The sequence below is a fragment of the Gavia stellata genome, chromosome 1 (genome assembly GCF_030936135.1).
Source record: "Gavia stellata isolate bGavSte3 chromosome 1, bGavSte3.hap2, whole genome shotgun sequence".
Taxonomy (NCBI): Eukaryota; Metazoa; Chordata; class Aves; order Gaviiformes; family Gaviidae; genus Gavia; species Gavia stellata.
This window is the reverse complement of record NC_082594.1, coordinates 17,941,590-18,013,678: the sequence shown is the minus strand read 5'-3', so window position 1 is coordinate 18,013,678 and position 72,089 is coordinate 17,941,590. Positions and strand designations below refer to the sequence as shown.

The window sequence follows — 72,089 nt, the reverse complement described above, 5'->3', positions numbered from 1 at the left end:
AAGAGTTCTTTAGAATAAAGTCTTGGAACAAAATGTCACACTTGATTGATGAAGCTAATAAGCAAGACGTGACTTCAGTTACAGTGTCACAGGTAATAAGATTTTTTTCCTCTCAATCTCCATCACACATTCACATTTTAATGTTTCTGTATTTCACTAGGAGAGTGAGGGAAAGGCTAGACACGAAGTCAAAATTCACTGAATTTTAGCCCTGCCTAAAAAAAGCCTGTGAGCATGAGCACATACAACACAATTAAGCAATACAAAGAGCCCTGAGTTGGGTGGTGGGAGAGCACAAAAAACCCTTCCCCCAAGCCAAAGAACAGTGCTTTGAAAGTCTCTAATTCTGTAGTTCTAACTTAGCGCTTCACTTCAGTCCATTACGGCCTCTTTAAAGCGGTAAAGAGCATCACAGATATAACACAGAAACAGGGAAGCATCAAGAGGGTCTTACAATACCTGTAAGAGACAGTCACGTAGGACTGCATTTGGATTCAAGAAAACTTACTCACCAAATCTCATATGGCAAGTTACCTCTAACATCATCCAGTTCAGCCTATACACTGCAATTTCTCAGTAGATTTTCACCCAGTGATAACCCACATTTTGCTGCACATAACATCAAACCAATACTCAGCATTGTAGAAGCATCTCCACAGTTCATTGTAGATTTCTGCCCTTTAAAAGAAAAAGGCTATGGTTCTGTATTGACTTTTTAAAGCAAACTAAATCTCAAAAATTCAACAAAGGAGATATACATGCATACATACGTATTTTGCATGCAGAACTGTGGCATTAATCTACTTTTACCAATTTCTATTAGCTCTGCTCTATTACAATGTTGAAAGATTTTGAGGACAAAATTATATGAAGTCACTTCAGGTCACTGGTGAAGACTTCACTGGGTACGTTCTATTTCTAATACTAAATACAAAGGTAAAAAGCAGAGGAAGCTCTCTACACCCCAAAGTAGAATCACAGAATCATTTAGGTTGGAAAATACCTTTAAGATCATCAAGTCCAACCATTAACCTAACCCTGCTAAGTCCACCACTAAACCATGTCCCCACGTGCCTCATCCACACGTCTTTAAAATACCTCCAGGGATGGTGACTCAACCACCTCCCTGGGCAGCCTGTTCCAATGCCTGACAGCCCTTTCAGGGAAGAAGTTTTTCCTAATATCCAATCTAAACCTCCCCTGGGAGGTTTCTCCTCTTGGGAGAAGAGACCAACACCCACGCCTCTGCAACCTCCTTTCAAGTAGTTGTAGAGAGTGATGAGGTCTCCCCTCAGCCTCCTCTTCTCCAGACTGAACAACCCAAGTTCTCTCAGCTGCTCCTCATAAGACTTGTGCTCCAGACCCCTCACCAGCTTCGTCGCCCTTCTCTGGACACGCTCCAGCACCTCAAGGTCCTTCTTGTAGTGAGGGGCCCAAAACTGAACACAGTATTCGAGGTGCAGCCTCACCAGCGTTGAGTACAGGGGGACAATCACTTCCCTAGTCCTGCTGGCCACGCTATTGCTAATACAAGCGAGGATGCCATTGGCCTAGTACTGTAAACTTCTAGAAATGTAATGAGATGCTTAACTTCAACAGGAGTTAAAGTATCCAAGTGTTGCCTCTGTCTATGTTTCCATCCTTAACAAGCTTATTTTACTTTTTGAAGAAAGTGTATTTTATCCAGAAAAGGCCCAAGTAGATGATGTATCAGCTGAAAATGAAGTGTCATGCTTGAAAACCACCTTCAACTCACAGCAACTCTTCCCCCCACCCCTTCATGCATTATAGAAAGGCATCATTTTTAGCCACTTCTCATGAACTTTCACTTGACCCCTGATGAGTACACCCAGAAGAACAGCAGTATCACCTGGATGGCTCATGTGTACCTACATGTTTTGCAGTGCAATGTTTCTGGCCTACTTGCTCTGTTTCCAGACACACCATACAACAGCTTGTACTGCAAGGAAGTCTGTTCTAAATAATCACACTTTGTAGCAATATTCCTTCACGTTTAGAATAAATCCTATGAGACTGGATGCATAAAATCCAAAGAGGCTGCCTGGTTAGCTCCCAGACTAATTACTGCAGAAGCTCCATGGAAAAAACCCCAAATCACTATTTCCAAAAGTGAATGACTGATGCTCTTTTGCCTTCCCTTCTTGGTTTCCACCTCATTGCCTAGATGAGAGGAGGGTACAAGGTAAAAGGCAAAGATGAAGTATTCACTTGCTACCAAAATTAACTGAAGCCTAGATTTGCTTTAGAGCCTTACCACTTCCCAACACACAGTAGCTTACAGGGAAGAAACATCATACTATCAATGGGCCACATGCAGATCTGCAATATCAATAGAATTACACCAGAGATGCTTGCTCTATCCTTTCCCTTGCCTTTCTAAGATCTGTTATATTTGCTTGGACCGGGTAGAGCTAATTCAGCCATCAGATCAATACAACCTCACACCAAGCATCAGCCTGAAAAGTATGTAGAACTAAGGACTTTTGTATTTATTCTGTTAACTGACCAAAAAAAAAAAATATTAAGACACAGACACCAGATGTGTCAGGACAAAGGCCAGACAATACTTTCAGGCTAGATGAGCACAAAGCAATTGATTTACTCAGGAACCTGGTGAATATCAGACAATTCATACTGATCTAACAGAAAATTTTTCCACGTGGTGCCCAGTTTACCCATCACTGCATCCAGATTACTTTGGCATGCAAGCAACTTTTTCATGGAGCTCTCCAAGACAGACACACAAAAAGTAGAGTACATAAGAGTTTTCTGCCTGAGGTCCCGCAATCTGTAGAGGGACCACAATAAATGAGCAACACACTCTCCAGTCAAGAGTACTAAAAATCCCACTGCAGGTTTTTTGCAAACTTCATGGCCTACTATTTCGTCTCCTGTTTGCTGCTCAGTGAGATGTTCTGCATCCCAAGGGGCAGGAAACCAGGACAGCTCCAAGTACATGACCTTGCTGGAAGTTCTGGTTATGTGCTTGCTGCCCAGAAGAACATGTACAGGGTAGATTGCTCTGGTTTTAGCAATGTCTGGGGTGAGAAGTGGAAGAAAGAGTTTATTTGCCCATAGAAACCAAAAAGTTTTCTTAAGTTGCTGCAATAAATATTGCAAACTCCATGCTTTGGTTGAAACAGGTTTAAGGCCTTCTTTAGAGAAAAGTTTTGAATGGTAATATGGTTTAAAAAAAAAAATCACTTTAGGACCATCTTCCCAAGTCTGTTGTTCAGACAGGACTTTGTACCAGCAGCTACCAGTTGACTCAAACTTGAAGATTCACAAGTATTCTACCAAATTTTAGTTTCCATTAAAAAGGACTGCGAACAACTGTAAAAGTGACTGTATTTAGACTCACTTCACTCTTCTGTAGCTTAAGCCAACTCCAACCAGCACCTAATTCAAGCACTGCTTCTTCTATAAAACGTGGAGAAAGAAAGCTAGGATGGAGTTTGGTGTCACAGACATTCACAGCAAGGAAGGATACAGTAACACAAACACTCTTCTAACATGATGAAGCAAAAGCAAAAGCAAAAGACAATGAAGATGTGTCAAAAGGTGAAGATCGAAAGAATGGTTTGAAGGTCAATAAAGTTATATGAGCTGGTAAGCAAGACTGACGAAACACACTTCCAGGCATGGCCCAGGAACCATCCTTCTGTGGTAATTGCAAAAGGCGCCCTTTCTCAACCAAGTAGGAAAAAAAAAGTCAGTGGCAAGGGAAGTGTGAGCTGCCATGATGCTCTCCTTCCCTTGGCCACTTCCTGCTCGGTCCTACTGGGCGTTTGCTTTCTTTCAGGTGCTCACTCTCAGATAGAAAAAAATGATAGCAGAAGATTGGAAAGTGGGGAGAAGACAACGTGGGAAGAGAATAGAAAGCGGAGACATGAAGACCATTGGAAACCGTTCCTGCAACACCATTACCAAGAGGGAAGAGCAACAAAGCAGAGCCAGGTAGAATACAAACTAGGACAGGATTATGGACAGCATTGCCGTAACACACTTATTCTTAACACAATGCAACACTGGAATGTCCTCTTCCCTCAGCATCTCTTTCTACTTAGAATAGTGGGGTATACATTTTTTATAGTCCTACCATTAACGTCATAAGTGTAAAGTGCTAGTTGGAAAAACTTCTAAAAGAAAAATAACTAAAACAAGTTTCCAGAACACTTGCAGCAGTCACACCCATAATAATTCAGTAGTATGAACTGATCTCATCCTTGAGATGGTAAACTGTATGATATAGCACAATGTGCTATTTTCTCCAGATTCAGTGGGTTGGTTGTTTTCAGTGGGGTCTTTTTGTTGTTGTTGGTTGGTTTTTGGACTGAATGGTGACCATAATCTCATCTTTCATGCTTTAGATCTAGTCCCAAATTGCTTGATTTGCATATGGTGTTAACTGGATGTTCAAGATGCACAAAAGCAAGAGCACTCCCTTGCTCATGCTGCACTACTCAACTACCCCTCTGGAAGAAAAATATCTCTCAGTTTCAAATAATCCGTACAATACCATAAATAAGGGGCAGGGGGAGGGGGGGAAGCAACTCCAGCTAAAACAGACTGTAGTATAAAAAAACCCACACTGATATGTTTTTCCCCTTCCAAAGGGAAACCTCAGTCCAGCAGTTCTTGGGCATCTCATTTGCATATAGGTGCCTAAAGACTCCAAAGATGTCTAAAAACAACAAGCCCTAACCCAAAACATTTGTACTGTAGGTGGTCAGGACAAACAAGGTTCAAAGAAGAACATGACTATCTCAGATCCTTTGAGATATCATTGTGGTCCCCCACCAAATAGTTGGGGCAGATTATATGGCCTTTTCTTAATTTGGACCCAGGGTATGTCCTGTTTTCTGCATCTCTCCTCTCCCTTCCTCAAACGGTTCAGCAAGAACTCCTCTTTTCCTCCTTCAATCCATCTGTTCTCCTCAGGCTGCCTTAGCACTGACAGTGTAAATGCCTAGCAAGCCCAGATTTAACAAACCCCACATTGATCTTAGTGCTTCAGAGGCACAACCTGTTTGATGGCATGCATCCAAGCCAATATTGATATGGATGTGGCTTTGTGAAAGCAGAGTGGGAGAGGGAATAAAGACTTGCTCTTATAACTGCCTACCACAACTATGGAAGAGGACTACGGTTTCCATGACCACGGGACTGCTTTCTACTAAGGTGCCCAATTCTTACCACCTGCAGGCCCACTCGATTTTGCAAGTGTTATCAGTGCAGTAACAAATTGTTGCTACCATGGACAAGTCTCAATACATGAAGCATCCTGGAGGACAATGAAAGGTAGGAATTTATTTTTGTTTTTAAATGTATAAATAAGACTACTAAAAAAAAGAAAAAAATCAGTGGCAAAACTTCTGTTTGTTATCAATGCAATCTGGAACCAGCCACAGGAGCCCTTGCTCAATATGCTGATCCCAGTAGCATCACAGGATTTTGGGGTCCTATGAAACTTACCAGTTCACTTTTCGCAGACTCAGACACAGGCACACAACATGGGCTAGTGTGGCAGATGGTTTATCCGCTAAGGAATAATTCTTCTGTTTGTGAAATTGATAGCCAGTTGTACACAGTCCTAAATAAGCATTCTTTACGGAAACAGTCTTTCTTCCTCATGGACCTTCAGAAGACATCAGTTAACTGTGAGTGGATTAGCAGCATGATACAGGGAGCTGTGGAGACAGGACCCTGTATAACTAATTTTCTTGGGTTTGGTCCTGTCCCTTAATCTCTCTGCCTGAGCATCCTTCCCTGGAGAAGCAAAATACATACCTACCACAGGAGCTACAGCTACATCAGTGCATAGCACAGACCAACAGAAGTGGCTCTGCTGAAGATAAAAATGGTGTCAAGCATTTGAAATTGAAACTACGTATATGGGGAGAAGCGCTGTTCGTTTTTAAACAAACCATGCGACACAGACACTGGAGTAGCTCTGGCCTGGTCCGGGGACTGAATGCCAGGTTGCAGTTGGTGTGCTCCCAAAACAGTTCCTCCCGTTTATTCTCAGGTGCTCCAAGCCTAGTCCACAAAGTGAGCTGAAGAACAAAAATGCAGGGACAACTGGGACATTTGCTTCAAAAACACACTCTCTGCCTCAGCTAAAACATTAGTATAGACATGTATATTAAGACAAAAAATGCCTGTAAAGTAATTCTAGGTACAATACCACCAGAGAGGTGAGAGCTCACAGGTACATGCAGTTTCCTATAGACACAGTCATGAGGACCACAGTATCCTGTACCTCCTAAATCTGCTTTAACAAGTTGCAGTTTCACCTGATCCATCTGCCAATTGTTTTCAATTCCAGTCTTTGCACCTCCTGCATTTCTCCTATTCTCCAGGCTCCTCTGTACACCTGTGACTGTAGCTGGCTGAACCAGAATGGAGCGCTCAGCCTAAGGATCTGCAGACAGATTAGGACATGTTAAAAGCACTGTGCCCAACCACATAGTTCCACTCGTACTATACCTACTATAACTGCTGTAAACTATCTTCCTGAAGAGCCTTTCAGCTGTAACAGAAAGCTGAGAAGTGTTTGCTAACATTTTGCAGGGGAGTGGGTCATAGCACTCCAGAACAAACTGCCAGAAAGGCTTGAAGCTTAGTGGAGGGCTCTTCATTGTTTTTGTGCTAAAGTGGATGAGAACTGCTCACTCAATTACAGCTGAGAGGTACTTTTAAGAAACCAGTATCTTTCACACTAGACACGGTAATTGGGAATGCTCCCAGAGCAGGATTCTTGGTTTAGCTTCACTGGGAGAGTTCAGGTCTCTTGTAGGGAGACCGCTCTCAGACCTGAACCACCACAAGGCAACTGGAGGAGGTCTCCAAAGGATGTGTCAGATACTCAAGCTGGATGTGAGCCAAATTGCTAGCGTAAACATATCCACAATTTGTTTCAAGGCAAAGTCAGACAGGCCAGTTTACCACCAAAATACTTGCTTTGCCTTGAAAAGGAGTGCTCACACAGTCCCATGTACCACTGAGAAGTGACTCAGGAAGCTGCTCCTGCAGCCTCTGCTGTCAGAGTACTCTTTCCACCACTTGGCAAGAAAAAGCAGTGTTTCCACCATGGGCTCAGGCTTGGCAAATCCTGTGGTGCAGCACAGCTCAGCACTCGAGCTCAGTTATGTGGCTGAGCTCACATCTTGTTACGTGGCTGCTGAGGATACTAAGCTTGAACGATAGCCTCAGTCCTGCACTACCACAACCATTCTCCACATCTCTTTACATCAGCCTCATTTTTCATTTTATTTTTCTTTACTTTATCCTTCTTTCCTGACTGGAATCTCACCACCTGGCTTCCGTCCCAGTATTCCAGCAAACCCTACCCTGGAGTTTACTCTTCTTGCCTCCTTCCCAAAGCTTGCATTCAAGGAGGGTAACATATTTCATGCAGTCTTTCGGCCTACATCACTGAGCAAAAGATTTCAATGGAATGTCAAATAAAACAAGCTTTCCAATCAAGAAGGCTGAACAGATGTTCATAAAAAAACAAAAACAAAAAAACCCCAGAGTCTCATGAGCCAGAGGGCATTAAATTCAACAAGATTTGATCTCCATGCAGCCCAAGCTTGCTCTTCTTGCTATTTTCTGTTAACACTTCAAGTGACCCCTTGGGAGAAATAAAGCTTGCCTGGTTCTATATAGCACTTATGCCCTGTCTGTACAACTAAACAGAATTTTTGTTAACATTGGTTACAGCTGGTCACAGCTTAACTTTAAGTACAAGTTCTCTGGACAGCTTTAAAATACGAGATGCTTTAAATACTAGCAGCAGTCTGGAGCCCTACACACACTAGCATTTGTGCAACAGCATTTTCTCTTCTTCCATCACTGCAAGAAGCAGCAGCAAGACTCCATTTGCGCAAGGGAGATGACAGATAACAAAATAACCACCTAACACAACATAGCCCTGAAGTTTCCCAGCTTAAGTACAGCTTAGCTCAAGGGGCTGTAATTCCCCAACAAGACTGACAGAAAGATGTTTGATCAGAGGAAATTCTTGGGTTCACAAGTGTCAGCGCAGCTAATGTGATGCTGTCCCATGGCTAATAAAGCCCTGTCTCAAGAGCTGAGCAGGCAAAGGATTCCTAAACACTTTGGTTACATGCTTAACCCTAGCAGGTTTTTACACTAGCAGAACATGTTTTACCGTATAACAGTGAACCAGCAGGAAAGTTAACAAATATATTCTGTTACACGATTTTTCCATTGTTTAGTGCTTTCCTGGAAGTATTTTCTGCCAGTTTTCTGTCTAGAGTGATATATACAGCATCTGATGCTGTCACATGATTTCACTCCCGAAAATCATAGGCTTCCTGTCTCCGAGCATCTATTAGGCTTGGTGATAAGTCAATTGCTACAGCAATGTGGTTTTGCATTAGTTTTAGTTGAAATACTGCTTAAAATGATATGCAAATTATGAGAACTGAACAAGTCAAAAGACATTTCTAGATGTAACTCCACCTGTTCAGTTTGGAAATACAGTGGTCCACATTTTTAAGATAGAGAAAAACAGTCTCTCCTTAGAATTAGTACGTCTCCACTGTATTTGTGCTTTGCTAAATATGCCAGATAGACATAAGTATGCAACACCTACCAAATTACTGCACATAATGAGTCTTTTGCTGTTCTCATCTTAGGGAGACAAGATGTTCTTATCGCAAGCACACTCAACTGCTTCAAGGATCTACTGCTACAAAATAACATTCTTTAAAAATGCATAACAAAATGTTTGAAACAGAAGGCAAACAGTAAGCTTGCTGTAGTGCATAGGGATGATGCAGGATTTAAGAGATGCCATTTCTTCTATTCTACCTCATTTTAGGATAAATTAGGATAGCGGGGGGGTGGGAGCAGGAGAGAGAAGAATGAAAACCTGGATTTACTAAAGCACGCAAGCCACAAAATAAATTCCTTTCAGTTTCTAAAATGGCTCCTTTGTTTCAAACGCCTTTGTCATAAAAAACAGCTTGTTGTGACCTGACTGTTGAGTTGACTGAATTGGGACAAAGGTGTTGTCCTTCCCTCCCATCCCCATTCTGACATACACTTTAGCTACTCTCTTTTAGCCATTTTCATAGAAATGGTAAGAAAAGCAGAAACGGTGAGGACAGAGAGAAACATAAAAGACTGCAGACATCAATCCTAGAGTTAACTCGGGAGCAAGTGTAACTTCAATACACAATGACCATGCGGGGGGATGAAGGGGAGGCAGGGAAGAAGAAAGTGCCACGGAAAAAAAAAAAAAGAAAAAACCCCATCATTATCACGTCCACACGTCGGTGTAACCGAAGTCCACAGACCTCAGGACAGCTGCGCGCCGCGGCGGCGGGGCAAGACACGCCGGCGGCTCCCAGCGCAGGGCGGGCTGCCGGGGCAGGGCGCGGAGCCCACTGCGGAGCCGCAGAGCCGTGCGCCTGGCTGCCGCCCAGCGCCGGCCTCCTCCAGCCGTCCCTTCGCGCATTACAGAGGATGGGGGCGTTAAAAAAAAAAAAGAAGAAGAAATAAAATTAAAAACTAAAAAAACCCCAAATATGCAAACCACCCAGCGTCCCCCCAGTCTCCTTACGCCGCAAGGTCTTCCTAGGGAGAGTCCCGCATTCGAAGGGGCAAAACTTCGCTCCCACCGCCGGGCGGAGGAGGGGCGGGCAGCGCAGGGGGCTGCGAGGCGATGCCCGGAGCCGCCTCCCGTCGCTAGGCGACCCGCGGAGCCGCCGGCAGGGCCCGCCGCCGCGCACTCACCGCTCCGCGCCGCTACATCCCCATGGCGCGGCGCAGCGCAGCCGTCCCGGGCCGTCCGTCCTCGCCGGGCGGGTGCGGCGCTGCCGCCGCCGCGATCTGGGTCACCCGACGCGGCGCCCGGCGAAGGTGAGGAGGAGGAGGAGGAAGGCGGGTGGCGGTGCCGCCTACCGGCGAGCGCGGGGGGAGGCTGCGGCGGGGACCGAGCCCGCCCCGCGGGGAGGGGAAGGGGCCGGGGACGGCTGACAGCCGTCCCCGGCCCCCGGTGCAGGATGCACCTCTCCTCCCTTTCTGACCTTCCCCTGTCCCAAAATGAAGCTGGATTTCCGAGATCTTCTCCTCCCGTCCTCCCCACGCTTGCCGAGGAAAGGCGATACCTGTCCGCACTGGAGGGGAGTCCAGCCACAGGGGTACGGTTAAGATCCTACAGGAGAGCGGGGCACATCTCCAAGGGGTTAAGGTCCCGGCTAGCTAGGGTAGGGTAGTATCCAACGGGTCAGCATCCTGCCTCCGTATCCCATCCCACCCACTTGTCAAGGGGATCAGCGTCCCTTCTTCCCCAACAGTATATCCTGAAGGCTTTTGATCTTCAAAGTTTAAAATCTGCTCATCAGGATCACAGGCATGCCAATCTGTCTATATGGCTCTCCCCTCCAAGAGAATAATGACTCTTGTCTGAAGCATCCACAGAATCTTTTAAAGTTGTCCAGTGCTGTAACTACTGCCAGTGGGCAAATAGTCTGTGTTTCTGTTCATCCTCACTGCTGCATGCATCTGTCCAGATGTCCCTCTGCAGCTCTAAGCAGGCTGTCAGGCCACACTGGCATCCCCACATTGCCCAATGTTTCAGATGTCCTTTGAAAATGCCGATTAACCTCTTTTTCAAAGTGTTTTCTATGTTCAACCTGAAAATAGCTCTCTGCATGCCTGTTAAAGGGACATGGTTTAATTTCTTCCCAATCTCCTTTTCCAGTCATTTTGATCCCATAATCAACAGTCATGTTCAAGAAGTACAGTGAAAACACTAGGGTCACCAAGTTAAGCATTTAATGACCAGGAAATGCTGTTCATGTCTTATGCTCAAAGCAAAGCAGACTGCTACTTCATCCTCCTCCTAGCTAGAGCTATGTAGTCTCTCTTCCACTTCTTGACATTGCAGCATCTGCCAGCCAGGTGATCTGCAGAGCTGCCTGAATAGCAGGGACAGGTCTCAGCAGCCTCTGCTACTGCCGTGCTGTCCATTAGCAAACAAGGTCCAATGCTCAAAGGAACCCACTAAATGAGGGGTATCAGACTGCAGCGTCACTACCTCATCTCTCATTTGCCTCATGTTTTGCACATTGAAGCAAGCTTTCAAGCTTAATCCCATGCATCAATACGACTAGAAAAGTAGTTCCTTCTCCTGTCTCCTGCATCACAGCAGTGTTTTTAATTACTATATCCCAATGATTTCCACCCCTAACACACAGATCCTTCCTCCATTCCTGAGCCTGTCAGGGACTGCTCTATCACTAAGTTGGAGGAACCACTGCAGGTCACTACATCTCTGAACAGAGTAAACCCAGTACTGGGGAACTTTTCAGGGGCTCAGGAGTAGAGTTGAGTTATACTTCCCAAAATAAGTTCGCGAACAGAGCTTTGTGAGACAATTCATTCATAACTATGCAAGATGCATCATGAGCATGAATAGAGAAGTAGCCTTACCTTCCCAGATGCCATACTCTTATCCACAAACGTGGAGGAATTTAAAACGTAAGCTGGAAAGGATCATTGATTTTAGTCCCTTACTGTTATAGCAAATTTAGGGGATCAGACCAATGGGCTGGAGCTTCCAGATGGCCTCCTGCCAGTTCTCTGGAATCGAGTGGTAGCATATAGCTATACTGTAGTGATGCAGTACCATTTCAGACTTGTCTGGATTTTTACAAGCCCCTTGTTATCAAATTGCAGTTTGATGTGCCCGTTCACTCAATGTCTTGGGATGGAAGTTACCCAGATTGGTACATCTCCCACGCTCAGCATCATTGTTCTCATGGAAAGTTGAGGCAAAACAGCATTTTTAAAGCTAACAGGGGCCTGGATTAAAAAGCCCCCAGCTCTTTTGATTCTAAGCAGTTAGAGAGCATTTTACAATGCTGTACTTTCCTTCTAACAGCATAATTATTTTTAATTTATGGCAAATGAAAGAAACTGTGCATTACAGCAGAAATATAGCCTGTATTTAGAACTGGCAGTGAAAAACATATTAGAAAAAATAGATACAGGACCCCACTAGTTGAGCAATATCACACTTTTCCAGCAATAGCTCATACAGCCTGCTGTGCCTAATAAAAACCAGCAAGGTCACCTGCATGATTAATTTAGTGTTGGAAAGAAGGTGGCAGAAGCAGCAAAAAACCAGATAGCAACATACCTAGCTCAGATATTGGTGAAAGCTCAAGTCCCTCATTTTGGATGGAAGCTCTTGTTGTTGCAGAATTTACTGATAAAGACAAAATTGATAAAGAGTACACATGCTACGCCCTTGTGAAGAACCTAATATGTTTTGACACCATCCAGCACTTTTCTTAGAAGACGTGCCACCCAAGCATTGTTAAATGCACCATAAGGAGTTACATACTTCATAGTATTATTTTGTTTTCTTTTTAACAAATAACACTTTTCATCTTGTGACAATACAGATGGTGGCAGAAATACTTTAGCTATACTTGTATTCCTTTACTTAAAACAGACAAGAGAAAGCATGTATTTTACCTAACAATCCTAGTACACCCAGAATAGTCTTAAAAGTTGTAGCAAGGAAAGATCATGAAAGAATAAAAACAACCCCCTCTATTTACATAAAGAACTTTCTTACCTCCATTTTCAAAATCTATAGTCCAGATTATCAATCTGTTTAGGTTTTACTCAGGATGAGACAGGCTACTCTCAACATAAATTAAAACCTTCTCAGGCTGCTTTCAATCCTCCTCACCTACCCTGGGCGTCAGGGGACCCTTTTGTCAGCTGGGCATTATCAGAGTGTAATAAATCACAGCCTTGTCTTTAGGCTGCTAGCACTTTTCCTCAGAATTGTGGACCAGCTAAAAGTTTTTTATTTTTTATTTCTTAGTGTTTGATCTTCTGGTTCTATTAGCCCAGGTGTGATTTAAGAGATCATAATACATTAGGCAACTGGTGACAGTGCTGTGCATTTAAAAGAACATTGCTGTAATGGAAGCATACTGCTAAGTATAATGATACTTGTGATATCAAAGGAACAATAGTGGATTAAGTACTGCAAGACCAGCTGCTGTGTTTCTTTATTACTTTGACTGAGCTGATCAAACTTTTTTGCTTGTGGGGAAAAGCTTTGCATTAAAAAGGCTATACCTTTCTCCTAGTACTCTCGCCTACTGGAACACATGATGTCTGATCTTGGTTTAAACAGCTATTTGCCCTCACTCCATAGGAAAAGGCATCAGACCTCTTGTCATTTGGAAACCCATATGTTTATACGAAACTGTACAGCATCTTGGAGTTAGACCTCTGTAAGAAATGACCAAAGACTGGTATGTGGTGAAATGGAGCCTTTCCAAAGCCAGTAGCAAGCAGATGACAAAAGAATGCTGTAATTAGTGAGTCTGATGCTAACTAGAGCTTTTGTCAAGATGTTCAGGGAAGAATCAAGCTCAGATTACCTTCAGTGTAGGATGTCATCAAGCAAACATCCAGCTATATCTTCTGGGATTATGTTATATGGTCCAGGTGAACAGGACACTCATGTAAAAGTGCAGATGGGAGAATGACATTTGTCTGAGCACAGCTTGTCACTGTTAAGCACACATGCATTTGTAGATTTGCTTATATGTAAGAATTATTGCACTTTTGGAGCGATACTCATGTACTAGCATGAGTTAGCATCTCTGCTTTATGTTTGATATTGCACAATGTATGTAGGAGCCATTTGTTCGTTTTTACTCTGTATGTATATCCACGCTGGGATTTACTGAGTGGGATCTGGGGTTTGCAGTTCATTCCTCCCCATTTTAAGCAGTGCTTAGGTAGTGAGCATGATCCTGAATTATGTGATGCAGTCAGGGATTCCCCTGTTTGGTCTCCATGTACATTCAAGTAGGTGCCAATTCCATTCCTAGCACATCGTCCTGTGTAATTGGTGGGTGTATGGGGACTTCCCTGCCGGTATCCTCCCCTCCAATGCATTCCTACAATTGAGTTGCATAACACTATAGAAGTGTGTTATAAAGAACCATCCTGCTGCAGTGAAGAGAAGGATTGGATGACAAAATATATTTCCAATCTCTAATTTCTATAATTTTGTTTGCTTAAGAAATCTGGTTCCCCAAATTAAGAACTATTTCCTTGCTGTGTCTGAGTATCTATTTCAAGTATCACAATGATTTCATAATCATTGTGATGCTTCAAATCTGTGTCAACACTCTACTTTGAAATAGTGAACAGCTGGCAATTCTTTGTGCCTAGCTCAGGACAAGCGTCGTGCACTGATATTATAGCAACTAAAGCAGTCTGCGCACAACCTTTATGATGATTTCTTAAACCTCTCTGCTAGTTATTTTGTTCATTTACAGTGCCACACTTCGTTTCACTTGTATTCCTTTGACTGAAGATGCTGTAAAGTTTAACACAGGAGACAATAACAAAAGCATGTAGATGATGATAACATGAGAGATGAAGTGTGTCAGGCTTGCTCATATAGCCTTTAGAGAGATGACAGCTAAGTGAAGCAGCCAGTATGCTCATTTAGTTACCTGTCTCTTGAAGCAAAGAATTTTGCCAGAAAGGACTTTGTCTACGTATTAATTAAGAGCATTTGATGTTAAAATGTTTTAATTTAAATCATTCTGTTTGATATTTCTATATAGAAAGAGTAAAGTAAAGTGATGTAGACATGAATTTAAAATACTATATGCTAACAACACCTGCTTTTTATCTTAATAAAAGTGAACAAACTTGAATATGCTGATTAACATCAGACTGTGTCCTAATCTTCTTCGCTAATATGTGTATCAACCATATTACGTCTGTGTGAAAGATTTGCATTTGTAATAGACAATTTCTTTGAAACCAAATTTGAACAAGGGAAATAAAAAAGTGATGGGATAATTTTTTATCTATTCTTCTTTTCATTTATCCTCCGCCACTAATCAGATCCCTACTCTGAATGCAGAGTACAGAGTGTTACACAAACAATGATTCATGAAGATTCACAACCGGTGGCAAGTTGGGTAAATATTTATGTAAATGTCATACAGATTGGCAAACTGAGTCACAGAGAAGTGGTGTTTGTAAAAAAATTTCCACTAAGTTTGGATGCTTTTTTTTTTTGCCTATTCAGTTGAAAAACTTACAACTTCTATTTTTCAGTTATAATGAGTACAGATCCAGAGAAGTCAATGAAAACTCGATTACAAGAGCAGCAAGTGGGATGATCCAAGTAACTGACCAAGTTTTTGTGTAGAAAATTTTAACTTATGGTTGCACAGCTATTCTTCTTCCAAAGAAGGTGAATCTATTGCATGAGCAACATGAGCTAATGAGACCTCCTGAGATGATGCCTGAACGGGGCTGAAAGGATGGAGTCCCAGTCTAAGGAATACATTGCAATATTCTCTGCAGTCTCACTAGCAGCACCAAGGAGCTCACTTACGATGGAAATGTAATATTTAGTTCTCTGTATGTAAACAATACTATGCCTTTAAAAATTAACTTTGCAGATTATGTCTGAACTGCAAGCACTGTATCCTTAGAAATGTATTGATTGATAAAGTAGACAAATTCACTGCCTGGTATTCCATGACTGTCCTTATGATACATTTATGTCCTGAAGGATAACTGTGAGAAATGATGGTTTCCAAGGATATGCAGGAAAGCAGACTGCCTGCCTAGTGTAGATATCAGGGAGGATCCCTGTGTAGGGTTGCATTGCTTTCTGAATGCCTACCAAATCCTAATTGCTTGTGACAGAACTGGGTTTTGCCAGGTTAGTGTAAGATTTTGACAGCAGGGCCAGAAAAGAGTAATATAATTCAATCAGTAATTCAAAAAATAATATTTCCTGCCTTGTCGTGGAAAACAGGCACAAAGAGCAGGAAGAGAATGTAAAGTACGTACAGGCTTTGAAGATGAGATGATAATTTTCAGCCTTTGTGCCAGAGAAAACAGAAATATTTTGTCTGAATCTTTCTAACAACATTGCTTTCAAGGCTAAACTAAACCATGTGTTGATGGGTTGAGTGATTTGGAGGGAAATCAATATTTTGTATGGTTCTTTCAGTACTTTATATTACTTTTCTGACACCATGGAAAGTGTACTAGACTGGCACAAGAAGAACTTCCCTAGACTTTGCCTGAGTTGCAGAGAAAGAGTCACCTGGGCAGTGAAAGCAGCAGTTCCTGTTCAGCAGAGAACCAGCAGAGGATTCAGGAATGTTTTTGAGAAGTGTTTCCAGCAGTGATTTATGGATTTTATCATCTCCAAGCCTCTGGTAGATGGTTCACGGACCTATCATGTAGTATTGTAGTCTTATAGTATTTTCAAATAAAAGCGTGATGATAAAGGTGCATAGTGCCTGATGAGAACCTATCAGCGGCCCATTGCTCCCAACTGCAGAAGGCCCCCTGATCTAGAGAGTGGAAATGTCAGTAGTATTCTTACAGCAGAGAAGGCACGGCTTTGGAAAGACTTAAAGCCGTAAGTCTCTAAGATTGCTTATGGCCAGAGAAAATTTAGAAAATTAAAACTGAGGGCAAAATGATTGCCTGCAATGTATGAACTGCTTAGTATTGGTGCACGTGGGACTTTGAAGGCTGGGGACCATTCACTGAGTGGTTTTATGTGAGCAGAAAAATCTGGCAGGAGATTGTGTATCATGAGCTGCATTGGGAGCTTTTAGTTGATCTTCATGGATGTTATGCTTTCTAGTAATTGTGCCTAGGGAATTTACATCTCTTAGATTCTTCCTTAATCAAATGAGGAAATTCTGTTTGTTGACATCTGTGTGCACATGTTGCAGGAACCTTGCAAGAGCTGGAGCTTTGGACTGGCAGTACTGATAACAAAAGGTCTTCAGGTGCGTAGCATGTACATCATAACTACGGGAATTTCTGTCTTGTGCCTGAAAGTTGACAGGAATTTTCTGAGGATTCCAGGAAGGGATCAAAGAATTTCTGTTTATTGAAACCTACAGAATTGTGCTCCCAGTTCTAGTGAGATATTAATGGTGATCGAACAATGCAGGCACACCTTTGCAGTGTATCTGACAAGTTAAAACTGTTCCTCTCCCCTCCGATAACACATGCTTATATTGCATTAATGCAATCTCATGGCATAGCAGAAGTGCTCAATTTAGCTAACCTCTGCCCAATCCCAAACATTCACTCACCGGTTCAGTTCTCTGGATGACAAAATCTGTAGCTGTCCCAGCACTGAACTGAAATCTGCCTGCTTAGAAAAAGCTGTGCTGTTGTGCCAAAGAAACTAGCTTCATAAGAGGATGGTACCTTGTAATGATGGAAGTGAACCTGCCAATAATCATACAGTTGTGCCGCAAAACCAGTGTTGCCAAATGTTACAATTTTATCATGAGATTTATGCCATTTAATGTATTTCTTAAAGTTTCAGTATCCTGAGTCCAGAGATTTCAGGAAAAATTCAGCTTTTATTAAAGGAAAGGGAAAAAAAAAAAGTACTCCAAAGTCTTCTGTTTGTAGAAAAAAGCTTGAAGGTATGAAGAGAGTGTAGCCTAAAGCTTAGAAATCAGAAAGTATACTGATATTACTTGACGTTTTAAGTCTCTTGAGAATAAAAGATTTTTGTTTGCTAGTAGTTGAAAATAAGGATAAAACCTGCCTTCATTGTAATAACTGGCACAACTCCCATTGATTTTACCAGGGCCTAGATCTCTCACGTCTCTTTTTTTTCTTATGCAATTGCTAAAAAATCCTTAATGTTGTTTTTCGGCTGTTTTTCTTTTTTAGAAAGAAATATGAAATCTAGCATTGAACTGTACAAATGCAGAATCAAAATGACATGCACCACAGAGCCAGCCTTGCTATCTTCCTGAAAAATATAAGCCTTTGGCATTGCAGGGGTTTGTTATGGAGAATTTTACTGTCGCAAGCAGCAGCAGTAGCACATTTTGAATTTAGGTCAACAGATACTTGTCAAAGCTCTTAACTATTACATGAATGCTACCCTAAAACAATTCATCTTGTGGCTCATCATTTAGTAGGGTACTCCCCTACAGTACTAGTCATGGGTGATTTTGAGCTAGATTTTATGCTAAGAGGTTTCTTCTTATTTCTGTAACAAACTGCTGTCCTGAAACATATCCTATTTGTCATGATTCTTAAACTGCAGCTTCTTAAATCAAGAGATTTGATACAGCAAATCCTACTATCTTCCTGCGATTTTCTTTTAATTGGTTTTGAAAGTGATGGAAATTCAGCGTGATCACATTAGGGTAAAGCACAGCTTGGCGTGCATTGGTATAAAAGGGACTAAGATTGTCTTTCCATGTGCAGACCAGTAACCTCTAGTTTGTTGAAGGAAACAGAAGTGTTTACTTGCTATCATATGAAGTGGATGGGGAATTAGAAGCAATAGACAAATGCCTTGACTCTCCCTGGGAATGTGGCAAAGATAAAATAGCTAACAGCATACTGAGTATTGTAATTTGCTCCTGGGGAAAGTCAGCAGCATTTTATTTGTCACCCATGAGTAAATGGGAGCATGACATTCTGCTTTAGAAGACATGTTTCCTTGTTATCAATTAAAAAAAAAAAAACAACACCAGAGCCATGATTTTCTGACATAAACTTTTTTTTTTGCTTAAGAAATCTATGAAAACTTAATTTAAAACTAGAATATTTGCTGAATTTTAAAACCAAAATACTATCATTAAAAAAATTGGATTTTTTTTTTTACAAATATTGAGATTTCTCCCAAAGCACTTTTAATCCAAGATTATATTAACATCAGATGTAAATGTATTTGAATCCCCACTTCTGTGAACTATTTTGTGGGTTAGTCTGTGACAATGTTGTTAACCATATGAAGATGTATTTTTATTTGTGGTCAATAAGCACTGTCGTATCTGTAGGAGGAGTCTGTACCTGTGTTACCTAGCATGAGAAAGGACTGCACAGGGCTTAAATTATAAAGGGAATAACAGTTCTGGTTTGATCAAAATAAGCTTGTATTAAAAACCCCATAACCAGCCTTTAACTGTTTTCCTTTTAATTGGCGAATTTTCCTGCGTGAGAATGTTGTTTATAGAAGTAAAATCTTTATGCATTTACAAAGGAAATGTTACTGCAAAATGCATCACACATTCTTGACCAATACTAATAATGCAGAGATACTTCAAGAAAAAAATGCACAGTGAGCCTGTTCTCCCCCAGAACGCAATTTTCAAAATAATAAAGCAGAATAAACCCAAACGATGACTGGCAAACACAGGGTCAGGCAGCTGCCAGAACCTTATGGTTTGTGCTCTGAGGTGTGATGTTCCACTAAGCCTATGTTCTACTTCTTACCTACCAACAATGCATCCCAGTGGGATAAACTACACATAGACAGCCAAGTAGAAGAATGGAGAGCCCACATAATAAGGGCTTTGAACTGGAACATAGGCACTTAACAGAAACAACCTTTGGGCAGGTATTTTCCACTTGTCAGAACAAATTGGTAATGAATTACAAACCGATTTCATTAGGATCATCCTTTCAGTAGCTTTCAGGTTTGGTGGTTTCCAGGGCTGAGGGCCTCAGAGAACATTTTAATAGAGACAGCAACTGTTGACGTTGCCTGGTTGTTCCTTCCCCCCATTCATTCTGGCTTACAAGAAGACCAGACGATACTAATGCTTAGTGTTCACAGAGGTTAACAAGCTCCCTGCTATACTCTTACTAAGTAAGCAATTAATATTCACGCTGTACATAGGAGAAAACTTAAGCAAAAGATTTGTGCTATCACAGTATCTTGCTACCCACTGTGTAGGTCAAAGATGGAGAGTGATGTAATGCCACAGATTGTGGTGGAAGGACAGAAGCGGTGCCACCTTTCTGACTACTTTCACAGCCCCATCAAGCCTCACATCTTTAGTATCCTTGTACCTCCTGCACATGAGGCAGCTGTGTTCCTGGCACAGGGCATGGTATATGCTCCAAGGGAAAGAGAAAAATTTTTTTCTGAGCAAGTACAGCCCTGCCTAGCAGCATGGGTAGACTCCTCCAGAGCATGGACCTGAGACAAAGCTGAGGAGCTGGCTTCTGACTACGGGTTTACAGGCTCATCAGTCACCTTACATACCACCCACCTGGGAATCCCACATCTAATTGATCTTGAGAAGCGTTAAATACCCACAGGAGGTTGAAGGAAGAAAAAAAATTCAGCTTGGTATTTAAATAGAGAGGAAAAAAAAAGACAGCTTTTAGGTAATAAGCTACAATGAGAAGTAGAATATTTGTCAGGTAAAGACAGAAAAGGTAGGTAATGCTGAACTTCAGTGTTTTGGATAAAGAAGGGGGAAAGGGCTGTGTTAGTCTAGGGGCATAGTATGAAGCTTAGTGAGTCTATGATGGCAAAGAAAAATGAAGGGGAGGGAAGACTTACACACTCTATCTCTAATTTAAGGACTCCCTTTCTCACACAGGGAGCCAGTGAGCGGTGGAGATGCTTCCTTTTGGTGACACACAGGTAGCTCAATAGCACAGGTTTACCAAGCAGCTTTAGCGGAGTTGCCAGTGAGCTGAAGAGCGGCACGGGGAAATACATATGTGCAACCAGAGGCTTGATCTTCACATAGCCTTGGCTGCATGGGCATGGTTTTGTCTTTCTCTGTCCCTAGTGCAGGACATGCCAAAGGTAATGTGATCAGTGATGGAGGTCTGTCTAGGTGATGGTCTCTTTGGGTGAGCACCTTGGCCTTGGGGAAGCCGTCTTTAATCTGCTGTGTGGATGTGGCTGTTTTGGGAACCCCTGTGCTGGAGGAGGCTCTGTGCTGAATTGCCCTCAGTGAAGGAGTGGAGCCAGACGTGGTGCTGAGGTGGGGCTCTGAAATGTCTCTTTTCTTCTGTTGCGGACTTGGAGGAAGACGTTATTGATGGGAAGGAGGATGACAAGGAGCAGACTCTACTTGGAGAGAAAAGGCGGCAAGGGGATGACCTGCAGGCACGTGAAGCCAGGTGGCATTTGGGTGAGCAGGAATGAGAATGTGCAACAGCTGCAATAAGCCGGGGTCCAAGGAGGACACTGAACAAGGCCGCTTTCTTCCCCTCCCCCTCGTTACACTGCCAAGCTTCCCTCAGAATTGCTAGCACAGGCCCCGGACCCGGCCGGGCACGGACGTGCCTCCTCTGAGGAACTGCCTGACCGCGGCCCCGCGACACCCTCGGGACTCTCGCCGGCGTTCAGGAAAACCTGGCGCAGAACACCGGTTCGTGGCGGAGAGATTTTCCCTCCCTCACGCCGTGATATGGGGGCAGACGTTTTGTCTCCGAAAAGATCCTCGGGGCATTTGCCGCCCGGCTGGCAGCGAGGAACGACCCGCCGGGGGCGGGGCGCCGCCATGACAGCGCGGCGGAGGCGGTGGCGGGTTGCCTGCCTGCCCCAACATGGCCGCCTCCACCCAGGTAACGTGCCGCGCCGGCCGGGCCCGGGGCTGCAGCGCCCGCCCCGCCCGGCTCCCGGCTGGGCGCTGCGGGAGGGGGAGCAGGCGGGGCACCGCAGGGGCGGCGGGAGCGCGGGCGGCCCCTGCCGCGGGCTTCCTTCCCCGGCGCGCCGACGTGTACGGGGGAGCCGAGTCCGCGGCGGCCTGGCCCGGGCCTGGTGTGAAGCGGGGGCAAGGCCAAATCAACCCCTGCGTCTGCCTCACACCTTTTACACCTTTTACACACACACACACACCCCCCGTGTTTATTCAGGGCAGAACAGCGTGCGCACATACCTGCTGTTATTCCTGTTGTTATTTTTAATGAGTGCCCAGAGCCCATGAATTTGAGGGGGGGCGGTGGGAGGTTTAAGCGCTGGCTGTCACTGGCAGAGGTGCGGTGGGGATAACTGCAGGGAGGTACCGGCGCCTTCAGGCGTATTTGGCCAGTGCTGGAACTCTTAAATCTCCCCACCACAACTTCTGAATTTTAATTTTTTTCCACGAATTTTGATGTCTGTGTGTATGCGGTGTATACATTTATGTTTACGTGTCTGCGGCACAAAACCAAGCCTGAACTGGGTAATGAACTGCCGAATTTCATAACTGAGCGTGGTGCTCCCTCTGCTGACAGCTGCTCCACTGCAGTAACGATGCACTTTCATTTTTAGAAGTGGCTTCTACAGCAAATAACATTCCATTACATTAAAGCTTTACATTAACCTTTGTAGTAGTTTCGGGCCAGTTGTGTGACGAGCTAGCAATGCAAGGGGGAACTGTTTCAGTGTATTTTCAGGAGCTATTTTTTTAATCCTCATGAAAGGAGGTGATAACAGTAATGAATAATCCACTGCTGCATGCTTTTTCTCTATAGTTATGTTGGCCTTTGTAAAGGGGGTGTGAGATGCTGCCAGATAAAGTTTTCCACTTCTGTGCAGTTGAGTGTGATTCCTTGACTCAGAAATCAAGGCAGACTGGTGGCTTCTGTGCCTGCAGAATTGAGCCTCTGGTGATGATGCAACAGACAAGGCAGAGAGTTTAGGCCCAGTTCAGACACAGACCAAGGGAAGGTTCTGCTGACTCAGCAATGCATGTAATGCTGTTTGAGATGGCTTCGTAGCCCAAGGCATCTGGGTAATGTTGGCAAGCATGACACAGCATGTTGGGAAGGTCTTTAGCTTCTTGAACAGCAGGTGAAAGGCGAGACAGTGTGGAGTAGGGCATCTGCCAGTTTTAAATGCTGTTTAGGCGACTGAGTCACACCTCATCTGTCCCTTGTTCTGTTCTTTAGTTCAGAGTTTGTGAAAGGATGGAAAGTAGTCTTTCAACTTGAGTTTCTGTGCTAGTTTGCCAAATATTGGGCCATGACTTCTTGGCTTTTGCCTGGAGAATGTGGGAGTTTGTGAGGGCCTGACTAAACTCAGAGCTGCTTTCCTCTGAGATCAGGGGGAGTCTTCCAGTGTGCAGATGTGTAGATGTTATGGCAGAGGACTAGGCTTTTTAGTTAGATATCCTTTTCTTCTGGGTGGGTCTGTTCTGCAGAGGCTGCATGACAGTGGTCTGACTGGTACGAGTGATATACATAGCTTCCATGTTTTTCCTTCTGAACCACATTTGCATGGTTCCAAAGAGTAAACCCATCCCATACTTTTACTCTCTTTCTGTAATCCCATCTCACCAAATCAAAGATGTCTCTCCTATACTTTCCTGTGAAGTAGTTTGAGACTGCTTGTCCCCCTCCCCAGAAGATAAGAACCTGCACCTGGGCAGTCTGTAAAGCTATTGGCCTCTGTTCCCCTGTGTATGGCAAATAAAGTTGGGCAGGGCAAGCCTTTTGGGCCAAATCTGTTAATTGGACAGCTTGGTCATGGTAAGCTTGCTGAACAAGCCTGCAGATCAGATGAATCCTGGTAAGGGTAACGCATTAGATGAACTTAGTGGAATGTACTTGATGTAAACTTTTCATGTCTCCTTTTCGTGAGTCTTTTTTTTTTTTTTTCCCTCTTGGGTACCTTTGCTTCCATTTATCTTTTGTTGGTTTTTTGTGTCTCACTGTGCTTTTTTTGTCTAAGCAAGTTAGAGATTTCTTGATCATTATATAACTAATGAAGGTTAAGAGGACCGTTGCTCTCTGTGTGTTTAACCTTAGTTGGAGATTAAGTGAAGAATCCTCAATAAGAAAACTATTTTGAACTATTTGTCTTTAGAAGCAAGTGTAGTTTTGTCAAAGAATGAACTGTGGACTGTGCGCAGGTATGCCATCAAGAAGGCAAAATTACTATTTAAGAAAGTACCAAGAGATTCAGGAGGAGAAGGGAGACAATCAGAGTATAAAATATGCGAAAAGCCCGTAGTGAGCACCATTGCTTTGAAGGGAAATGGGAGACAGTTGCTAACAATTCTGTAATAAAAAATAATTTTACAGAGAGGAAGATTGGCACTATACCTCATTGATCTTTTCAGACTCTACAATTTATAAGTTTGAAGTCACATGAAATAATTATTTCAGTAGCCTCCTCCTTTTTCTGAAACTGTACCCTGTTAGTTTTCCTCCTTTTTTTGAAACTGTACCCTGTTAGAGTTTTATCACTAGTGAGATTTCCTTCTGATACGTTTTGCCTCCGTTGCATGTTAGCATGGTTATGCTTGAATTAGCTCTGAGTAAGGGACCCTAGGAACTGGAAAGAGTGTAGTGGTGGTAGGATGGATCTTGGTGCTGAGTAATTTATTAGGGTTTTTTGTCACTCAGATGTAAATGTGATCTTCCTGTGGTCAGTATATGTGTGTTAAAAAAAAAATAAAATTGAATAATGCTATTTGGCCAGAAGGTCAGGGTTCAAACTGTTAATGGCCATGCGTGTGCCATCTCAAACTTGATAGCAGGCATCTGAAACCATTTCAGAATAGAAGTGTTGGAGCCTACCATGTCAGTAACTTGCTAGGTTTGTTTGGAATTGTTGCCAATTCATTTTCTTTGGCAAGTGTTTTAATTCATTTGAGACTTCTGCAAAATTGAGTTCAGGAGTGGAAGAGCAAGCGTAGAAGGAAGAACCAACAAATGGTAAGGAGTGGCAAAAGACTGAGTATTCTTTAGCAGCATTTATTCTGGTCCTTTTTGGAGGATTAGAATCTGTTATTTCCATTGGGTGCTTTTGTCATTTTGATTCCCTTTAAAGATTTTTCTCTTTCAGTGCAGTTAATAGTTGTGCATGTTGATGGTGGTAATGCTGCAGCAGAATACATACTTACAGCTCCCATGCAACTCTTCAATATAACAATTTTACTAGCTTATTTGCATTTGTTTAAAAGAAAATATTTGCTAAGTCATTCAATACAAAGTTGCATCAAATACTGATATGAAATGGTTTTGTTGACCTTTACAATTTTCCTGTGGTACATTGTCATATTATTATGATTGTGTCTGCAGTTTAGGTGTTGGGAAAGAGCTACACAGTCTTGCAAGCCAGAAGGTATGCAAGCAGATGACTGACTGTTGTGGCAGTTGACATTTAAATATTTAAATATAGTGGTGATTGCAATAGTTGTAGTTTTTTTTTTCTTAAAAAAAAAGAAACAAAAACATTTTTTGAGGTGAAGAGAAGATAAGATGGAAGGATTGTTATCAGAGCAATGATAGTAAGAGCGGAAAAGGGTAGACAACTACAGTTGGATTGTCCAGATGTACTGCTCAGAGGATTTTGGGGAAAGAAGAGAAGAAACCCCTAAAATACAGATAAGGGATTATGCTATAGGGAGAGAAAAAGAGAAAGGCAAAGTCTAGGCGCATCAACAACTGTGGGAGTTATGTCATAGTCTTAAGTGAGGTCTGTACTCTTCACTTGGGTTTGAAGGAAGTAGGAAGAGAGAAAGGAAAAGAAAGTAGGCTTAGAAGGGTATAGGAAGGTACTGTACGATCTCAGTATAGCAGTAGACCAGAAGTGGCAAAACATGCAACAAAACCTGGAGAAGGCCAGCAAATGTTACCCTTAAGTAACTCACTGGTAGATAAATGTTGCGTTGCCACTAGATTAAATAGTTAATATATATACACAGTTTCCCATTTCTTCTCATGACAGGAATGTGATTTGTGCCTTGGGAGATACGCTAAATGAGGTGTGGAGCATCCTGGTCGCTAGTTCTTGACACGTAAGTATTGAACGCATTTTTCTACTCTCAAAAAAAAAAAGCAGTTTTTGCCAAATGTCATATTCACTTGAAAGTGGCAATTAGGAAAAAGGAGCCAAATGTTCACCTCTAGCTCAAGCATTCTGTGAGACATCAGTAACTTAGCTTCTAAGACGATACAAATCTCATAGCAATTCCACATTTATTTTTTTATCTTGTTCTGTTCTGGAGAGACTGTAGAGAGAAGGAAATTCGCTGAAACTACTATATGAAAACGGGAGGGGCAAGCAGGTTAAAAACTGCAAATGAATGTAATGACATTGTGAATAAAGGAGTGAAGAGGAAGAGAAAAACTGGAAAATGAAATAGAGCATCATGGCAGTCTTTATAAAAGCTTTATTTTTGGGAGGGATCCTCTTAATGAAAGAGTTTAATAAAAAAACTTCAGAGAACCTCAGGGAAAACTGTGCTATTGACTGAGGAAGAACGTACTTTGCAGACTCAGTTTTGTCAGCCCCAAATAATTAATAAAATCTAGAATTACCGCAAGTTCTATTACTATCCTAGAGATGCCATATGAGATGGGGAGGCTCTCTAGAGCAGACTGAAGTATTGAATTTTTCAAGCAGGACACTTCTAATTATGTGTTGTTACTTCTGCTTCCTAGATCATCAGCATGGAAGTTAAAACCACTGAACATCATTTGAAAGTCCCTAAAATGAAGAAGAAGGTATTGAGGAAGCAGGTCAGAGCTCAGCATACATTGATGAGACATGAGGGCATTGAGTGCATCTCCCATGCCACACAGGTGACTGGCAGTTCTGATTTTGATGGTAGTGTGAAAATGCTGCTTGTCTGTGTTCTATTCTCACATATGTTTTGTCTAAAATGCAGTTCTCCAAAATGCACTTCCTGAGATTGAGGGTTTTCTGTGCCTCTTTGAAATCAAAGCAGAACTGTACTTCAGCAGTTTAATGTCTGTGGAGAGACTTTGATGGCCTTTGGATAAGTTTTTGGTGTTTTTTTTAATCTGAAACAGTAGTTCCTTGATTGGGGAGGAGGAGGAGGAAGCATGGGGAATGCTATCTTGTTGAAGTAGATAAACTTTTTCTTCTCTTTCTCTGTGTGATTTCTTTTCTTCTCTGGCTTTTAGCTTTTGTATATTTCTTCCCTCTATACGTCTCTATCAAGTACAATTTGTCTTGTCTAAACTACCTGTTAAAAACATGTCTATCTTGGAAATCTTTTCCACATTGTTTTCTTCACCTCAGTTGATTTAGGATGTGGTTCTGTGGGAGTTGAACTGATTGACTGACTTGCAGCTGTTGAAAAGGGGACAAGATAGGAGGGAATTCTGCTTTCTTATGATGCTTTACCATAAGTTACTTTATTCCCTAACCTAACAGAAAACTACTCAGCTTTGTGATCTGTAGTTTTCTGCCACAGCAGAGAGTTACAGCAGATCAGAGGGTCACCTCGCAGATACTGGTGTAGCAAAAAGTGACAGGAACTTGCAGACAGAAAGGGAAGAAGTTAGAGAGAGAGTTTGTAATTTCTTTCCATCAGTTGTGGGGAGATGCTAATGGCTTGAAACACTGTAGAGCAATGTAATTTACTCTAGCCTTGTTCATTTTGATCCTGCAAATTCTTTCCATTCAAATATGGAAACATCAGTTAAATCTTTATAGTTTTTTTGTAACAAAGTTTGGCTTAGTCTTCACTCAGATTTCACACCACGTGGGCATATGCTAAAATGATTCAGCAATCTTGTATATATTGTAAACTCTTTGGAGCAGGGACTGTGTTTTTCCAGTGTTGCTTGGAAATGGGTCTGTAATATGGGACTTGCTCTCCTCAACATTGCCTCAGATACCAAGTTATCCATTGAATCTATCCAAAGTGTAATTTTGGGGTCCAGCAAGATCCTCGTTGATGACAGAACATTTGATTAAGTGATGTATGAAACAAAATCATAGTTCTAGTGATAAACTTGTGTCAAAAATACAGAAAATGCTTTCAGGCTTTGTGCAAGAGTCTGATTACATTAAAATTGCTCAGTGAGGAGGACATGATCAGTTGCTGTACATGCTGCTGTTGTGTAATGACAGTCTTTCTAGATGAAGTGCCTACAGCCAGTGAAAGCACTGGTTTGAGTCTCTGCATTTCCTCTACACACATGGGCCTCCCCATTAATAACATTCTAGAAAATAACAATAGTTAATAATGTGTTCGCCTTTGAAAAATGTGATCAGTAATGGACAGCCTGATGCGGTGCTAAGAACAAGTGTTAACAGAGCCGCTGCAGTAAGTATAATCACAGCAGTACCTCAGGTGTGCTCACTATATAAATTTTTTTTAATAATCCTTCTCTTCAGTTTTAAGCCCAATTTTCTGTCTTTTAGAAAAGTGGAATGCTATCATTTGAAACAATTGAACACTCTACCAGCTGCCTTCAGAAAAGGTCATAGAACATTATAGACTTTAAGGAAAAGATTGTCTGAAAGCTTTCTGGAAAGGTATTACATGGAGTCAATCTGAGTAAATTGTTGCTAGCTGTTTGGAGTCACCGGAGCTCAATCAAAACTTCAAGACTGCATCTTTATTTGGCCTTAAAAAGGGACTTGAACTTCTTTCAACCACCATGATTAGATTGAACATCCAGTTATGGCATATAGCTATTTAGATGTCAAAAGAACTTGTTAATTTGTTTTGAAAAGGCCTATCTATTTTCAAGGGTATTTTTTTGAATAATAGTCCTTCGAGAAGTTCTATTTTGTTGTTTCTTCTAATATTTGGCAAACCAGCAACAGTCCTCACAAACTGCATACTCCCTTGATAATTTTGGACATAAATCACTATGAAAGCATAGAATTAAGCAGTTAGGCATTGTGCATAAAGTAATCTGTGTTAACTAAGGATGGCACATAAATCCCTTTTGTTTGTCAAAACAAGAGGGAGAATTTGCAGATAAGAGTGCTGGAGCAGAACTAGATGCTCTGTTTCTACAGGCTGCTGCTTTCTTTTGGTGAACCTGATGTATGGGGGGCATAAGGTGGGGCTGGTAATATCAATCTCTCTCAGCTTGGAGAGACTGCTTGGCAAAGATGAGAAAACCCATCTTAAAAAAAATAAATCAGTCTTCAAGGGTTTTTCTTTTTGTTTTTGTTAGTGGTAACAGGTCTTTGGAAAAATTTCATTTTAGAAACCTCCACAATTATGTGTGCCAGTGTCACTGTAGTACACTTGATGCACACATTCTGGTTCGAAGCTTAAGTGCTCTTGTAATAATAACTACATGCATTAATTGAGGAGGTATCTCTGATAGAGGTTGCAAACCTTTCTGCCAGAATATGGGCTCGGCAAACAAAGGTTGCCTTAGCCTCATATACCAAGCTCATTGAAATGTAAATATCTTGTGTGGAATACATAAGAGTACTCATGGGCTTACTTAATTTTTCTTTATAGTGCTGCTCTCTTGGTAGAGTGTTAGTTTTAAATGAACCAACAGTAATCATTAATTCTCCATTTTTTAAATTTCCTCTTTAATTAGAGCCTGGTTATTGCCAATGCTGGTCTGGGTAATGGGATGAGTAGACACCAACTGCTCAGGATAGTAGAAGAATATGGATTGGTGGAAACACTCTTAATGCCACCGAATAAACCATATTCATTTGTGAAATATGGGACAACAGAAGAAGCCAAGAAAGCCTTTGATGCCCTTAATGGAAAAGAAGTAACACTGGAAGACTTTGGCCAAAACATTGTTCTATATATTAATTTTGTGGAAAAAGGTATAATTTTTCTGCTCCCCTATATATCCAAGTTCCTGCTTCCCTTTGCTTTTGTTTCCTAGGTTGTAAATATAGCTAGAAGCATACTAGTCTTTGTAAGTAGACACAGAGAAAGAAAGCCAGAATCTAAGATTCAGGACATAAAATAATCTTTGCTCCTTGTATTTCATGATAGGATACTCTAATTTGAACTCCTTTACTTGGAGGTGAAAGGAAAAAGGACTTTAGGTAGTTTCCAGACCATTCAATACTATACATGAAGGTTTTGTGATTAAGGAGCTAAATTGGGACCCAGGAGATCTCTGGACAGTTCACTGGATTTCTTGTGTGACCTTGGTCTTGCGATCTCTATCTCGCCTCCAAGAAGGAAAATAGGCATGATAAGATTTCTGGGTGGCCCTGTCCCGTCCCCGTGGCCCTGTCCCGTCCCCGTGGCCCTGTCCCGTCCCCGTGGCCCTGTCCCGTCCCCGTGGCCCTCCAGGCTTTTTTTTATGGCTGACTATAAGCTGACTATAAGGACAAGAACTGTTGCTCTTTCTATGAGCTTTTGTAGTGTCTAGTGAAAAGGGTTCCTGGTGTTGATCTGTACCTTCTGCCAGTAAATAGATTTTTAAGCTATTAGGATAGCAAACTGAACATCCCTACATCACCAACATTTTATGTTCACCTAGGTATTGCATTATACTCCTCCATATTTGATTACATACTGCTTCTCTGGACAGAGAGTAATCTGGTGATTTGGTAAATCACCAAAGTTCAGGATTCCACCTGCATTCCATTTTAATCTTCCAGAAGTTACTGGGAAATTCTTTTTACCATTATTTTGACAGGAAAATCACAAGTGGTTTTGCGTTTGAGTAGTGTGGAGTCTTGTTGGTCTTAGACTGTAAAACTTAAAGTGCTTTGTATGATGAAAAATTTGGGCCTTACCCTGTTCTGTCATGCCAAAGAGGGATCATTCATTCACCAAATAAGCCCCCAGTGAGTGCTCCATTGTACCATTAAAGTACATATTTCTACAGCTATACTGTATTCTCATGCATAGTAAATATCCCTATAGGGAACACATGGTTTTATCTTCTCTGAACAGTGACAATATTCTCTTTTTCCATACACCCTAGTTTTATGGCAGAATGCTGTTCCTACAAGCTTGCCTCCAGGCCTAATGGTCATTGAGAAGATTATTTCTCCAGAGGAAGAAAGGAGGATGTTGGAAAGTATTGACTGGATAGGAGATGAAGATACTCAAAATGGTGGGCAAAACCGTATAAATCAAGACCTTCCATACTTTTATGCTGCTTTTTCCTACAGTTTCAGTTTACAAGAAGTCTACATCTTGGTAAACGTATTGTTTGAAATCATTGTGTATTTGTTCTTAGTATTTTAGAAATTGGGTCTTCTATTGCAAGTGATAAACTCCTGGGGGCAAGTGGTCTGAACTGATACTCTGGTATGGATTTATTTGAATAATATTCCTGCATCCAGAAACCATTAAAGTCTTTTAGGTGTCTTATGCCAAGCACAGGACTGTTTTGCGAAGGTTACCCTTGTGATTTGATGTCCAACTGAGGAGCAGTGTCTTCTCTTAAATCAAAAAGAAGTCAGCGAGACCGATATTCTGGATGCTTTTGTGCTTTCACTTGAGTTCTGTGCAGTTAATTGTTCTTGGAATTAAGATATTTAATTTATTCACTTCAAGGTTTCTGTGTAAATTTTGTTCCTTAGAACAACACAAAGCGTTATTTAGCTAACATGTAACTTGGTAATTGGTGAAGGGGAAGGATCCTGCTGTATCCATAGGATATTAATCAAGTGCATGTTCAGAGGTCAGGGCAAGAATGAAAATGCATTAAACATGGCTCAAGAAAATTGGTACTCTCTACTTCTTGCATGTACAGAAACCCCATCAGTTTGACTTCAGACAGCAGTGAATGTGATGCTTGATGCAAATACAAAAGGTAATAAGGCAGAAGTGTGTGCCATGAAGAGCAAGGGTCACACACATTATTTCAACTGTTAATTAAAGAATGTTTAAATTTAACAAGTCAGATGGCATAGGGAAGCATAGCAAATTGTCTATACTGTTATATGTAGTCTAACCTTATTTTAAAATTACGTGTTTTACAGCCCAGAAGACTTTAAAGCATAGAAGAGTAAAACACTTTGGATATGAGTTTTGCTATGATAACAACAATGTTGATAAAGACAAACCTTTACCTGGAGGTGAGAACTTCCCTATTAAATTATACTTATTTCTCACTGATGTTTGAACCATTATATAAAGCCTTTAAGCCTCACTGAGATATGGATGTGAGATCCTAATTAAAGGAGAGGTGAGATTCTAATAAAAGGATAGCCTTCATTGTGTCTTAAGCACATGTTGAAAGTGCTTTTGAATGAGATCCATTCCAAATTACTGTGAGTGCTTGAAGCTTGTTTTCCAATCACTTGCAGCCAGGTGTTGCTGCCCTTTGAGGTCCAGTTGAATAAGGCTTTTGGGATTGTAATTGTCATTCTTTTTTAGCTTTTGTTTCATAAAACAATTATGTGTTACAAATTACATATTCATTTGTTTGGGGATTGTAAGGTGTATTGCTGGGTATATTTGTTGTGACTCCCTGGAAGCTTGCTGGATGCACACTAAAATAAAATTTTCTTTGGATTAAAAGCAATTTTGAAAAAGTTTGAATAGGTCTTATTTGGAGTTGAGAGCTGTGAGTCAGAGCAAAGTGAGTGAGTCATCGTATAGTCTTAGATTTAAAAACAGAAAAATAGGGGAGTTAAATTCCTATAAAACTTGAAGGTGTTTAAGGTGATGCATGTGTACTGGGGTGGATGTAGCTTCCATCAGGAGGATTCTGGTTACATTGCAGTTCTAACAGTGAAGCTATATAATCATAAAAACATTAATGTTTCATCTGGTTTCTAGTCTCACAGCTAGAATATTTTATGTGTGAGAAAAACACAAACACTTCATTGGGGAAGAACAATTAAAAAATAAAAATGAACAGATTCATGAAAGGGCTGTTACTAACATGTTTGTGGGTGTTACCTCTAACAGCATTTTTCAGTGAAGTCCTCAGGTAAAACAGCAAACCAAAGATTCAGTGAAGGACTGTAACTTTCATTCCTGTTTCAAAACCAGTTTTAACTTCAGCAGATTTTTTTTTGTTATATTTAATCTAGCAGATTTTTAGGGGGTAAATATTTTAGAGAGCTCTCTGCACAACTTTGACTTTCTGCATAATTTTGCTTCTTGACCGCAACTATTTTACTGTGGTTGGTGGAAACTTTGCCTCTGATTTGATATGCTTTTATTTATGTGCAGATAGTGCAGTTTGCATTTGTAAGGCGTGGACCTGATCCGCTTCTGAATGCAGAGGCTTTGAGGAATGGCCTTTAATTGTGAGATGTTATTAATATATGGGACTTGCAGATCAGGGCCTCAATTCTGATGTGTGTGTTACAGCAAATGCAGAGTGATCGTTATTAAAGGTGGACTTATGTATCTATGAAGCTGTTTCTATGTATTTTGTCCAGTTATTTACTGTTAAAAGAAAGGATAAAAATGTAAAGAGCTATCCTCTTTTGCTTACAGTTTTGTTTCTATAACTAGGTCTTCCTGAAATTTGCGACCTATTCTTGGAGAAGTGCTTGAAGGAGGGATATATCAAACATAAACCTGATCAACTAACTGTAAATCAGTATGAACCTGGACAAGGTAAGTTTATTTGTCCTTCAAAAATTTTGAGCTCTTTACCTTACATTGTGATTTAACCCTGGTAGGCAACTAAGTACCACACAGCCACTTGTGCACTCTCTCTCACTGAGACAGGGGAGAGAATTAGAAGGATAAAAGTGAGAAAACTCATGGGTTGAGATAAAGACAGTTTAATAAGTTAACAAAAAAAGGAAAGAAGAGGAAAATCAAACCGAAGAAAACCAAGTGATGCAAAAAAACCCTGCCAAACAATTGCTCACTACCAGCCGCCTGATGCTCAGCCAGTCCCTGAGCAATGGCATCCCCAGTAAACCTCCCCCCTGGTTTTACTGCTGAGTACAATGTCATTTGGTATGGAACATCCCTCTGGTCAGCTGGGGTCAGCTGTCCCGGCTGTGTCCCCCTTCCAGTTTCTTGTGTACCCCTGGCCGACTTGCTGGCAGGGAAGCATGAGAACCAGAAAGGACCTTGGTGCTGCATAAGCACTGTTCAGCAATAACTAAAACATCCCTGTGTTCTCAACTCTGTTTTCATCACAAATCCAAAACATAACACCATACAAGCTACTGTGAAGAAAATTAACTCTGTCCCAGCCAAACCAGTACAACTTAACTGAAAATCAGAAAGGAATAGCATCTAAATGAGACATGGTGTAGGGGACAGGATTTAAGCACCTGCCTAGTGTATTTCCTCTGTGACTAGGAATGCTTTGTATCAAAACGAAAATCTTCATACTGCTTTCTGAACCTGGGAGCTTGTGTTTAGAAGTACATTTCTGGATACTACTGTTATGGAAATTGATGGTATTTCAGAGTCCAAGGCCATAACATGGAAACTAAATATAGGATACAGGAATAAATAGTCATATTTGGTTTTGTACTCAAGTGCATTTTTTTCACTTCAGACTCTTCTTGCTCCCTGTACTGTGCATATAGTCTCCAGGAAACAGCTCTTACTGTTAGTACGTATGATATACTGTTAGTATATGTCATATTTGGACTCTTAAGTATGATGCAAGCAGTGTTCCCTTATCTGAGGAATAAGAAATTATTCTATTTCTGTAATTTTTCCCAAACTGGAGACATCTGAAGAGAAATTTGCTTCTAATCACACCTCTAGGGAATAAATCACTTGCTGAGCTTTTTGCTAAGGTCAGTCATCAAGGCTACGTATCTGGCTTCCTTACTAGAGTGGATATCTCCTTTGTCCTTAGGAAGAAAGGACAACAGCTTTTCTTCCAGAATTAATGTCTGACAGCTAATATAGTGTCTGCCAAACAGGGGACTGAAAAGCTGATCCTATTTGTTTATGTATCTGACAATCTGTTAAAATGATACAGTCATGTACTTCTGGCTGGGACATCAGAGATTAGTTAGAATTGTAGATGTCTTTCAAGAACAGAAGCAGGTTTTTTTTTTTTAAAAAAAAAACAAACCAAAAACCCAAAGCAGAGTACCCTTTCTTAAGTGCAGATTGTTAAGCTATGAATGAGCCCAGAGTGCATTCAGATTAATACCTTTATTATCTGTGTGCTGAGTCACTGGAAGTTACACTTGAGATTTTACCCAAAGTCATCAGACACTTTCTATCTGAGCTGTAGGGCCACACTTAAGACACATTAAATGAATTCCTTTTGAGGGCACTTTTTTCATTTAGAGTATCATTCATCCTGATAGTATTTAAAGTTGTTGTTTTATACTTGAAAGTTACCATCCAGTTTTGAATGCTTAGATGACTCTGTCTTACTATGTGCTGCATATACGGAGTATGAACAGCAGGTAGGTTGGTCAGTGTGGTCTTGATTGAATTGTCTGGGTGATGCTGAAGAAAGCAGTCAATGATTTCCTGCTGCACAGTGAATTGCACTGACTTCAGTGCACATCTGAAGGCAGAGTTTCAGTGCTTTATACTCGGGCTACAGTTCTCCATCATGCGGTGAGATCTTGCTGTTTCAGCACCTGGTGTTAAAATGTGTGGCACGAGCTGTGGGGAATGGCAATTTCTTTCCAATTAGCAGATCTGAAAGAAAAATGAAAAAAAAAAAAAAAATTGCTGTCCCTTTGGGTAGTTCTCAACTCTGTGTGGTTATTCATACACACACCAACAGATGTACTACCCAGGGGTTAGCCTAGCAATGGTGTGTGGAGTTCTCCTGGGAACTGCAAAGCAGAGGCAGGGTTTGTCCCTGACAGTGCCTGCGTTTGTGGTAGTAGGTACTAATTCTGAAGCTGAGACCCTTAGCACAGTCATTTGCTTAGCAATAGAGGGAGTATTTGGGATGACTCCTTCTCTGTGAAGAAAGTGAGAGAGAAATATATGACTGTGGATGAGCTAAGGCCCAAAATCACCTAATGCAGCGTAACTGTTAGTGCTAAGCTGCCTAAGGGGAGAGTGTAGTGATTTCGGGCACTCCCTGAAGCAAGGAGAGCATTTGGAGTCTTCAGAAGGTAAGTGAGGCCTTTGGGTGCTCTTCTAGATATTTCCACTGATTATACAGGACACTTGTGTTAACTATGTGCATCTAATCTGGGCATGTAAATCAGACAATTGTCCTGAATTCTTTTGGAAGGTAACTCCCTCCTTTATAATTTTTGTTTGTTCAGCTGTACATCCCAGTTTTCTATATAAACATCCGCCAAAACAGAGCTTGCTAACAGAGATACCACTGTATTATTAATATACTGACTTTCTTGGTTTTTTTCTTATGCAGGAATTCCTCCTCATATTGATACACATTCTGCTTTTGAGGATGAAATAATCTCTCTCAGTTTAGGAGCTGAGGTAAACTTAATGTTTGTATGTGTTTTGATGATGCTTTACTGAGAACTTCCACTTTTATATTGTTTAATACAAGTTAATTTGATTTTTCCATGGTGGCTGTTCACACTCTGAGTTTAATATCAAGCATGTAAGGTAGTGTGGTATGCTAATTAAATAAGTAACTGCAATGTGATGTCACTGGAAGATTTTCCAGTGATACCAGTCATACCCCGTTTTTAAATCTTAGCATCCAGTTCCCCATTGACCTTCCTTCATTTTGTATCACAGAATCACTAAGGTTGGAAAAGACCTGTAAGATCATCAAGTCCAACCATCAACCGAAAAAAACACCACCATGCCCATTAAACCATGTCCCACAATGCCATGTCCACATGTTCTTGAACGCCTCCAGTCATGGTGACTCCACCACTTCCCTGGGCAGCTTATTCCAGTGTTTCACCACTCTCTCAGTAAAGAAATATTTCCTAATATCCAGTCTGAACCTCCCCTGGAGCAACTTGAGGCCATTTCCTCTAGTCCTGTTGCTAGTGACTTGGGAGAAGAGACCAACACCCACCTCTCTGCAACCCACTTTCAGGTAATTGATGAGGTCTCCCCTCAGCCTCCTCTTCTCCAGGCTGAACAACCCCAGTTCCCTCAGCCGCTCCTCATCAGACTTGTGCTCCAGACCCCTCACCAGCTTCGTCGCCCTTCTCTGGACACGCTCCAGCACCTCAGTGTCCTTCTTGTAGTGAGGGGCCCAAAACTGAACACAGGATTCGAGGTGCGGCCTCACCGGCGCTGAGTACAGAGGCACGATCACCTCCCTACTCCTGCTGGCCACAGTGTGTCTGATACAGGCCAGGATGCTGTTGGCCTTCTTGGCCACCTGGACACACTGCTGGCTCATATTCAGCCGTCTGCCAGTCAACACACCCAGGTCCTTTTCTGTGGGGGAGCTTTCCAGCCACTCGTCCCCAAGCCTGTAGCATTGCATGGGGTTGTTGTGACCAAAGTGCAGGACCTGGCACTTGGCCTTGTTGAACTTCATCCAGTTGGCCTCGGCCCATTGATCCAGCCTGTCCAGATCCCTCTTAGAAAGTGTATCACTCCTGTTTATGTTTCTACTTCCATTTTTTCGTGTGGCAACCCCTTTTCCCTTTGATCTGCATAAGTTTCCCATTATTTTTATATTTAGTACATGTACAGTAGGCTAATGTAGATCTATTACCTGTAGAAGGTCCAGTCAGAGTCTGAACCCTGCTGAGCTACTCGTGGTGCAGCAGAGGTAGAGCCTGATCTCCTGAGCTTCCAACATACGCAGATGATGTAGACAGAGTGGGAAGGGAAGTGGAAGAACAGTGCACTAGCACGAAGTCAGGTAACATATCAAGAGTAGGGCTGAAAACAGTCCATATCATCTAGTCTCAGTGCTCTAATTAGTGTCTTTACTTTCACTCTGCTTGGATTCATGTGGTGCCTCTGTGCCTGTCCATGTTCTACAAATTTCATGTTACTTTCTCTGTACTACTGCAGCAAGTCTTTGCTTCCTATGCATTTCTTGAGAGTGTATTCTACACATCTGTGAGGCCTGTTTCCATTGCTGTCTTGGGCTTTTTGTGACAGGGTAGTTACATGTATTGCTGTGTATTCCCATGGTAGAAGCTTAACAAGGCTAAGAACAGGTTATCATAGTGAGTAATAAAGGTTTGACTTTTCAATCTTCCCATCGAAAAGCTATGAATGCTTTATAAGAATGACCTAATGTGCTACTTGTTTTTTCTGGCAGTGATGTGTAGATGACACAGATGTGTGTGCTTATAGAGTTGTAGCTGTATTACCTATAGTGTTCTCTCTTACAAAACAACAAGTTTGATTATTGTTCTCAATTTGTCTTACTCATTAGTCAGAGAGAGGAACATGGATGGATGTTCTGAGCACTGACATCTTCTGAATCTTTAGTCTGGGCTCTTGCATCGATATCCTCTTTTCTTGCAAGTTGTGTAGTAGATGTGGAGCTCCTGGTACGAGGGGTGAGTCTAAGGAAGGATAGCTTTTTCATTAACATGTATGGCAGTGGCACATCTGTGTTCTTGGTTGCTTGAAAAGGATGTGTCTGTGTTGCCAGTCCTTTCAGCCTGACCATGGATGTATATGCCCACCACTCACAAAAGCATCCACTCAGGTAGGAATGGCTGGGATTAGTGTGAGGGTGGTATGCATGGTGGCAGTAGAGTTCTTATTACTTCTGTTTTGGAATCTCCCAATTTAGGGGCTACTTCCTCATGTGACTTCTGCACTTAGCCTTGTCTTGGAGATAGTGTGTTCTCCTCTGTTCAACTGCGATGTTGTCTTTAACAATGCCAGCACCTCCATGCTAGTTAGCACATGGGAACATTAATTTCTTTCATACAGTTTCTCTAGAAGGGCTCTAACTCATCTTCTGTGCAGTTTATCCATCTTAAGTTTATTTTTTCTAATACATGGTGAGCATTCAGAGCAGCACAGCAACAGTAGATGACCCCAACTTAACAGCTGTTCCTGTTGATCTTGTAAACAAAAAAAGTTCATTTATTTTATGCGAACTATATCGGTGCTGTAATGTCATGTCTTCTACCTCAGTCTGCAGCCCCAGGCTTTCTTACCCTTTCCATTTCAATTAAAAGGCTGACTCTGGCACAGATGCTCAGTTACCTCAATGATGAGGCACCACAGGCAGTGCATTTCTAGATGATTACGTTACAGCACACCTTTGTGATTGGTCTCAGAGATGGCCAAAAGCAGAGTGATTTTTAATCACCTGAAAAATACGGACCTTTCTGGGAAGTGGACTGCCTGAAGCATTACGATGCTGTTAAAAATCAGAATGTGTACATTTCAATCAGGGGAAACAGCCAGACTTGGGCCATTTCTAGATATTTTAGGCATAGGCATTGGATACAGTCTGTTAGATAGCTCTCAAGTTTCAGTGCCTTTTCCTAATGGACCATAAATGCACTTTTCATGTGCAGACAATCAAAGCACACATAGTAAAACAAGCCAGTGGCCCATGAAATGCAGCATTATTTAACGGCTTTTCTTTCTGGTACTTTTACAACTTTTTATGATTTCTTTAATGTGTTTTTGTGCACTTAGCGCTTCACGTGATCTTAAAATGTAAATATCAGTTGCAGTAATATGCGAGTTAGCTATTTTAGGAGTGAAGCCTATCTATTCCTATTAAAGCTTACCATATACAAAATTTACACACTCTGATAATACATAATTGGAGTTGCGTATACAGCAGCAAACTTCGGTATCTGTCTCTTTTCTTTATTTGTCTCTCTGTAGTGTGACTGTTTTTTTTTCCTGAGTAAATTAGGCTGCAGCATAATGGAGAACATACATAAACAAAATCGTCTGTCTTGTTCTTTCTTTATTCTCAACAGTAAATACACACATTTAAATAAAAAGTGCCATAAAGAAATAACCTTGCAGCCCAACTGGTTTTGTATTGTATTTCGGAAGTTGGCTAACCAGACGCTTCAGAGGAAGAAAAGAAAGCAGAATGCCTTTTATAGTTTATTCTTATACTAAGTCATGGAAAGAGTTTTTCTTTCAATTGTTTGTATGTTTGCCCTTCCAGGGTATGAGTTGGGCAGATTCTAGTAACTACTAACTAAAATAAACGCTTTGGCTTACAAAAAAGTCTGTGGCAGAGCAGGGGACTAAACACAAGTGCCTTCCTAGCCTAGTGCCTTAGCTATCAGCATAGGTTCTCAGACCTCTTATATCATCTTCACAGAAACACAGAATTGTTTAGCTTGGAAGGGACCTTTTGAGTGGTTAGGTGTTGGTTAAGGCTCAGGCTGCTGCAGAGGCAGATCAGGGTATTGGGCCCCACATCTGGACTCCTCCCCGGCTGCCTTACATCTGCCCAATTCTCTAAAATGGGTGTATGTGCAATACAAAACCAGTGCTCACAAAACAATGGGCCCCCAGAGAAAGAGAAATAATAGAATCAAACATCAGGATTGCCAACTTATATACGATTTATTCAGTATCTAGATAACACAGAATCACTAATGTTGGAAAAGACCTGTAAGATCATAAAGACCAACCATCAACTAACACCACCATGCCTACTAAACCATGTACTACAATGCATCGTCCATGTGTTCCTTGAACACCTCCAGTGATGGTGACTCCACCACTTCCCTGGGCAGCCTGTTCCAGTGCTTCACCGCTCTCTCCATAAAGAAATTTTTCCTAATATCCAGCCTAAACCTCCCTGGTGCAACTTGAGGCCATTTCCTCTTGTTCTGTCAAATGAGTAGAGACGTTGTATCCACGAATAGAGACTATGTGAGATTTAACTCTATTCAGATACTCATGTACAAATACTTTTATCAAAATTAAAATGATGGCAATACAAATCAAACTTACAATTGCTATTACGGTCAAGTGTCCCTGTCTGGGAGGATCTCACCGTGCTGGTGAGATCCTCAGCTAGTTCTCTCCTAAGCTCAGCTTTTGTAAGAGAGGTTGCTTTACCTATGTGCAATTACTTGCAGCTGTGATCTGAAATCAAACTACAAACCACAGACCAACTGCTCTTTTGCAAAATACCCTACAAGATGCTTTTTACAATCGGGCACCTTCTGTACTGGGTACTTATGGGTAATTGTGGTTTGTATCAGCAACGTTTGCATTTTTCTGCAAAAAGAGGAAAGGGGGAGGGGAGGGAGTCTTTGGTTATCAGCCCCTACAGGAGTTTACAAGACAGGTTAAACTTGATACGAAGGAGAAAAATCTTAGTATTACTTTGTACTTCTGCCTAGCTTATAAAAACCACTAAATAGTTTGAGGACAAAGCAGTGAGACATGTGATGTGTCTTGTCCCATAATACTCCAGGAAAAGTGAATGTGTCTTGTCCCCTAATACTCCAGGGAAAGGGAGGGTCTCAGACTAATCATTTCTCTGGTTTTGACCTGTTTCTTTGGCATCTCCTGGGAAACTGCAGAATATAGTGAGACTTCCAGAATGTCCTGTGAGCTTGTAATGGCATTTTATAAATTGCCACGTTCACCCTTTCTTTATAGGAGCCGATACACTGAAAATATTAATAAATATCAGTTTCAGTGTTGTGTTATTGAATACAATTTCTTTCAATTCAGAAGTTGTCATAGTAGGAGAAGAAAGGTGATGGGGTAAATTTAGTTCAGAGTGATTTTTATTAAGCTTAATGGCAAACTGTATGTCCTGTGTCCGTGAATTTGAACACAGTACTACAAAACAGGGAACAGTCCTTTCTGTTGAGACTTTTCTGTTTTTATTTGAGTTAGGTGTTATTTTCAGTGCTTCCATTTGGTGTCTCTAAAGATACATAGTTTTTACAGTATTTCATCTTAGGACCCAGGCCAAGTTTGTAGCTGTCTCCAAAAATCCCAGTTAAAGCCTGTGTCAAATTTCCTTTTGCAGGTTTGCAGCAGGAGCTTGATCAATATTGAGATTTCTGTTTTTCCACTTTTCCTAATTTGCCATTTTACATGCTGTCATGTAAGCCTTGATTTGTTAGAATTTTAGAAATACAGAGGTACCATTTCCATAAAGGGCTAAGTAGTGCTATGAGAGTATCCAGCCCATAAAAGAATTTTCCCTTCCTGGCTGCAAATCTTACCGCCAGTCAACAGCTAGCAACTCCCTGCAGTCCCTCCTCATCAGGTCTGCACTGTTCTGTATAAAACTGCTGTGGGACACCCACTGCCCTATGCCAGAGCATGAAGCACAGTCATAGTTTTCCTGAAGGGTGTGTTGTGTTGGCACCATGCTTGTCATTCTCTTCTTAGCTTCTGCTTTTCCTCCTCGAGTGCCTTCCTCTGCATGCTATCCCTGTGCCTTGGCCTGTTAGAAGGCTGGTATAAACACTGGTAACTGCTGTGATGCTCTGGCTGGGCCCCTGACCTAACATCTGCGAAAGGGAAGCTTCGGGGTTTCGAGTCAGATTTGTAGCTCAGGGTTAAACAGCAGGGCTGTGTGTGGATCATCCTTGATCTCTGACTAACTTTGGTTCATCTGAACATATATTCATCATGTCTTAGCCTGCAGATATTAAGTGCTTTTATCTATAAAGAAAAGTTGTGGCTCTCTTAAGCCTTGAAAGCAGAACAATGTTTCAAAGAAAAACTCCACCAGATCTTTTGAAATATGTATGACCGATGGTCATTATAGAACTGATAGAATGAGGTATGATGCTATTAATTATCTCTCAGGCTGATAATTGACCATTTTTTCCTGCACTTCTGCTTCTTATCTGTTGATCTATTTCTAATCTCTCTTGTTTAACAAACAGAAATCCGTAGCAGCAGTTGTTTCTGTAATAGCTGCTTGAGAGATTCTATCAGAAGCCTTTAGAAAGTCTAGATTGTACCCAGCCTTTGACAGCACCTGTTTCATGTCTTGTAAGGGCTCTAACAAGGTAGGCAGGCACTGGATATTGTTGTGTTAACTTTGTGGTCCCACTCTTATTTTGCTTATTTTGGATTCAGTTTAATTTACTGTTTACATGTACATTATTTTATTTTTCTTTAAAGGGAAGGCAGAAAGCATATTACCTATTTAAGGAATTACTGTGGTAGTGACTGTACTGAAGTTTTTCCTCTGTCTATGCTAGCAGCATGATTGTAGTAGGTGAAATAGTAGTATTAGTGATAAATACTTAAAAATAGATTGGATTGGCAGAACCAAAATGTCTCCTGACCCAAATGGAAACCATTAATTTTAATCACTGCAACCTAATGCTGAGTTCAGAAGTTTGTTCAAGTGAGTCTGGTGGGATTCCTGAAGGTTGATAGTGTGCTTTTCAGATCTGTAAGACACGTTTCTTGAGCTGTACTCTTCTTACAGTCATGGATTTTATCAGTTCTTGAAGAATAGTGATTTGCAGTGGTTTCTGTATCATTTAGCTGAAAGTCCAAAGGGACTGTACTTATAATTGTATGCCAAATTTAGCTGGTTTGTTCCATTTAAAGTGGTATTTCATTTTTGAAAACTACTGAAGAGCTTCTCCATGTGAAAGGTGTCCTGAGCACCGCAACTTAAATGCATCAGGCTTCATAAATCTGTCTCTCCTGTTTGCATTTACTCTGTATAAATGTCCTGTGTGTTTCTTTCTGTCCATGTCATACCATAATGTACTGTCATTGACTGTCACTTGTCAGACACGAGACTAATCAAAATCAAGGGAGAACTTTCTGTTGATGTAATTGAATGTAGAATTGTGCTTTCTGAGGTAAGCAACAAAGCCTGCAGCACTCCATGGGAATATTTATAATAATCCTACTGTCTTTTTTTGGGAAGGTGAATATTCAGTAAACATACTGTTCTGAGTTTTTACTTTTTGTGCTGGGTGTCTCTTCCCCATTTACATACAGGATTCTGTTCATACATATCAACGTGTTCTGCTGGTGTTTGCACCTGATCAGTTATTTTAACCTTTGTAAGCCTCTTGAAAGCCCAGCTTTCATCTAAATTGTTCAGAGGGAACCTGTTCTGCAATACCTAATAATAACTAAGGCAGACAAGCATTTGTTTCTCAGGTGCTGTAGGAATCTGCTAACCAATCTTGATTTGCACTGAGATGCTACAAGAAGAACATTTGGACAGAATTGCCCCCAGAACAATGATGCTAGCATTATTTCTCTAGAAGCTGTGTGGCAGTAATTTGTTGAGAAACAAGACAGCAGCATGGAGATCTTACCTTCTGTGCTACCTCCTCAGCTACTTGGGAGGAACAGAATCAAAGCTAAGCTATGACAGAGCCTGTATTTTAAAGTTTTGTATGTAAAAATATTGTTTTTCTCCCCTTTCATCTTGGTGAGACATTACAGTTTCCAGGTGCCTCTTTGTATGAGTTGTCCCTGTGGTGAATCTCTGAGGTCTGGCATTTACTACTCATGGGCCAATACTGGGCAAATAACTCTGCAAAGCTTTGTCTCCTGTCTCCCTTTTGTTGGATTCATACCAGCTTTCCTTCCTCTCCACAGAAGAAAGAAACTTGTCATCTACCATCCCTTTCCATAAAGCTGTTCTCCACTATGTAAGGCCTATTAAGTCCTAAAATGGCTAGGATCCTACTTCAGTGCTGAGGAAGGAAGGGCAGCCTGTAGTTTGATTCCTGTAGGATCTCTGATCTACAGAAAATTCTGTGACTTGCTGAGATACTTTGCCTGGGTCTGCTGGAGTGGGAAGTTGTCTTACTCCATTCTGTGTAGCAGTTTTACGTTTCTTGCACGTGGTCCATTATTTTGGTTGCTGAGAGGGAAGGCAGAGCTGCAGCTCCTCCTGGTTCCTACTACTTTGCCTTTCTTCCCAGTCAGTTGGTTGCTTGTTTTAGCATCCTGTGTTTTCTCTGAGTTGTTGGTGTTTAGAAGGGGACGTGGAAGGAATGCTCTTGTCTTCTGAACCCCTTTGGACAGTTGCATCAGCAGTGAATCTGAGGTGGATGTGAAAGAGAGACAAAAGAAATTGCAATTAGGAGGAATTTGAAAATAAAACCCACTCAATATCACGTGGAAAAATATGTAGAGATGCTATGAAAAATGTTGTATAGTTCCAGTTAGTTTTCTCACAGTCACACCAAAATCCTATTGTGAGTGAAACACTTTCTAAAATGTTTGAAGTCTGCAGTAGGGCTTAAGGCTTTCTGACTGTGGTCATAACTGCTAAATAATGAAGGAAAACTTCTGCATAATTCCTTTACCAACTTGATTCTGTTTTAACAGAACCTGTTGTCTTCAGGCTATTTGCTGTTTCTGTAGTGTGCTTATTTTGTATGCTGAGGCAGCATCATTTCATTTCCAATTCTCAGATGGCTGGCTGTTACGGCTTTACTGTGACACACAAATACAGATATTGAATTTTTCAGTGGAAACAAACATACTGAAAAAAGTTTTGCTATTGCTAAAGATTTTCTAACTGGTTTTCATGTGGTAGGAAATACGTAGCTAGATAAAAATCTTTGGAAAAAAAATAATTGGATTATGATGCATGATACTCCTTTTTTTAAACTAAAACCTTTTTTTATCTTGTTCCGCTTCACTCCCCCCATGTACCTTTCACTATGATACATGAACTCCTTTTCAGTGGTGGTAGTTCAATTTTTTTTTTTAATAGAAACCTGTGTATTGTTGTTTGAGTAGTTACTAATTTCTTTATTTTTTAAAAGAATTTTTAATTTCTGCAAGAGGGTTATCAGTGGAAGTTATTTCTATTCCCCGTGTTATTTTTAGAAGATCAGTACTTGATGCATGAAATGGAATCCTGGTGTCTGCCACAAATGAACAGCAAACAGGCTGAACTCTGGGGCATTAAAAAGTCATTATCTTTAACTGTTGCATTTCAGCCATACTTCAGTTCTGGAATTCAACAAAGAAATCTAATTTCATTAGCAAGTGATGTCATCTCTATTGTCATAGGAGTCTATTTTAAGACTGTGGTAAATTTCATGTAGAAATGACAAGTAGTCAGTCAATAATAATAATAATCACAAGTAGTCTATAACGAAAGAAGCAAGCTTAACAAGTTAAGCTCCTGCTGCGGTGTATTGTCTCTCTTGGCTTTCAACTGGAATTTTATAATACCAGTAAGTGTAGCAAATGGGGTTTGAAGTCTGTCTACATTTATATTATCTTTACAAATCTGAGAATTTTGCATACTGCAATGTTCTGTTTCTGTTTTTCTCTCCAGCTATGTTGAGTGTTTCAGGAGGAGTTTCTCCACAGAGCTCTTCTCTCAGTAGAGTTGAAATTTTTACTCAGCACAAGCCTTATGAGGAGCGGCTGAGGGAACTGGGGTTGTTCAGTCTGGAGAAGAGGAGGCTGAGGGGAGACCTCATCGCTCTCTACAACTACCTGAAAGGAGGTTGCAGAGACGTGGGTGCTGGTCTCTCCTCCCAAGTGATAGGACAAGGGGAAATGGCCTCAAGTCATGCCAGGGGAGGTTTAGGCTGGATATTAGGAAAAACTTCACTGAAAGGGTTGTCAGACACTGGAACAGGCTGCCCAGGGAGGTGGTGGCGTCACCATCCCTGGAGGTATTTAAAAGACGTGTGGATGAGGCACCTGGGGACATGGTTTAGTGGTGGACTTAGCAGGGTTAGGTCTATGGCTGGACTTGGTGATCTTAAAGGTCTTTTCCAACCTAAATGATTCTGTGATTCTATAACTGGCAATTTAGAGCGGTTAAAAGCATGCTGGAGCCAGAGCTGTCAAACCTGTGATGCTGATACACTTGACAGAAAGATTCTAAATGAAGGTAGGGAGAGGTGTGCTCTTAGTGGAGAAGAAAGTAGGCAGGCAGCCTCTTGGTGCAGCGCAGGGGCAATGCGGGTGAAGCTCTGGTCTGTTTGCTGGGGCAGCAGAAGAATGGTTGGAAGGAACAAGGTTGATGATGCAGCTGAAAGCAGGGAATACTGGACATTCCACAGTTCCTGTGAGGTGTCCTTGTTCTTATTCCTCCTCTTCCTCTTACTGTGTACATCTTTCCGCAGTGCATGTTCATGCAAGCCATTGTAAATTCAGGGCTGGATGCTGAGGCCCTGGTAGAGCCCTTCTGTGTAACTTTTGGCTCCATTATGTGAAGACACTCATTGGGCTAATGAAGCAGATGAAGGGAATGAGAGAAGAAAGAGATGACATTGTGGTGAAAATCAGCAGTGTTGGAATACTACCTGTCCAAACATCAAAATGTGTTTTTCCTTTTTGATTGTTTTACCTGCTTTACAAGGACACTTATATTTCAGATGTGTGGTACTTCTGTGGGGTGAAACATGGCAATCGTGTGAATTGATAAAACAGTTTTCTTCAAACAATTTTTAAAGAAGTTTTTCTGTGTCATGCTGTGTTTTGAATTATACTTTATTGCCGTAGGAGACATCACTAACCAAGAAGATGGCTTTTGGTTTTTTGTGGTGTTTTTTTTGGTGGGGTTTTTTTTTTTTTTTGAGTTATATGCTTTTGTCTGCTAAGGAATGACTTTTCTTTATGTCTTTAAGCCATTTCTGTAAATTCATGCCCAGATCTTTGTTCCTCAGTAGATTTCCCTTTTACAGTGAAAATGTAGAGGGTTAAGAAACAGGCCATATGGTAGTTCCTATAGCAATAGATTAAAAACTGTGTCTTGTCAGCTCTTGTAAGGTATGATGCAAGAATTAGTTCAGGAAGGCACAGTTTGCATGTCTTGTATTCTGGCAATTATCTGTTATTGTAATGGTCTCTGGGACAGTTGTTAGATGGAGTTGTGAGAAGGGCTAGTTGACCTTTGTTTCAAACTTAGGCTGAGTAAACTCAACATTTCATCCTTTTGAATTACAGATATTCAGTACTGGACTATTTCCACACTACTTTCTTAGTATGTAGGGGGCAAGATTATGGTGATAATAGTGCAGAAAGAGGTTTTAATTAAGGCAGGACTGTTTTAAACAGAATTGAGGCATCTGCTGAATCCATACTTGGGTGCCTCATTAAATAATTTGTTGTCAGTGATATTCAGTCCAGGATTAAGACACTTATTTTTAGTGTTTGATTTTAGTGTTTACAAGTAGGTGTGTACATGTGCACTGCATGCCTGAGTTCCTGTGTAACAAATGGCGATTGAGTCAGTCCAGCCTAGGGGATGATTCAGCTCACACTAAACTAGACATGTAGTGTCTGGTTTCACAGGTTTCAGTTCCCTAGCAGGAGTTTTAAAAATCTATGCCCAAACATAGATGTCTTAATCTTGAACTGAATTACTATTCCCACCCTATGACTTACAGTTAGATTGGATTCCTGTACTACAGCATTACAAGCAGAAAGCTGAGATGCACAGAGGAGAGTAAGGTCTGATGAACAACCCTGATGTTTGTGGAGAGTGAGGGAAGACGGTTTTCCACTATACAGGACGATGAACATGTGACCTGTTTTACCCATGCCTTGAAATACCCTGAACCTGTAAGGACTTGAACTATTACACAACAGCAGTGGCACACTACTACATGGTATGAGTGTACGACCCTGAATGCAAGTACTTCAGGTCCTCTTTCCTGGAAATGACTCTCTCATTACCATAGGTATTTCTTATTCCACGTTTGGCAGTATTACTCAGCCAAGGCCTGATTTGTCCTGTATCAGTTATTATTCATGTTACGTGGAGGCCCTATTCGCAGTCTTTTGCACCACTTCTGTTGTAGAAAACTTGCAATTAAAGGTTATAAGGGTCAATGATAGGATGATAAATGTACAGGTAGAGTGGCATGAGAATAAAATTGGGTGAAGAGAGACTAAAATACGGGTGAAGAGAGTCCTGCTACATTTGCAACCTCAGTAGCATGGAAATTGCTGATTATAGTGTGTTTCCACGGATGTTTGTAAATGATCAGTGATTTAACAAGGTGATATGCTCTTTTTGAACCCTGAAGTGTTTCCTTTTCTACTTAAATATTGAAAATCTCTTGAGAACTTGCAAGTTTTTAATGTGTGAAAGAATTGATATGCTGCAGCACCATGTACATAGATGTGCACACCAGACTCCTGTAAACGTCATCATGCTTGCATATAAAGTTGTACTCATTACAGAAGAACTGCGTTTGTGTTGCAAAGATTTGTACAGTGGTTTCTCAGTAGACATTTGGTACAGCATTAAACATGTAAATAAGGATTACTTGCTTTCAGAACACAGAGTAATACCTGAAGTGCAAGTCTGAGGAGATGTATTTGAGGATGCAGAACTGCTTTCTTGTGATGTCTGGGCATTATATCTTGAACAGATTGAGCCCTCTGGAGACCACGAGGATCAGGATGTATAAGAGTCCTCTTGTACTTTTCCATTGAACTGTACTCCGTTAGAGAGCAAGTGATACAAAACCTTAAAAATTTCCTTTCCTCTGGAAAGGAAAATGAGTGATTTCATACATTTGGGGCACATTCTGCCCTAGTGTAGGTGGATGCAATTCCCTGTATGTCAGTGTAGTAGCACCCACGGATGTGAGGGAAGACATATGATTGAAAGAATGGAAAATATTGCAGAGAAGGCTAAGTCAATGAAAGAAATTAAATGAAGACTAACCGCATTAGCCTCTTGCTTTCTGTGTCCTAAAAGAGTTTAAGCTAAGAGTTAGGGGAGGCGATTTATTAAAGGATGAAAGGGGAATGTTAGTGAAATTGAATAAACTGGATGTTGTTGAGAACTTGCTTGAGTTTTTGTGTCTGGATTCACAGAAGGGCATCAAGGTCATATGCTGGGGTTAGATAGCATTTTCTGGAAAGGAGGTTTATACCTGTGGTGACAGAGAGAGGGAAGCAGTGGTAATGCAACTATTGCCTTTTACTGTAGCAACTGAATGTCTTATATGTAAGAGTCTAATATTCAGCATTGAGTTTTAACACAGGTAATGATCTGGGAAAGTGCAAAGGCCACAGGTAATGCCCTGTCATACAAAAGAAACTTGATAGTTCTAGAGTTAGTAGGAACTGGCATATTTGATGGGTACTCTTTGATGGATTAGGTTTGCTGTGTTCTTCTTTTAGTCTGGCTGTTCAATCAGCAAGATTAAACAGTAACTCTGGATTTACAAAGAGGCTTTTGAAACAAAGAAGAGTCAGCCTGAGAAGATGTATGAGTGAAGCATAAAAATTTGTAGCAGCAGGGAGAAACCTTGGAGTGGGAACAGCAGCAGTCAAAGGTTGGTGTGACGCTGTCAGAATTACCACCAGCATCCTAAACTCTGCTGAGGTTGGGCAGAGCAGCTGCTCCGTTGGACACCACGAGGAGCTGGCATCCAGCTGGTGAGGTCACAGCACAGGGTGTCGCAGTGGGGACCCACACCTGGGGTGCCTGTGTGTGAGCCTGGGGGGCCTTTGTCACTGGTGTGTGCATGGGGAGCATCCACATCTCACAGGAGGGGTATGCAAGTAGGGGAGCCCCCATTGCCAGGAGAGGGGTGAGTGCTGATAGCCCACGTGGCCTCTGAGGAGGTGGTGTGCATGTAACCGTGCACCCTGTGGGATTAGAGCTTTGGGGGATTAGCTATGAAGGTTGTTTTGAAATTTGTAGGTGTTTATTAACATTTTGTAGGCATGTAGTGCTGTAGTTTATCTGTTATTTTGGTGATGCTTTTGTTCAATATATACCTCACTGGTTGCTCGTTAATGAAGTGTTGTTAATACATCAGTAAACTACTTCGACCCTGATTTAATTTAAACCACAGGAGTTGAGCAGTTTTTTTCTGTTAGAGCCATACTTGAACTATGGAGCTAAGTCTTCCCAAGACATAATGGAAGTATGGTTTTAGGCTTAGTTCATATGACAGCTGTCCTCAAAAGGCAGGGTAGATGAGACTACACTGTGTTTGGTCCCCTTCAGCTGATTCACTTTCCCCTGCCCCTTTTCCCCTCACTTGTGCTATCTCCTAAGAAACATAACACTTTCCCATTTTGTGCTATAAAACTCCAGGCTGGTGAGTTGCAGCACAGTTCTCCTAATGCTTCAAACACCTTGAACTGTAAATAATAATCATACTTTTGGGCATACCTCAAAGCAGCACAGACCTGAGGCAGCGTGGGTTAATGGGCCTCAGGGCTGGAGATTGTATCTAATCATCTTTTATTTAGAAATGTAGGTGTACCCAGAGTGGCTAAATTTCAGCACTGCAGTTGTTCTTCAGTGGCAATGATCAGTGATGAGGCACAGTAGAGGAGTTAATGGCATATCACAGCTCTTCTGGTTGGTGTTGTACTGGTTGAAACACTTCTAATAACCTGGAGTTCGTGAACCTCAAGAGATGCATCCCTGGGTACAAAAGGAGAGTGATGTATATTCCAGCTAGCTCTGACAAGGCCTGCAGAGGATTGGAAGCTCTGCCATCCAACAGGAGTTAGCTTGGAAATTGCAGTAGTTTTCCTCTTCTTGTGCACTACCTGAATTTTGTAAACAGAGTACAGACAACAAGAGAATTTGTATCATGGAGTCAATGGCATATCTAATAATTAGGAGAGATACTGGTATGCTGTTCAGTGGATACACTCTCCTCCTTGGGATAATCAAGAAAATCATAACAAGGTGAGACCTCGGAGAGAAAAGAATGAAGTACTGCCTGTATATTGAAATATTTTTTAAACATTCATCTGGTAGACTTCAATTAAGAGGAAGAAATATATAGGACACAGAAAATTCAGGAAGATAGTAATGCATTGCATGGATGGAAAATTGAATACAATTTTTGAATAAAAGAAAACCTAGTAAGTATATTAAGCATCTGACTAGCATCACTGTAGTGCCTAAGTAGATAAGCAGGCTTAGCAAGAGATGGTATACTTTAGCATAAATCTGATATGGGGGAGGCCAGTGCATGTGTTAAGAGATTTTTGAGGTAGGCAGTACTGAAATATTTCATCATCATGATTGTCAACGTTGCACTCATTTTCTGAAGTATGGCTACGGACCATGATATAGGATGTAAATATCAGTATAGGTTACATAAGATAAATTTCCTGTGATGTGGATTATTCGGAGACGATAATCCCATTCTCTTTCCCCTTTAAAATTCAGTATTTTTCTGAATTTCAAATTTTTGAATTTAGCATGGTTTTTGCAGTGAAACACTGTATTTCTGATTGATTGCCTCAGTACTCTGTAAGCCAGCAGGCTTTTGTCTCTGCATAGAGCCCCACTATGTTGCTCAAGCTCCATGTGTGGGCTTTAAACCTTTCAGCTGTCTTTGAAATAGACATTCTTTTTCATCTGTTTTACATGTGGGAAACTGCTATGTAGGCTGATAATGTGTCTTTGCTCTCTGAAAAGTCAGTAAATAACGTCAGGGACTTGAGAAGCATTCCACACTGTACTTTTTTAGCTTTAGAGTATGTTTTGTCTAAGGTAGTCTATTAACATAAAATACAAATTGCCTCAGAGACAAAGCTTAGAAAAACAATGTTGTCATTTCATGCTGCAACTGTGAAATCCTTATTGACATTGTCCTTATAGCCCCGTTGCATTATTTCTATTTTGTCTTTGGATCGTTACTTATTTGATAGACCAGTTGTTCACCTCCATCCTCCTGCTCTTTCATGATGCAGTACCACTGCACTGGAAGGTGGTGCAGACTTCTCATTCCCTGAGAAGTTAAAAAATCCATACTTTCTTCCTTTTTTTAAGCTGAATTCTTTTCTGGTTTTTTCGTTTTGCTGCATTTTATGCCACAGGAAAAATGTTCGTGATGGGGGTGTCACTTTGCTTTGATGTTTAGCCATCCTTGAAAGCTGTTTACTGCTTCATGTGCTCCCTTGTCATCAGCACTTGCTCTTAAATAACCTGGTATCGTGACAAGATATTTAAATCCAAAAGTAGGTATTATTAGCTGTTCATTTCTTTCAAGTTTTTTTACTGTATATATAGCGACACACTTTTTCCATAATACAAAGAAAGAAGGTAAAAGTTGTATAAGATCAAAGCATCCACTATTTTTATTTTCAAATGTAATCCCTGGATGATGCACCATTGGATAGCTGGGAATTTGATCTCTATTGACTCTGCCACCCAAGAGAAAAAAGAAAATAGGTAAAACCGAAAATAGTAATTGGAAATAGGTCCTGTGGAGCAAAGCTGTCATGAAGCAGATTGATTCAGCAGTGGCAGAGTTGCTTTATTGATTGTGAGTCCTTAGTAAATTAAAAAGAGGACCAAATGTGTTAATCTTTTGTGTGCGTGTGTGACAGTGACAATTTAGAATGTTCTGCCAGGATAAAGACACATATAGGAGTGTGGGAATGTTATCTACTTCAGTCAGTAATAGGCTTTTCAGAGATAAGAACAGAGTTCTTCAAAAACCCTTCTGGGTTAAATGTTGTCTACAGTACTGTAGACAAAGAATGGAAGAAATGCTGTTGCTTGGGGTTTTTTTAAGTATTCAGGTGCAGTTATTCTTGATAAAGGAATGAAGCATAGGAATTGCACTAATTTTCTTCAGATGTTCACAGTGGGTTCCTTAAATTTGATCCTCTGTCTGAATTGCAATGTCAAATTTGTTGTTAACAGAAAAACTGCAAAACTTTAATATATTCTAGCTGAGGATCTCTGTCTGCTTCATAAGCAAAAGTCAGCTTTCGATTTGAATTTTTGACTCTTCCAATTACTGCTAATTGCTTAATGTCATTCCCCATTTGCAAGTAAATTAATCCTTTATTTATATTTTCCTCCCCAAATTATCACTGCTTGTCATAAAGATGAAATTCATTTAGAAGGGGAGCAGCCCACAGTGTGAGATGATGATACTGAAGCTTTTCCTCCATGGGAAAAGTAGGGAGCAGGGACAGAGCTGGGAATCCTGTGCTGGTGAGGACTAGACTTGACAGATGTTATGTACAATAGGTAACCTCCTGCTTTTCAGCCTCAAATTCTGCACCATCAGAAATTTCTTGTTGGTGTAGCATAGCTGAAATTCAGCCAGGAGGACAAGCTCTCCTCTTTTACTGTCTGCTATTTTCCTGCCACTTCTGCCTGAAAATTTGGCTACCGGGGATAGTTTTGTGGCCTCGCTCTGAACCTCTGGTATTTTAGATGTACCGTTGTTAACAGGACAGGGTTTGAGGAGCATCTTCTGCCAAGAGACTCTGGGGTGCCATGCAGTTTGTGGGGGAAAAGGAACTGGACATGTATGAGGTAAAGCAGCAGAGAAGGCAGGGAGCTGGAGGAACTGTTTCCTGCTGCTTCATATAGTGTCCCCCAGCCTGGTGTGCAGAGAAAGGAAAGGGAAACAAGGTCCTCTTCCAGGGCCTGGAGGTAGGTGGGAACTGAAAGTGTAGGAGACCCCATAGAGCTGGCAATCATTGACTCTTGGAGAAAGTGCTGTTCTTAAACATCGTCTGCAGGAACAGGGTTTTGTAGCTACTACTGACACCAAAAGAGGAACAGTGGGGTAACTGAGCCTCCAGGAAGGAATCTGGACAGTCTCATGTTCAGTTTGTTCTGACATACTTCTGAAGAACCCAGTCTCTATCTTGTCCCCTCATATCTGTCCCCAACAGCAGTGAGCCAGAGAGGCAAAAGGCAGACTGAGGTATCATCTCACTCATTTCATCCAACCACTTCACTGCCTACTTTTTCTTTTCATGCTTTTCCTTTCCTTACTTGCTGGTCCTGATTAGTCATCCTCTGGTTTCTTTGCCTTGCCAGATTGCTGCATCTTTTTACAGAGGCTTGCGCCTAGTCGAGCTTTTATGGGACAGCCTCCCCATCAGATCTGTGAAGCCACTGTGTTTTCTCCTTCTTCACCCCATGCTTCTTTGAGGATCCCTAGAAGAAATTGCGAAGTGCAAGGGAGGGAGTGTATTAGCAAGTGGCTGCCATTCATCTATTTGTGTAGCTATTGAGGTGTTTCATAATCATTACTCAGAGCTTATAGATAGGCTTTATTCCTGTTCCCCCATATATCTCTTCCCCTTTCAGCCCCACTGTTTTGTCACCCTCATGATTTCTTGCCTTAAATTTAGATAGCTTAACAGGAGAACCTGTGTCACTCTATGTGGATGGTACTACAGCATAAATATTTTTTTTCCCTAAAAATGTAAACGCCACTGTAGTTTGCTCCAGTGTGCACAACGTTAAATAGTAAATGTTTGTAAGTGGTAATTTGTAGTGTTTATAAGTCTTGCTTATTCAGTCTCTGCCTTGCTGGTTTTTTTGTGCTGAATGACTGATCATAGCACCTGTTTTCTCTTTGTTAAATGCATCTGTTTGCAGAAGCAGAACTGCTTAATTTGTTTTAACCTGGCATACTGTAGTAAGGCTGCTTTTAAATTGCATACTTAATAGGTTACCAATCAGGTGGCAGCACTTTCATGGTGCTAATTCTCCAGTGTGGCTGGAACTGCTGACTTGAATAGTTTTTTGTCCACTTTTCTTTTCTGGTAAGTCTTCTGTAACTCGTTTGGCTTGCTTACATGACTTGCTCCTTATTTTCCACAGCAAGTTTCTCTCATTTGGGGACAAATAATAAAAGGATGGTCTGGTAGTTGGTGTGTTAGTCAGGATTTTGGGAGACTGTATGTGCTTGTTGTGCTCCAAACCTCCAAGAATGTGGGCAGGTTGGAAGTTATTTCTCTCACCTAATACTGGTTATCTAGATGTTGTGTATGTACTGAGTTAATTGTCTTAGCTCAATCTGTGGTGAATCAGTAGGCATTTCCAGAGGGTATAAGGTAATTCCACATCACTTAGCTCTGTGTTTTAGACTAGGATGAATCACTCTATGGTGGTACTTGTCTTTCTCTGCAGACTTCAGAAAAAGACAGTAGCTGACTGCCTTAGCCCATGTACCTAACTTTCAGATGCCTGAGTTACAGCAAATGAGCCCTCTCTTCCTCTTACGCAGTTGCATTTAGTTGAGGGGTAGTAATCCTTTCCTACCTCACAGGTACACATAGAGATTAAGCGGTGCTACCATGTTCTCACGAAGAAAGCTATTACTGTGAAAATAAAACATATATATATTAGTATTTTCATTATCTCTATATACACACATATATTTGACTGCCTCAGATTTTTGAACACAGTGCTGAGAGGGAGAGATTTTAAGGACAGAGACCTGGAGGCTTTTGCATCCGTAGGAAATACATAGCTGTTTCGTGGCAATATTCTGATGAACAGAACTGATGTTCATTCTGATGAACATTGAAGAGGCGGACAAAGCTAAGACTTAAGAATGCCTGGCATGTATATGAAGCTCTGTAAGTCATGCTCATTCGTGGTGGCTGGTTTTGTTTCTTTTTAGATTGTGATGGATTTCAAACACCCTGATGGCCATACAGTGGCAATTATGCTGCCCCGATGCAGTTTGTTGGTGATGGCTGGAGAATGCAGATACCTCTGGACACATGGGTATGTGTAAGAGTCCCTGCATTGCTGATAATAGAAGAATAACATATGTTGTTTGTTTGCATTGTACATTCTGTATTTAAAATCTGTATTTAAAATACAATCTGTATTTAAAATTGCTCTGAAAGAAATCAAGTTTTATAATTACTATACAAATTCACTCCTCTGCTCAAATGCTGCTCAGGTTAAATTGGAAAAAATTGGGGATTTTGGGAAGCTAATTGCCAGTCCCTGAGCTGCAGTTTCCTGCTGCTGTCACAAGTGAAGTTTTGCTCAGAAATCACTCTCACTCACATCTGTGGTGTGAAAGTCCTCAATGGCTCTGAGCTGGCAAATAATTGATTGTAGTGCAATTAGCTTCACCATTTCCTTTCTCTCTTCTCAGCCCACAGCTTTTCCCATTGGATCACATAGGCCAAAGGCTTTACAGAAGGGCTGGTTTAAGAGAATGACTTTCCCTGCACAGAGGGCATGAGGATGACAAAGGGGAGTCTTTCTGAGCTCTTCCCAGTTGCTTTAGGGACATTTTAACTTCTGATAAGGCTGCATTGTACTGAGCAAGTTTGGGATCCTGGAAAAGAGATTTCTTGAAATATGTCTTGAGGCTTTGCTTATTGTAGAGTTTGAATATATGCTTTTTAAATCATGCACCACAGGGAGATACTTACAATAGGAGTGCTGAAATTGGCAAAAAGGCTAAAACCTTGGTGAGCTCTGAGAGTGACAGTAGTGCACTTCAGGAGAATGTGGAAACCCTTACACTGGACAGAAATGCCCATGGTAAATGTTTCTTTCTTTCTTTGACCCAAGCCATCACTGGTTACAGCAGTCAACTGGAGATACTAATTACATTCTGTGTAGATTAAAGACCAAATGCTTTTATTGGCAGAAGATTTTCTGCCTTTTAATTTTACTGGTTAATTTGTATTATGAAGAAGGGTGAATATGAACTCCCCAATGACCTTTACGTTGTTCATTTTTATAGAGCGCTTGTACCACCTATATATTCCCTCATTAAATTAAATAGTTGTGAAAAGCAGCTGGTACTCCTGACGTGCATCATTATAGAAGCCCAGGGTAGGGAAGTCCTTTGTTTTTTGGTATACAAGACTCAACACTGATACCAGCATTTTAAGCTTCTTATCCTGTCCTGTCAAATACTGTCAGTCATCTTCTGGAAAGGTTATCTACAACTCTGAGAACACAGTGCAGTTTCCATGTCAGTGATGTTGCTGTCTGGGGGGCAGCCCCCAACCCTGGGCATCAGACAGCTCCATGGGACTGGGCTGAGGCCAGGTTGGGACATCAGCGTGGGGGTCAAGGCCTGGATCAGTGGGGCAGTGGCCCTGCATAGACACAGCTGGGGATGCATCTGGGGCTGTTGCTGGGGCAAGGCCCAGCGAGAGAGCCTCTGTTTAAAAGTAACTCCCAGGGGAAGGAGGGGTGGCCCTTGCTGAGACTTCTGATTGTCTTCATGATGCTTTCTCCAAGACCACCAGCTCTGCTCTTTCCAAGCTGGCCCTGGGCAGCCAAATTCCCAGGAGGGGGAAGGATGCACGCAGGGCACTTGCAGTACTTGCCAGCACGCATTCAAGTTGGGGTCGTGTACCTGCCTACTAAGAACTGGAATGAGATTATTACTTAACTCACTTGTACCTTCAAGTGATGGTTGTCTTTTGAGAACGGATGACATAAACTACATTTAAAATGAAGATCCCAGATTTTTCTACCCGTGTGTAAGTTATTCGTGTCCTAGTGCTTGTCCACCTTTTGTAAAAATAGTTTTTCTGTATATTTTAAAAAGCAGTAGTGGGTCAAGACACTCAACTGGACTAGGCTTTCCATCATACTGGTGAAGCGTACTATTGTAATCAACAAGATGAACCATCCAGTAAGTAAATGGTAGTTAATTCACTTGCATACATGATGTCAGGATATATTTAAGATAATTTGTGATGCCTTTTAGCTACTCCTCAAAAGTCAAATTATAGAGGAAAAGGTTCAATTTTGGAATTATCCTGGAAGTGTTTTCAATGTGTATATTTGGATGCCAGGGGAACGACAGACTTAATTTTGACCCTGTTAACAAAGTGCACAGAAAAAGGTTTTTGTTCTGTTTGTTCTCTCTGAAAGAGAAACATATGGTTAAGAAATAAGCTATACGGTGTCATCAGAGAGCAAAAGATATGTGCTCTTTTTGTCTCATAGGTGTAAGTAAAATTACAGCTTTTCTGATGAGGTTCATTTGTGATGTTATTTCTGATGAGGTTCATTTTTTGGTTGGGTAACCTGGCAAAACACCATTCCTGACACTGCAATAGTAAAACAACTCTGTTCCAAGCAAGACGATGTGCAACATTTTATTGTTGATGTTGGGAAGCCTGTTTTTAGCCCAGCCTTTGTCTAGAGTTCTTGCTTGTAGTATAGGCAAAAGGAAATTATGTAGGTTGAAACTAGAACCTTGAAAAAGAAGACTTATTTGTGAAAATATTAGCTGCTATGCTTAGCTTATGGCTGCAAGTACAAAAGAAAATCAAATAGAAAATCTGCAAACTCGGGATTTGAAATTGTCCTGTCCAGGGAGTCTTTGGCATTGTCAGCTGATTGTTTCATCATAGCTTCATTATATGCCATGAACAAGACAGTTCTTTATTAGATCCCATCCTTTCCATGGCTGCCTTTGGGAGATTTCCATTCTCGGGGCTGCACCATATGTCTCCTTTTTGCAACATCTAGATAAAGCAACAATGTGCTGCATCCTGATTTCCAGACAGAAAGGACCTGCACTCTTTTTCTCTGTGACTCGATTAGAGATCGACTTCCGTGTAGTAGGAAAGATGGCATACAGCAACGTACGGGAATGCTGATCAGGCTGCAAGCTGCCTTCTCGGCATTCGGATCGTTCTTCTTGGTTAAGTACAGGCACTGGTCAACAGTTTCATGTGACCTGCAAAAGTTCCAATAGAAATTTGAGATTAGATTGAATGCTCTGCTTTATTAAAAGATGTAAGACACGTTATTCCCCCTTTTGTCTCAACCTGTGAGGGTTAAACCCAGCTAACCAATATGGAAGTCAGTTTTATACTGAGTTTATCCTGCTGGGAGTCAAGTACTTTGAAATCAACAGCTCTGAGGGGGCTTCACCAAGAGGCCAATTCCTTAGAACTTTTTTTCCTTGAGAAAATTTCTGCATTAATCTCCTTGATGACTAAGTTCAGGAAGCGTTTCAGTGTGACAGCAACAGCTTTGAAGTGCTAAGCTATTTCCCTGAAGAGTTTCCATTTTGTTCCAAGAGTATCTACTTTTTCCCATGTGCAAGTGATGGGAAAACCACATATGGGTGCAGCTGTTTCTCTTCTCTCATGTTGTGTTTCGCATTTTACTTCCTCATTTTCCTATTCTCAACTTTGAGAGAGATCCATTGGTAGAGCTATTAAAAATTCTTCAGTTTAGTACTTTTTCGTAATGTAAATATCTTAAAAAAATTATTTGAAACTTTTGTCACCCAAAAAAAATTCCAAATCACTTTCCTTTCATGAATTTTGTCCTTGCAAAAATGTTTTTTTTCCATGAAGATCACTGCCAAATCCAGAAGTAGCTTAAGAAGCTCTGCTCCCAGTTTGCTTGATGGATAGATAGATTTTGGTCAAGAAAGATCTACAGCAGAGCTTCTCCCTTCAGGCATTTTAGCAAATCTCTGAAGTGCTACTTCTTTGCATCTTCTTTTGTCGTTAAATGTAAAAGCAATTCTGTTGCAAAGCAGAATTCATTGGAGAGGCCTGTTTGTAACAAGAAACTTAAATCTGCTACTGTAGACCTCAGTCAATGCTATGCTTTTATGCCCATAGCCACCATTTTTACTAGTGTATTTTATTTTTAACAAATACATCTCAGATAAAGTCCTAGAAAAATAAACAATCAAATTATGGAAGGAAAGGAAGGGAGGAAATGGAAATGTAATTACTTACAATTAAATAACACTTTAATTAACATCATTAGTTTATGTGTCAGCACCTCTTTTTTCTCTGAAATTGAGTAAGTTGAAAACTGAGAAGCAGCAGTACATTAAATAGCATGTTGTAATCACACTTGTCACGGTATTTAAGAAGTGCCTTCTTATAAAGATGGACTGGGTTTTTTTCTAATACAAATTTTTCTTTTATTTTGTATTCCTTTGTTTTAGGATTACACCCCGAAAATATGATGTCATTCAAGCATCTGAGCTTGGGCCGAAAGTTGGAACAATCACTGCTGATGCTGGAGATTTAACACTAAATCGAAGGGAAACAAGGACATCTTTTACATTCAGGAAAGTGAAGAGAAGCCCTTGCAATTGCAGTAAGTGTCTTGAGGTGATCTTCAAGTCAAAATTGTTATTTATCACCAATATGCTTTTTTTTTTTTTGAGCAAATTGGTTTATCCTTTTGGGCAGTTTTGGCAGTCCTGGTAGCCATTCCTGAAAGAATGGCTCAGGGTTAGGCACACTATATGGCTTGAATTGGTTGCATTCATTTGGCTGCTGTAGTTTCTCTATATAGGAAGGCATTTGGCTTGCTCTAGAGCCAGGCAAGTAATCTGGAATCTTGTCACTGGGACCTGAAGAGCCAGAATAATGTACCAGAACAGAAGTAGATACTATTCTTCACGTTCCCATCAGTTTTTGTTTTTTATTTGAAGAGGACTGTGATTTGTGAAAATAAGTACATTAGAGAAGGAGAAGCAGTCAGATATGCAGTGATAGAGCCATGTAAGTGCCTTAGGGCAGTACAGATAACAGGATAGATGGCTCAACAATTACAGGAAATTGAAGTCCATGTGCGTCCTCAGAATAAAATTTCAGAGGCTGAATTGCAATGATTTCATAATCTTTGATATTAGGGGCGCTGTCTCAGTTTTGAAAACGTACAGCTTGTTAACATAGCTCTGGTACACGTGGGCAGGCTGCTTGTTTTGATGTCATCAAACACTTCCGCAGTTTGACCTGCATTTCAGTTTTTAAAAGGTAAAGAAGGAATGAAGCATTTCTTGCGTTTTAATATTTCACTTTTATTTTCCTAAATAAGTTTAACCAACAAGGAATGACTTTTAAAAACTTCATTTTTTTGTGTATCTCTTGCTGTATCTAGTTTACCCATCTGTCTGTGACAGCCAGAAAGGACAGCAAGGACAGGTACAACCTTCATTTCCCCACAATGAGATGGAGGCCTCAAAGCTGGAGCAAGAATATGTGCACAAGGTGTATGAAGAGATTGCCGCCCACTTCAGCAGTACCAGGCATAGCCCGTGGCCCCAAATTGTAGAGTTTCTCAGGTCACTACCAAAAGGGTCAATAGTGGCTGATGTTGGTTGTGGTAATGGGAAATATCTAGGCATCAACGAGGATTTGTACATGGTAAGTAGTAGACTGTCATTTGTTTTCATTGGTACTAGAGTTTATTCCATCGTGCAGTGTAGCATGTTGGAGCTTCAGTTGTGGGAAGAGTGCCAAGAACAGAAAACTGTTTCCTGATCCAAGATCAATTACCCATTGTGTTAGGTTTCCACATCCATTCACTGTCCATTACCCTTCTCTTTTTTTCAAAGCCACTTTTGCTTTGCAAGTCAAAATATGTTAATAAAAAAAAAGCAATGGGTGCAGTGGATTGAAAAATTGTAATGGATGCTTTAGCCTTTTCTGTTTTTGAATAAGGTTAATAAAACGGAAAATGGTTGGGCAGTTTGAATGGTTCCAACCAGTTTTTCACATGGCTGGTGGGTGGGGAATGCAGTGTACATGTCCCTGAAATCTTCATGGGCAGTACTAGTTTTCATATATCATTTTCACTTTCCTTTGGCCTGATAGCATGGCTCACTTGTGAATGATGTCATGTTTGGCTGTCCCACCTCTGACTCTGTGCATAGGCCCAGTAAATATGCCAACATAAAATTCATGGGGGAGTCTCAACTTCAGCAAGGATTTTTGGCCTTTCTCTCATTCCCTTTTCTTCACTTTTAGACAGTTCTGACATCATTCTTGCTGATGTTCTCATCACCTTCCCTGTCTCACAGTCTGTACTTAGTAAAACTTACTTCTCTCTCTTCCTGTCAGGGAGACATGAAGCACATACAAATATGAATCAAGAGATAGTTTTTATTGCGGATACTTCAATGACTTTTTTGCAAGGGTCAAACTTCTGTTGTTTTTACCCAAAAGAAATCTTTGAGAGGTGTGCATTATTCTATCTGCTCTCCCCTGTTCCAGAATTGTCCGATTCTTTCATGTGCTTGTACTGTGAAACACTTTAAAATCCTTGAGAACTTCTATGTAAGGCAAAACATTCATTATTAATAATAAAAGTCAGACTTGTTTGTCTTTTTCAGGAGTTTCTGTCCTGCTATTTATATTCAGCTATAAAACATAAGTTGTTATTTACAGCCTTGTCTGTATTTGTAATGGATTTATTTCCATTACTGTTCTTATAAGCTAGAACAAAATCAACTGATTTATAACTAGGCATGTTTATGCCTGACTGCTGTAGCCTGAAAATAATTATTAATGTTAAGTACATTTCAGTCTTTCACTCCTGACTTCTGCAAGAAATATCAGCAAACATAACTAGAGAGGAGAAAAGTTTATCAGGGTACCATGAAGGTCACCTGGTCCTGGAATGAATTTGGTAAATTGCTGTTGTGTAGGTTTGTGGAAGGCTTTTAAGGTGAAATGTCTGCAAGATGCTGTGTTGAGAAATTGCCAGCACCAATCTGTTTTCTGGAGCCCACAGTTAACCAACTAAGGGAAAGAAAGATCACGTATCTACTGGCAGTCAAATGAAAGCCAGCCCCTCTCCTCTGTTACTTCAGGAGTTACCTCATTTCATATGTGCCTGCAGGAGAAGTCCAAAATGTGAAAAATAGTAGTGAAAGGGAGGAAACTTTTAAAGAAGCAATTGAGAGTTGAAAAACAGAATCTGGGAATTGCTTCATTCATTCAGTTGGCCTCCCTTGATGTTTTTTTTTCTACTGGTGACAACTAGTTCTTCTTGGTTGGAGCTAGACTCTAGATTTTGTGTTTGCTTATTTTCATCTGCAAGATAGCGCAGAGTCTCAGAAGGATGGATGTGACTCCTTCTTTCTACTATATTTTTTTATGTCAGCCAACATGTGGTTAAATTAAAAACAGTGTATATCATGTTTACAGATTTTTTTAAACTTTTGACAAGGTATCTCAAAAAGAGGAATGATGTGGTGTTACACTGGTTTGGAGACAAAGGAAGGTAGGACTGTTGGATGAGTAGTACTGATGAAGGGTTATCAGAGGTGTCACTTAGATCATCTAGCACGGATATGAGTAGTTGCTGCTAATGAGGACAATGAGGTGATCTAAGGGGACCTGATGGTTTGGGAGCAGGTTAAACTGCAGCAATCTGTTTTCTGCTGAGAAGACAAAATAGTTTGGGCACATTTGGTGCCATTTATTGGATGGGTCTTACTGTTACAAATGCCAGGAAGCCAAGCACTGAGCAGCAGTCATAGGGCTTGGGTCAAATTTTTCTAAGTGACATGAGATCACTTTGTTTGTAGGTAATACAAACCCTTGTTCTTCGACCTGAAGGAAAGTGCCAGCAGACAGGACTTAGCAAGACATTTTTCTTATGGTCATTTTTTTAGAGAGTGAACTGTCCTGATGACTATTTTGTGCATCTTCCTCTAAAGCAACTGGTAATGGCTATTATTTGAAGCATGGTACTACTTCAAATACTTTGGTATTTCTGTGACTGCGGAAGTGACTGACATCAGTTCTTTATTTTGTGGATTCTGATTTGTGGGAAATAAGTACTCGTTTATTCCTTAATGGGGAATCAGTACTCATATTCCTCAACGGGATTTTTACCTCTATTCCCTTGCCATACTGTTCTATAGGAAGTACTGTAGAACAAGTGTTAGTGATGTATCAGTATTATCACCGGTAGGCCACCTTCTTGGTATAGTGACTATGTTGGATGAGTCAGCCTGTTCAACCATTCTTTTTATCTGAGGGAGAAAGGAGCAGTCTTTTCTACTTTTTGTTGTCCTCCTGGGTTCTTGGGCTCAACAGAAAGGTCTGATTATGCAGGGCTGTTTCTTATATTGTGTTGCTTCCATTTACCATGTGTTAGGCATGGATCCAAGGGTGAGGGCTTAAAGAATCAGGTGTATCAGGTGCATCGTTGGGGCAAGGAGAGTGCGCTCTAGATGCAGGGCATCAGTTTCCTCCCTCATTTACTCTTCTTAACTTGGGGGCATAAAATCCAGGGAGAAACTTAATAAATTGCTGCAGCCTTTCCTTCACAGCAGTTGCTGTGGCTCTTAGTAAGTTTTTATGCACAGTGCACTGGAGCTCTTAGCCTAGGTCCTGTTGGGAAAGAAGCAATAAAGCAATGCTGTGAAATTAGGAGTTATTTAGGGGTTGAGTAGAGGACTGTCAGTACAGTCATGTAGCTTGGTGTGTTCTGACTCAGAAATACTGAAAACGTGAGGCAAGCACTTTCTGAAGGCAAGCAATATGCTATAAAGGTTACTGTACATTTTTAGTGCTGCTAATTAAAATGTCTTATCTAATGGTAGATGAAAGCTGAGGTAGCTCTCTTGATGGTTGTAATCTTCAGGCACTGTCTGAAATGTCTCCACTGTGGCCTAAGCTATTGTATTTGTTTCAGTTTCTTTGAATGATTACATACAGCCTTATCTACTCGAGTATGGTTGTGTGACAATGAAATGCACATGAGTCCAGCTGCGCTCAGTGAAAATGACAGTGCTGTAATGGCTGCATTTTTCTGACACAGTGAAAGAGCAGCAATTCCATTACCAACAAATTCAGATTAAGAATGTTTGAGCGAGAGATAGAATCCAAGTCTGATGTAGTTAGGACCAAAACTGGAGAAAGATTGAATTTAATAAAGTTTCAAATTAATTTTTCTTTTTCTGTCTTGCCCAGCTCTTTTAATTGCTTGAGTGAATGCAAAAAAGAGAGATCGTTTTAGGTTTGTTTGGTGGTTTTTTGGTTTTTGGGGTTTTTTCCCACAGTCCCCTCCCCACCCAACCTCATTTGGGGGAATTACTTTAACAGTTTATATTTAAATGCTTTCAAGCTTAATATTCATATCTATAAGCAGGGCTTTTATTTTTACGGAATGCTATGTTTCAGCTTTACCCATCCCCCCATCACCACAAGGGTTTCATTCCAGAGCCAGATGACATCATTGCAATGTATCTCATCAAATTTTATGAGCTTTAGCTCTGTCTCCCAGTTTTCAGTGTTCAGGTAGGTGTGGTGACGTGTAAATCCCCACAGGAACGTTCAGCATCCTCATAGGGCTGGGGTGTGAGTGAAAGACATTGAAGCCTTTCAGTTTTCTGGTTTACAGTTTTAATTGAATGGATAAACTGGTGGGAAATCAGTAACAAACAACTGAAAATGCCATTGGGTAGATATTTTTTCTTTATAGATAAAGAAATTACTCTCCTTGCCAGAATACTGATGCTAGGAAGAAAAATGATGGTGATGCAGGAGCCCAAATGCTTTGCTTTAATACGGACATTCCTATTTCTGTAGTGTGTGTCATTCAACGGTAATCAGTAATGTTGCTTGTATTTCATGTGACCTTGTAAGATACCCTTTTGCTGTGAGATGTGCATCTCTTTGTTTTCTGCATTACTTCCCAAACTGGGATCTGCTGGAACTGTGTAAGAGTTTGATTTTGCCAGGGTGTGGGGAAGAGAGAGGGTGAATATTTGCTGCAGTATGGTTACATAATGGTGGGTGGGTTTTAGTTACGCTGGGTCCATGTTGATTGAGAACAGATTCCTATCTGAAGGACTTAGTAGTGGGTAAAAGCAGGAAGGACAAAACTAATTTGCAAAAGTATATTTGGAGCCAGTTCGCTATATTTTAGTGATTGGAGAGCAAGGCAGAGGAACCTTTCCTGCCTTTTTCTCTCGATGAGTAGAAATCATTAAAATGATGGGAGAGCTCAGAAGAACTGGGCAATAGCAGTGCAAAAACAGAATGAACGCTGAACTGCTCAACTTGGTTCTGACGCTTTGTCATCGAGAAATGAACTTCACGTTTTAGACATAGCGCTTTGTTTCCACAGATACCCTGACTGTATGCAAGGGAAAACCTAAACATTATGTGAAAGGAATGCTAAAGGCTTGACTCTGACCAACTGGAGCAAGGAGATTTGTCTGTCTTGCTGTGGCTGTGCTGGTGTCTCTTTTTCTACGTCTGTGTGTGTTTGCTGAAATGTAATTTGGTTCCCTGAGGCGCTCATGCTATCAGTTATAGCTGAGGTGTTTCTCTGGGGAGCCACATAATTCCATTTGGCGGCTGGATTTCAGAATTAGATGTCGTTTTCTTCATCCGTTTCTAATGTGCTGAATCAATCAGGTTTCCAGATACTTAAATGAACTAATTCTACCAGGTAGAGTTAGTTATAATGAGATAACATAGAAAGAAAATATATAATGGTGGGCAACATTGACCTGTCTTTACCTAGCTTTATTTAAGCTTGCAAGAGGATTTCTCACTTGCAGATCTGCAGCACTATTACAAAGCAAGCTATTTAGTGTCTTTTGCCCCCTAATGATCTATTCCAAACCACTGCATTAAGTAGATTTTATAAAACTTCGTTCAGCTACTCCTGGCTGAAACAGTGGAGGTGAAGGTGCCTGGGAACGCAAAGGAGTTCCTGTTCCCAGGAAGCCAGTACAGAGCTGCTGCAAACTCAGATAAATCACAGGTGTTACACTTCTTTCTCCCTTCCCTTATCCTCTTTTATCTTACTCTTTTTTTATACTGCCATTGGTCTAAAGGTTTGTGTTACCCACCGTGCCCTAAAGAGAGGGTGCTGTATGCCAGAAGGACGACATGCTTTTGCCCCTTTTGTGTTTGCTGGGGTTCTAGTTGCGGAGTTACAGGCCTCTGTACCAATACAGACGTCCTGGCTTAAAACAAGAGTTGGATGCATTTAGTGTTTTTCCAGATACAATGAAAATCAGTGCCTAAAATGCCTGTTAAAAATGCAAGTGGATTCTGAGCCCCAGTACATAGGTGTTAGTGGCCACTCTGGAGCTCCTGTGAGCCATTGTCCGCATCACAAAAAGCAGTGAAGAGAGGCGTGGAGTTACCTGCCGAAAAGGCAGGGATGTAGGTGGGAATGGCTGCCCAGAGTAAAATCTGAGAAAACTGAAAAGCCAGACTCCTTTGCTCTACACTAAAAGGTGTAGAGCAACTTGCTGAGAGATGGACTCAATAAGAGGTGGATTCAGCTGAATAGTCAGCCATGCTATTTGAGATACATATGAGAAATTGGGGGGGTTGAGCAAGGAATTTGATTTGGAAAACTGGTCTTAGAAATATTTGAGAAGACTCAGAGATAACAAGAAATAGGGAACCTTAAAAATGTATATAACTTGGCTCATCAAGAGATGTACTAGATTCCGTTGGGGGTTTTGGACACTGAACTAATAGTCTACCTTCCTCCACTCTTCTGGAAGAGATGTCAGCAAGGACAGTATCCTGTGCTGAGCATCAAAATTGGAGGTATGAACTGTCAAAAATTAAAACATTCCAGTTATATTTTGAGAGGTTTTTTAAATGTTTTGATTACATGTTTAATGAGAGAAAAATAAACCTGTTCTAAATTAAAACATTCCTTTGAGCTGTTTTCTGTAAATGAAGCTTCATCACGTCAAAGCTTCTGTGTGCTTCAGAATGTAGAAATTAGTAACAGAATTGGGAAAAGTTGAGTTTGGGGTCTCTGCCACTTGCTGTAAATGTTTTCTATACTCAAAAATCATTGATAGGCTTATTTTCCAGCTGTAAACTGGCATTGCACCACTGAAGTTAGCTGCTTTTTGCTAGCTTATTGTTTTCTAAGAGACTGAAACCAGTGTTTTTTGGTTTTCAATGAATGCATGTTTCTTGTAAGCTAGAAAATGCAGGAATGTGGTGATTGTAATTCTTCTAAAATATCATGTGGAAATAATTCTAGTAAGGATGCTAAATTTGCTTAGCTCCAGCACCGGGCGTATCTGTGGTGATTCCCTGTGTTCAGCGTTTATGCATATATATGTAGCACCTATTATAAAGTTTACATTTAAGACAAAGTTTTAGCATAATATACCTATTTTAGAGCAGTGGAGCGTTCAAAGTGATCCATTTCACGGTCTCCATTTTCATTGCAAAACAGAATCTTTTAGCTTTGGATGTAGATTCACTTTAAGTATGACAGTACAAGTAAGCCTGACTCTGTAATTATTTGATATAATTTAGATGCAAATGAGGACTTCACATTCTGGCAGTCACGCCTTTGTTCTCATTCTCAGTTCATTGGGTTTCATCAACATACAGTGTAGTCCTTTTCAAGGTCATTTTGGGAGGGGAGGATTGAGTTCCATTATCCAGCCCATTTTTACTAGACGTGCAGGGCCAAAGTAATTCTTTCTGGGAAAGCTTGATGTCAGTGGAAGTTGCAGGTATTCTTCCCCCTCCTTCTGCCAGCAGTGAATTTGGTCCTTTGAGTTTTCTTAAATACTGCATGCTAATGTCTTCATTGCAAAAGTATTTGAAGGCACTGGTAATGAGGCATGGAATTTCTAACACGGAGGTTGTCAGCTAAATCCATTCCATAATGAGACTAATTTAAAGACACTTCAGTTGGCTTCAAGTGTGAAATGATGGGGATTTATGTTTACTTCCAAGTAAACAAGAGTTTCCTTTTTTTTTATTCATAAATAACACTGTTCACTCAGTGCTTCAGTAAACGCGGAGATGAGGCCAAGGAATAAATGGGAAGAAAGCGATGCTAGGACTGATCTTTTTAGGTCTGTTTAGAGCTAATTGGCAGGACAATATGTACATATTCATAGTATTGTTTTTGTGGAGGATTATCTTGGGTTGTCAGGTTGGCATTTTCACAACTGTTTCATTTACTTTGGACCAGAAGTCAGGGACCTGACTAGAAGGCAGCTCACCTGGAAGCTTTCAGGACATATGACTGGAACAGAATCCTGGTTTTCTTCAAAACTGCGATGGTAGACTGAAGACTAAAATGATTTGAACCAATAAAATGAAAAGTTATGATGGAAAATATATTTATTTTCATTAATCATTGCAAAAGAGATTTTTAATTTTAGCACTACTGTTGTCTCTGCTGGGTTGGTTAACCAGAGCAAGTTGTTTGTTGTTCTTGCATCAACGATTGTTTAGTATTCTTTCTGTGTCAAATGCAATAAACACTGTCAGCAGTAATTATTTAGGATTCTGAGTCTGTTCTCTTCTATCTGCTTGTTGCTGATCATTGAAAACAAAAATAAATCTAATATTCTCAAGCAAGCCGAATTTGATATATGACTTGGTAACAGGGCTTTGGTTTGAGTATTCAATGTGCGCAGCAGACAACGAAAGTGAGGGTGGTGCACGCCTCACTCTGTTTGTTCTTTCAGAAGGGTTTTGATCAGTTTGGATTTATTTTTTTATGCAAGCATGTAAAAAACCTCTTCTAGATGCTTTTTCTTGCCATCTTTGACCTGGCAGTGGGCAAGGTTCAAAGGGGGGAAAAAAGAAACATTTTATGATGTGTCCTGAAATGGTTCCTAGGGGTTATTTCATCTGGACCGTACAGAACCTTGGAAAATTATGTTGTGCTTACATTCTTGTGGGTTGTGATACTGAGGGTGAAGAGGACTGTACCTGAACACTTCCTTACTTATCACCCAGGTTTTGTCATTTCGGTATTAGTGAAGCTGTGTGACATACTTCAGTGATGCCACCAAGGTCACCAGATTGTCGTTTACACTCGTAGATTCAGCTTTTGTGAGTTCAGTATTTGGCTGCTTCAAATGTTGTCAGGTGACAAATGGCAATTGAAGAGAAAATACTGAGGTTAGATCACCTCGTTTTGCTGGTTTCAAGATAGCTTAAGAGCCAGTTTTGAGGAAAAGTTAGGTTGAAACCTGTTCTGTCTTAAGCTGGATCAGTATCAGGGTGCTATAATGAGCTGTCTAATATCCAGTCTGCCATCTTCGTTTTAAGTAAGCATCAGTGTTTTTTTTCTTTTTGTCTATACCTGGGAACCATATATTCCTCTTACTTAATCTATTTTCTCACACTTGCTCTTGTTGTTATTTTAAACTAAAATATGTTACCTCAGTAGGAGACTGTGATGACTCTGTTACTGTAAGCATCAAATGAAAATCATTTTCCAGTCTTGTAATTATCCTCTTATGAAAAGCTTAATGAAACACTTTCTGTTACAGGTTGGCTGTGATCGCAGCAAAAACCTGGTGGATATTTGTGGAGAAAAAAATTTCCAGGCTTTTGTCTGTGATGCCCTGTCAGTGCCAATCCGCAGTGGTTCTTGTGATGCCTGCATCTCTATTGCTGTAATCCACCATTTCTCAACAGCAGTAAGTCACCCCTCTCTGTGTTCCACTGTACTGTTATACTGCTGTGCAGAGCTACTAATATTAAAAAAACCTGCTAGTTTGGGCTCTTGGAAGCAAAAGGGAAGAACAAAATGGGGGGGAAATTGAAGGTTTGTACTTGGTATAAGCAGCTGTCAGAGCAGAATTAAGCTGTTGTGCTGCTTACTTTCTCTTCCCATTCTCCCTCTGCTTGTCAGATGCCCTTGCTCCTCCTGGCACTTTAGTCTAGGTGTTGTGTTTCATTTTTGTCTGCTTACAATTAATGACACTGGAGAAGGGGGCTCTGCTTTGGGAGTCAAGAGGTATGTTACTTCCCGGCTTAGATCTTGAGCAGCTCTCATGGGTTTTTTCTCGATGCCTTCATTGTCCATCTGCAAAGAACAACAGGGACACTACTTGCTACTTTGCTGTACCTCTGGGCTGTGTAAGCTTCTCTTGGCAGGAACTGTGCAGTTGTAACAAGCTTTTAGACCATGGAGCCGTAATCTGAGGTGGGGCCTAAGGGAATGTTTCCAAACACAGTATAAGAAGAAGTCTGTTTTGGAGAAGGCGGACATATCTTTGTTCGGGTGGTCAGAGGACCTGTGTTTAATCCATAAATCTGACTCCTTCAGCTGCAAACTTAGGGTGTGTATCATCAGGTATGGTAGATCTGAATCTGGGATTTTAGGTACTGAACAACCTCTTGAAGAGGTATGTGTCATTTCCAGCTGGGCTGATACGTCCAAGAAATCCTGCTCAGCACAGCACTGTTTTCAAATGGAAAGAGAATTGTGTTCAGCAATATGTCTTGGCTTGCGCATAGTGATGAGCTATATTATGAATGAAAATGAATAGTGGAAGAAAATTCCTCTGATTTTTATTGTGTCTTGGGGGGAGACAGTAAGGAGGAATTGCTGCCATTCCATTCTTCTGTCTTTATGTACTAGCTTCACAGTTTTGTTTTTTATTTATAGGAGAGGAGACTGGCTACTATCCATGAACTAGTTCGGCTTCTAAGACCTGGTGGAACGGCACTCATTTATGTCTGGGCAATGGAACAAGAATACAAAAAGCAGAAGTCTAAATACCTGAAGGAAAGGAATGGTAGTAAAGACAAGGAGGAGGAAATCAATACTGGCAGGGCCCAGAGATCGCTTAGTGATCAAATGCCTGATAGCAGCAGCCAAGACTCAGCATGTTCTGACCGACTCCTTAATGACTCGAAGGACGAAGGCTGTGATGCAAAGCCAGTTGCAGACTCCAGACTGCCTGTTCACACTAACCGGACCTCCTTTCACTCTCAAGATTTGCTGGTTCCCTGGCACCTGAAAGGTGGCACTAAAAAGAAAGGGGAAATCGTTGATACAGTGTTGTTTCCAGCTGGCTCTAAGGAATCGCAAGAACTCAGCGCTGTTTTCCACCGTTACTACCATGTGTTCTGTGAAGGGGAACTGGAAGCAGCATGCAGATCCCTGGATTGTGTGAGGGTTCAAAAGAGTTACTATGATCAGGGAAACTGGTGCGTGGTTCTAGAAAAGTTGTAGCCTGTGGTGTTTCTTCCACTACCTGTGGTGTTTTGTTTGTTTTTTTACAGTGTGAAAAGTATTTTTAACGCAGGTTGCAGCTATTACTTCTTTTAAAATAACAGAATAAAGATTGTTTATTGAGTTAGTAACAGTAACTAGCACTGTGTGCATATGTTAACAAACTAATGGCCAAACTTAGATACTACCTCTGCAGAGTGTTTATTTTACTTCTGTGAATTACAGCGAAGAGGATTAAGTGGGAAAATACTGGCCATGGAAATCAGTAAGGCCAGTGTTTAGCTTTTAAAGATAAAGGACCTGATTTTCCCTTCTCTTTAGTTTATGCTGGTGTAGCTGTAGTGGCCTCCCTGCAGCCCACAGCAAAGTGGAAC

At 41.0% G+C, this 72,089-nt stretch overlaps 1 protein-coding gene across 1 annotated transcript; it reads left to right on the top strand.

The window, feature by feature from the left end:
• Positions 1 to 25,585: 25,585 nt before the first annotated feature.
• ALKBH8 (alkB homolog 8, tRNA methyltransferase) lies at positions 25,586 to 71,826 on the top strand. Its single transcript, XM_009811833.2, has 12 exons — positions 25,586 to 25,604; positions 26,251 to 26,391; positions 29,134 to 29,374; positions 30,496 to 30,627; positions 31,502 to 31,597; positions 32,991 to 33,095; positions 35,806 to 35,876; positions 55,640 to 55,746; positions 59,927 to 60,081; positions 60,871 to 61,136; positions 70,022 to 70,171; positions 71,146 to 71,826. The coding sequence occupies exons 2-12, from the start codon at positions 26,260 to 26,262 to the stop codon at positions 71,713 to 71,715; spliced, it is 2,025 nt and encodes a 674-aa protein (XP_009810135.2). The 5' UTR covers positions 25,586 to 25,604; positions 26,251 to 26,259; the 3' UTR covers positions 71,716 to 71,826.
• The last annotated feature ends 263 nt before the right edge of the window (positions 71,827 to 72,089 follow it).

Excerpts from the sequence above, each read along its gene's own strand:
- ALKBH8 (XM_009811833.2), top strand. The coding sequence starts at position 26,260 with ATGGAAGTTAAAACCACTGAACATCATTTGAAAGTCCCTAAAATGAAG. Across the intron at positions 26,392-29,133 it reads GCATCTCCCATGCCACACAG|AGCCTGGTTATTGCCAATGC; the intron begins GTGACTGGCAGT and ends CTCTTTAATTAG. Across the intron at positions 61,137-70,021 it reads TCAACGAGGATTTGTACATG|GTTGGCTGTGATCGCAGCAA; the intron begins GTAAGTAGTAGA and ends TTTCTGTTACAG.